This window comes from Oryctolagus cuniculus, chromosome 4 (genome assembly GCF_051225735.1).
Source record: "Oryctolagus cuniculus isolate XC-2025 breed Fujian yellow rabbit chromosome 4, ASM5122573v1, whole genome shotgun sequence".
NCBI classification, from domain to species: domain Eukaryota; kingdom Metazoa; phylum Chordata; class Mammalia; order Lagomorpha; family Leporidae; genus Oryctolagus; species Oryctolagus cuniculus.
Window position 1 is genome coordinate 146830765 of NC_142870.1, and position 62327 is coordinate 146893091.

The window sequence follows — 62327 nt, forward strand, 5'->3', positions numbered from 1 at the left end:
CCTTCAACTGGCCAGCTTAGAGACAACAGCAATTCCTGTCTCACAGTCTGGGGACTTAGGTCCAGGTGCACGGCCCCCGCGTATGCGACAAGGACCCACCTTCTGGTCCCCAGATGGCACCAGCTCACCAAGTCCTTCTGTGGTGCGAGGGGAGGGGAGGGTTTGGGGGCTGCCTTTGCGAGGGCTGAACTCATGACCTGATCACTCCCGCAGGCTGGCCTCTGAGTGCCATCACCATGCGAGTTGAGTATTTCAGCACACGGATTCTGGGGGAGCATTCAGGCCATAGCACTCTCCTTCCCGACTTCTTCCTCTGGCGCTCTCGCTCTCGCTCTTTCTCTTTCTCCCTCTCATTCTTCCTATTGTATCTTCCCAGAAAGGAGAGTCCCTTGCCATCCTCATCAACTCTCCTGCAGGTCCCTCTCTTTTCCTTCAGATTCTTGGCATTGTCCCTCCCCGGAACTCTCTTCGATTCTGTCACTTTCATAAATGCACTTGCCCTCTGTTTTCTCTGTCAACCCCAAGAGAGAGCCTCCCTCATCTCCATGTGCCCACTACCACAGACACAAGGCCTAGACATGCTTGTGGTTCCTGGTGGAACGCAGGCATTGTGCTTGGATGGGGAAGGCAACACATGGATGAATACTGGATGGGCGGCTGATGTGTGGGGCAGGTGAGATGCCAGGGCTGGAAGGGTGGGGTCGGCAGAGGGGTTGAGGATGAGGGGACTGGGTGTGAAGGGGTGAGGGTGTGCGTGAGTGGATGAGGAGCAGACAGATGGGGCAGGCAGGCAGAGATGGATGGGGAAGAGGGCCGGCAGACCCCACGGTGGAGGAGTAGGTGGATTAACAGAGGACCATGCCACTTGCTACAGGCTCCAAGCATCGCCGAGACAGGGCTCAGAGCACACCCGCCCCACGTCATCCTTGGAAGACCCTTACCGTCAGCTCTGCCTGTGCCAGCAGAGCTCTGACCAGTGCCGAGGGCTGGAAACCTGCCAAGCCCCTTCCCAGCCTGTCTCCCCACCCTGAGAGCCTGCACATTTGCCACACTGCCCAGCCAGTGACAGCGTTCCCCAACTGGCACAGGAAACACGTTATGTGTTAAATAAATGGACAGGCTGTCTTAGACACAAGTGACCCTGAGGGAAAATGATGACAGACCTGGCCACCCCCCAGCTGTGTGACCTGACCAAGCCCCTATGCCTCTTGGAGCCTGTGTCTTGACTTTGAGCTCAGGATCAGAGTAGATACTGCTCAGTTCTTTCTTTGCTCCTCTCTCTCTCTCTCTCTCTCTCTCTCTCTCTCTCTCTCTCGGTTGCAAGGATTACATTGGGAAGTAGATTCTAATCTGGTCCTTTTAAGGGTTCCCACCCACCCAGTCCCAAAGCTGCACACGCCTCCTGCCCCCACTCACCACCCCCCCAAGGGCAGAGCTGGCCTACAGGAAGGGGTCCGGAGACTGTGGGCCCTGAGCATGCCCACTTGCAGCCCTCGGCCCTCTGGTCGGTGCATAACCAGCCTGACCTCAATCCTTCTCTGTGAATTATGGAAAGCGAGTTCTCGGAAAACAAGGCAGGTGGAAACTCTAGCGGGCTCCCTCCTCTCATCCTCCCCAACTTAATAAGGACCAGGGCTTATTAGCTGTTCCCATCCAGCTGGCCGTGTCCTGTGCCTGCACACGTGAGACTAAAAATACCCGCGGCTCCTATTAGAAGCTCTGCCCAAGGGGCGGGCGAGGCTGCAGTCCACACAGACACCAAATCCCGGCTCCCTCGCGCCCCCTGGGACCCAGGCCACTAAGCTGGTCCTGCTGGGGGTAGACAGGCACCAACAGCCTCCCCACAGAGCCAGGTGCACTTCATATCAAAGGGCTGCCCTGAGTTAGCTCATCTGGGACTTGGGTCAGACACTCTGAAGCCCCTTTCCCTGTCCCTCCTTGGTACCTCATTAAAAAGCCACCCCAAACCCAGGAGAGGGGCAACACGTGCCTCTACAGAGAAGCAGTGCCCCAGCCCTGCACACCCCAGCCCTGCTCACCCCAGCCCAATCCTCACCCTCCTCCCAGGAAAGACATTTGTGTTCCCTATTCACACAAGCTTGCAGAATGGCAGGTGTGTTAGGCTCAGTGGGAGGCCTGGGCCCATCCACTAGGGGAACCACGTACCCTGAGGTCTTGATCCTCTGTTTCTCTGTCAATAAAATGGGTGCAAGCCCTCCACCCAGCCAGGCTATTGTGAGTCCTTGAAAGTTGGACAGAAGCAGGTGATTGAGATGCAGTGGGACCGGAAGCATGAGCCAGGTGTGGGACTCCTGGTTTATGTCTCGCGGTGAGCAGATGGGGGGCGTTTCGGTGGCTCGCGGATACATGCTTGGGAAAGGTGAAGTCATCTTGCCATGGGGCCTTCCCGTGCCACTGGATACCTCTCTTGGCATTGCCCGAGGCATTTAGGAAATGGTGATGAGAGACAAATTGATTTGCATTAAATCCATCCCCGGAAGAAGGCCAAGAGTGCCACCGGGTATAAAGACTCTGAACTTTAAGGTCCCTGTCGTTGGGAGTGGCCTGCTTCCCGCATTTGCACATGACTGCAAGTAGGGGGTGGGATTTTAATGGGCTACAGACAGAGCAATATGGAAAATCACTTAAGGCATCCTGAACAGGAATCCTGAGCCAGCCATGTAAGTGTTTGTGGCACTGCAGTAGGAAAAAGGAACTAAGTATAAGAATTTAAAAATTCTCTCTCACACACACACTTATGTAAATTTGTGTTTTAGAAAGCGTTCAATCTTGCCGGCGCCGTGGCTTAATAGGCTAATCCTCCACCTTGCGGCGCCGGCACACCGGGTTCTAGTCCCGGTTGGGGCGCCGGATTCTGTCCCGGTTGCCCCTCTTCCAGGCCAGCTCTCTGCTATGGCCAGGGAGTGCAGTGGAGGATGGCCCAGGTGCTTGGGCCCTGCACCCCATGGGAGACCAGGAAAAGCACCTGGATCCTGGCTCCTGCCATCGGATCAGCGCGGTGCGCCGGCTGCAGCGGCGGCCATTGGAGGGTGAACCAACGGCAAAGGAAGACCTTTCTCTCTGTCTCTCTCTCTCACTGTCCACTCTGCCTGTCAAAAATAAAAAAAAAAAAAAAAAAAGAAAGAAAGCGTTCAATCTCTGTGGTAGCAAAACGTGGAAACTAGAAAGTGTTTGCTCGTGTGCACAATGGCCGCGGCAGTGATGTGTGGAAGGCTGGTTGGACACCTGTGACGATGCACGAGTAGGCTGACGCACACCGCGGGTGGGACGGCAGCGGCACCGGCTCTCTGAAAGGTAAATTGACTCCACAGTATCGCAGTCTTCAAAGAGCCACAAGCTTTGACTTAGTACCTCCACTCCCAGGAATGGATTCTAAGGAAATAGCCAGATCTGTGGTCAGGGGTCGGAGCACACAGGTACTTATCATCACGTAACTTATAGAAGTGGGCCCCACAACACAACAACAGAAAAACAAATTGTGGCACGTCACTAGAAGGAGGGAGTAAGCCGCACGGGACACTCTGGGGTAGTGTACTATCGTCCACTTGACAACGCATCGCCACCAATGAGCATTTTGCTGGTGGGTGTGTACCATACCCGTGGTCCTTACAGCTGTCAATCTTTTGGTTATTCATAAGTTGAGTGCCTCTTTACCAGTTCAAATAAATGAGATGTTGAGGAGTTTTCAGTGAATTGTTCATTACACGTTCTGAGTGGAAAAAAAAAAAAACATGAACCAAACTGTATATGGTACAATTTCAATTTTGATATATATATATATGTTAATCTACTATATACGTGTGTGTGTGTGTGTGTGTGTGTGCTCACCGTACATGCTGCAGTAACGTAGTCAGGAATGACTAAGCAGAACGTCTAAAAGCGACCACTTCTGGATGACAGGGTGGTGGGGTCTAGGTGGCTCTGTGTTCTCCTTTATATGCTCTTTGCACCGCATCTGAATTCTCAACAATGAGCAGGAAGTCAGCAAAGCAGCTTCCCTCACTGAGACCCCCGTGGGACTGCGAGGCCCAGGATCCCTGAGCTGAGGCTGGAGCCGGAGCGAGGCTCTGTCTCACCTGCCTGCTCCGGCCAGCACCTGAGGCAGCACCTCAGCACCTCAGCACCTGAGGCCTCTGCCCCAGAGCCTGGCTCCCCAGCCTCCCCCGGCAGCCCGCGCTCTCAGATTCCCCATTTCTTACATGCGATGCTTGGCTGTCTTCTCCTCCTGCGCTGTCTGGGGACAGTGGCATGGATCGTACCCACCAGAACCGCCACACCCATGCCCTCACCCTGCTGCCCGCCACCTGCTGGCCAGCAGAAGCCGCGCCCACAGCAGACGGGTCCTGGCTGCTCCGCAGCTCCCCCCGGCCCCTTCTCCCTGCTTTTCCCTCCTGCATCACTTTCCCACCTCCACCTCTGCCTGGAAAACCCTTGTCTTCCTCTTCCTCGGTGCCTCCTCTACCACCTCCACCTAGCAGCCCCCCGGGTCCTCCCCGCTTTCACTTCACCCCATGGCGTTGCACATATGGAATCTCAAGAACCAGCCTCCGCCTGGGAAGCTCGCTCATGGCAGACCAAAGAGAAGCAGAAAGCCCTCTTCACAGCTTGCTGCCCTCCTCTCAGAACAGGGTGGAGCTGTTGCTATACAACACCTGCCAAAGTGACAGGCCCCTCCCTTTCACTCCCTCCCCTGCAGGGCCACCTCACTGCTCCCGAAAACTCCTGAATGCTCGCAACTACCAACATGAGACTGTTGCAACTGCCCCAGTCCCCCCAACAGAGGCCACAGAGGCTGGGAAATCCAGCCCCCAAGGCCCAAGTCAGGGCTTGAGTGCAAAGACTTTTTCCAAGAACCTCAGCAAAAGTCCCAGCCCCCTGGGTCAAGATGTGTCTGTCATGAGTGTGGAAAGCACCACCCTATTGGTTGACAGATGCTCTTCCCTTGGCCTGGTCACTAAGCAGTCCCTGTGGGAGCCCTACAGGGTGGGGGTGGGAATGAGGGGGGTCGATAAATACACCAGCTTTAGAGTATTCAGAGTGGGATGCGGTATCAAGGGTGGAGGTCTTACCTGGCACCTACAGGTAAGATACCTAAGTGGGGAGGACACTGGCACATCACTTAAGACTACCAGACCCATTCTCCATTAAGAAAAAAATCTGTTCCTTGTCAGTCAAAAAAAGGGCTGTTCAAGTCATTGCTTCTCAACGTGTCAATTTCACTTCTACAGGTTTCCCTTTAGGTGCTCTATTAGTTATCACAGATCAGGGGAAAACATATGGTATTTGTCTCTTTGGGATTGGCTTGTTTCATTAAGTATGATGTTTTCCAGATTCATCTACTTTGTTGCAAATGACTGGATTCCATTTTTGTACCATAGTATTCCACAGAGTACATATCCCATAATTACTTTTTCCAGTCTTCAATTGACAGGCATTTAGGTTGATTCCATATCTTAGCTATTGGGAATTGAGCTGCAATAAACACAGGTGTGCAGATAGCTCTTTTATTTGCTAATTTCAATGCCCTTGGGTAAATTCCCAGGAGTGGGATGGATGGGTTATATGGTAGGTCTGTATTCAGATTTCTGAGGTCTCTCCAAACATTTCCACAGTGTTTTTACCAGTTTACATTCCTACTAACAGTGGATTAGGGTACCTTTATCCTCACATCCTCTCCAGATTTTGTTTTCTGCTGATTTCTGTATGAAAGCCATTCTAACGGGGTGAGGTGAAACCTCATTATGGTTTTGATTTGCATTTCCCTGATGGCTAGTGATCCTGAGCATTTTTTCATATGTCTATTGACCATTTCAATTTCCTGTTTTGAAAAATGTGTGCTTAAGTCCTTGGCACTTTCTTAATTGGGTTGTTTCTTTTGTTGTTGTGGAGTTTCTTGATCTTTTTATATATTCTGGGTATTAATCCTTTATCCATTGCATGGTTTGCAAATAACTTCTCCCATTCTGTCACTTGCCTCTTCACTTTGCTGAGTGTTTCTTTTGCAGTACAGAAGCTTCTCAATTTGATGTAATCCCATTTGTCGATTTTGGCTTTGATTGCCCGTGCTGCTGGGGTCTTTTCCAAGAACTCTTTGCCTGTGCCAATGTCTTGCAGGGTTTCCCCAATGTTCTCTAGTAATTTGATGGTATCAGGTCATAGATTTAGGTCTTTAATCCATTTTGAATGGATTTTCCTGTAAGGTATAAGGTAGGGATCCTGCTTCATATTCCTGCATGTGAAAATCCAGTTTTCCCAGCACCATTTGTTGAATAGACTGTCCTTGCTGCAAGGATTGGTTTTAGTTCCTTGGTTAAATATAAGTTGGTTGTAGATGCTTGGATTGAATTCTGGCATTTCGATTCTGTTCCATTGGTCTATCCATCTGTTTGTACCAGTACCAGGCTGTTTTGATTATAACTGCCTTGTAGTATGTCTTGAAATCTGGTATTGTGATACCTCTGGCTTTGTTTTTGTTCTTTAAGACTGCTTTAGCTACTTGAGGTCTCCTGTGTTTCCATACGAATTTCAGCATCATTTTTTCTAGATCTGAGAAGAATGGATTTGGTATTTTGATTGGTATTGCACTGAATCTGTAGATTGCTTTAAGAACAATGGGCATTTTGATGGTACTGAATCTTCTAATCTATGAACATGGAAGACTTTTCCATATTTTTGTATCTTCTTCTATTTCTTTCTTTAATGTTTTGTAATTCTCATAGTAGATGTCTTTGATATCCTTGGTTAAATTTATTCCAAGGTATTTGATATTTTTTTGGTCCTATTGTGAATGGGATCGATCACAAAAGTTTTTTCTCAGCCATGGCAGCGTCCATGTATACAAAGGCTATTGATTTTTGTGTATTGATTTTATATCCTGCTACTTTACCAATAGTCTTGATGGAGTCTTTTGGATCCCCTATATATAGAATCATGTCATACGTGAATAGGGATTGTTTGACTTCCTCATTCCCAATTTGAATCCTTTTAATTTATTTTTCTTACCTAATGGCTCTGGCTAAAACTTCTAGGACTATATTGAATAGCAGTGGTGAGAGTGGGAATCCTTGTCTGGTTCCAGAACTCAGTGGGAATACTTCCAATTTTTCCCATTCAATAGGACACGGGCCATTTGTCATAAATTACCTTGATTGTGTTGAGGAATGTTCCTTCTATATCCAGTTTGCTTAGAGTTTTCATCATGAAAGGGTGCTGCATTTTATCAAATGCTTTCTCTGCATCTATTGAGATAATCAAATTGTTTTTGTTCTTCAGTTTGTTAATGTGATGTATCACATGGATTGACTTGCAAATGTTGAACCATGCTTGTATACCAGGAATATATCCCACTTGGTCCAGGTAAATGATCTTTCTGATGTATTGTTGGATTCAGTTGACCAGAATTTTGTTGGGGATTTTTGCATCTATGTTCATCAGGGAAATTGGTCTGTAGTTCTCTTTCTCTGTTGTATCTTTTTCAGGTTTAGGAAGTAAGGTGATGCTGGCTTTATAGAAGGAATTTGGGAGGATTCCCACCCTTTCAATTGTTTTTAATAACTTGACAAAGTGGAGTTAATGCTTCTTAAATTTCTGGTAGAATTCAGCAGTGAATCCGTCTGGTCCTGGCCTTGTCTTTGTTGGGAGGCCTTTATTACTGATTCAATTTCTGTCTTGATAATGGGTCCGTTTAGATTCTCTATGTCTTCATGGCTCAATTAAGTAGGTTGTATGTATCCAGGAATCTATGTGTTTCTTCTAAGTTTCCCAGTTTGTTAGCATACAGCTCTTTTTAGTAATTTCTGATGCTTCTTTTTATTTTCGTGGTGTTTGTTGTCACATTTCCTTTTTCATCTCTAATTTTATTTATTTGGGCCTCTCTCTCCTTTTTGTGGTTAGTTGGGCCAATGGTGTGTCAATTTTGCTTATTTTTTTAAAAAACCAGCTTCTTGTTTTCTTGATCTTTTGTATTTTTTGTTTCAATTTTGTTGATTTCTTTTCTAATTTTAATTATTTCTTTTCTCCTACTATTTTTGGTTTGGTTTGCTGCTGTTTTTCTAGATCCTTGAGTTGCATTGATAGCTCATTTATTTGGTGCCTTTCTAATTTCTTGATGTAGGCACCAATTGCTATAAACTTTCCTCTTAATACTGCTTTTGCTGTATCCCATTGATATATTGTGTTGTAATCTTCATTTGTTTACAGAAATTTTTTGATTTCTCTTTTGATATCTTCTGTGACCCACTGTTCACTCAGGAGCATGTTGTTCAGCCTTTTGGATTTGCATGTGTTCTAGAGATTCTTGAATTGCTGATTTCCAGCTTCATTGCATTGTGGTCCAAGAAGATGCATGGTAGGATTTTGATTTTTTTCAATTTTCTGAGACTTGTTTTATGGCCTAGCATGTGGTCAATCCTAGAGAAGGTTCCATTCACAGGTGAGAAGAATGTGTATTCTGCAACTATAGGGTGAAAAGTTCTTTCACTTTCAGTCTGCATGCATTTTGTTGGTGAGATGTGTTTCTTGTAGGCAGCAAATAAATGGATATTGTTTTTTAATTCATTCAGCCAGTCTGTGTCTTTTAACTGGAGAGTTAAGACCATTTACATTCAAAGTGGCTGCTGATAAGTGACAACTTTGCCCTGCCATTTTTCCATAAATATTCCTATTTTTTTTACTTTGGATTTCCTTTGTGCTTTTACTGGGAGCTTTTCTTCCTTTACCTTCCTCAGTAGAGATGATCATGTTTCTGTGTGCAGCACATCCTTAAGCATCTTCTGCAGGGCTGGACAGGTGGTAACAAATTCTTTCAGTTTCTATTTGTCATGGAAGGTCTTTATTTCACTTTTGTTCATAAATGAGAGCTTTTCAGGGTATAGTATTCTGGGTTGACAGTTTTTTTCTCTTAAGACTTGGAATATATCTCACCATCCTCTTCTAGCCTGTAGGGTTTCTGATGAGAAGTCCACTGTGAGTCTAATTGGAGATCCTCTGAAAGCAATCTGGTGTTTCTGTCGTGCACATTTTAGCATCTTTTCTTTATGTTTTACTGTGGACAGTTTGATTACAATATGTCATGGTGAAGATCTTTTCTGGTCATGTCTATTAGGAGTTCTATGTGCTTCCTATACTTGGATGTCCCTTTCTTTCTCCAAATAGGGAAAATTTTCTGTTATTATTTCACTAAAAAGGCCTTCTAATCCTTTCTCTCTTTCCATGCCTTCAGGAACTCCCAGAACCCTTATGTTGGGTCATTTGATAGTGTCCTGTAGATTCCCAACAGTACTTTTAGTTTTTTAATTTCTTCTCGTATTTGGTCTGACTATAATTTCCTGTGCTTTATCTTCTAAGTTGGGTATTCTTTCTTCTGCTTCACCAATTCTGTTGTTAAGGCTTTCCACTGCATTTTTTATTTGTTCTATTACATTCTTCATTTCCAAGATTTCATTTTTATTTCTCTTTAAGATCTGTTTTGTGGGAGAAATTTTCTTCCATGTCATGTATGGATTTCATTAGTTTGTGCAGTTGCTTCTGATTACTTCTAAGTAATCCTATGATCAATTTTTTAATTCAATTTCTGGCATTTCTTCCATCTCATCATCTTCACAATCTAGTACTGAGGTGTTGAGTTCTTTTGGAGTTCTTTCCTTGTTCTTGTTTCTTGGATTGGTATGTTTGTTAGTTGGTATTTGTAGGGATACTCATTGGTTTCTTCTTTTCTTCTTTGATTTTTTTGCTATAGTTGCTTTTGTCTTTGGACTATGTGTGGATTAGTGGAGTGTTTGCTTTCAGGGAATAACTAGAGGTATGTGGTGTCAGTAGCCAGGGAGCTCTGTTCAGTGCTCCAAGGTGAAGGGTGTGTCTGAGGTGACACACCCCAGTTTGGTGTGGTAAATCTCTCTTTTTTTTCATCAGAGGGGAGGTTTCTTCTTGTCTGTTGGCGTAGACTCAGCTGAGCTCTCCTCCTGGAAGGAGACCAGTGCCTGGGTGCTGCCCCAGTAAGTATATCATTCATCCACTCTGCCCAAGGACCACACACAGGATCTGTGCAGTCCTCAGTGGAAGCTCAGATTCCCCAGCAATGTCCCTCACCAGGGAACGAGGAAGCCCTGATCGTGTGGAGCCTCCCACAGTGACTGCACAATGTCCCAGCCACACCCTGAGTCCTCCCACGCAGCCTCAGTGTCTTCACAGTGCTGGCACACAAGCCTCCCAGTCACGAGCACCCAGTCCCCTGTCGGTTCTCCCCACCAGACTCAGGAGTCTGTGTGGGTGGTTGCCAGATGCAGACATGAGCCAGTGCAGCGATTACGTATGTCCAAAATGGCGCCTGCTCTCTGTCAGCTTGTTAAGGATGCCTTTGGAGCATGATCAGGGAGAGAGAAAATGTGCCCCCACTTGGTTCTTTTCCTCTAGTTTGTCAGGTACACCATCCCCCACAGGCTCCAAGCTGGATTCCCTCTAGGCTCTTCCTGCAGCTTTTTCACCAGTAGCTTAGGCTGCTGCAGTCTGATCTTATCTTGCTCTCCAATGCTGGTGCAGAGGCTCTCGGCTGGTGGGGTCCTAAGTTGTGCACATTTTCACCCTCCTCATAGGTCCACTGTGTTCCTCCAATTTACATAGCATTTCCTCTACTGTTTTCTCTCTGACTCTCCCCTGAGAGCACACTCTCCATTTTTTTTAACTATCTTCTCCTAGACTTCAGCAGCAAGCTCTCTCCCTACTCCACCATCTTAATCCCTGAACTTAGGCTTGCAAGCCTCAGTTTTCTCATCTGTAAAATGGAGATTATGCAAAGATACAAGCCCTGAATGTACACAGAGTGTGGTGAGCAGGGGAGACAGGCAGCACAGCTGGGCTCTGCTGGGTCAGTTCTGCAAAGAATGGATTCTGTGGGTCACTGAGTGCCTTTTTGATGGTAGAACAGTGACACAATGGCAGTGACATGGGGAGGAAGAATTCCTGCTCCACAAGGAGTCGGGATCATCTCCAGTTTATTCGGCTTCCTCCCCCAACTGTGGAACCACATTAATGAGATCCTCCCAGAGCAGGGCCCAGGAAGCCACGGGCTGTAGGAAGCCACAGCTGTGGGCTTCATCTCATTGGATCCCAGCAACACCTCCGCCCAGATGAGGAGAATTGAGACTCGATGTCACCCTGCCAGGAGGTGGTGTCTAGAAACATATATTTCCCTAGCATAACTGCTTCAGAGGGGACTGGCATGTTATCCAAATTTGGTGGCTGTGGACCATCCGGTTGGCTGAAAAGACAGGTGCCACAAAGACACAGTTTTGTCCAAGAATGCAGCTAGCCCTTGGTTTGTAAGATCCAAAGGCAAGAATGCAGGTGAATTACCCAGGTCAGACTACAGCAGCCCTTGGGTCCCATGTTTCCAAGATGGTGCAGGATGAGGGCTCGGTGTGTTGGGAAATGACAAGAAGTGTGTGTCTGGGAAGTGGGGGACGCAGCTTCAGCTGCAGCAGGTGTGGGTGTGGCAGGGCAAAGGGGAGAGCCGGTACTGTTGAAGGAAGCTGGGCCCAGGGTGTAGAACTGCAGGCTGAGGCTGTTCTTGGTCCCACTGGCTGTGGGTGCAGCTGGAAGGGGGATTCGAGCAGAAGGGATGGGGGCCTCTGGCTGAATGGCTCAGTAGCCTCTGTCTTCTCTCCTGCTCGCCATCTACTTTCCTGATACATCCAGAGGTCTTTGGCTCTATCACCTTCCCCCAGAGCCTCCTGCAGCCCAAGAACAGGTGATCAGAGAGGGGTGTGTAACAAGGTCAGCTGAGGCCAAGGGAGTAAGAAAAACATCCCACCTTTCTGCCCCTGCTCGTGGCAGGGAGCGGCTCTGCAGGCCCTGAGAAGCTGTGCTGATGCACTGATGGCCATGGGGATGCCAGTGGCATGGGGACCCTGGGTTTGCAACATCTCCCAGAGCAGTCAAGGCGATGCCTGTTTCAGAAGCTTGCAGTTTTGTCCCCCAGGAAACATCTATCTGTGTCTGGAGACACCCTAGGTTGTCACAGTTGGGAAGGAGAGCACTACTGGCATTTAAGAGGTGGATCCCAGGGGCGCTGTTAAGCATCCAACAATGCACAGGAAGAGCTATCTGGCCCAAAGTGTCTTTCAACCAAGGATGTCTGTTTCTTTTTTTTTTTAAGATTATTTATTTATTCATTTGAGAGGTATAGTTACAGACAGTGAGAGGGAGAGGCAGAGAGAAAGGTCTTCCGTCCGCTGGTTCACTCCCCAAATGGCCACAACAGCCAGAGCTATGCAGATCTGAAGACAGGAGCCAGGAGCTTCTTCTGGGTCTCCCACGCAGGGGCCCAAGGACTTGGGCCATCTTCTACTGCTTTCCCAGGCTATAGCAGAGAGCTGGATAGGAAGAAGAGTAGCAAGGACTAGAACCAGTGCCTATACTGGATGCCGGTGCCGCAGGCGGAGGATTAACCTACTGTGCCACAGCGCCAGCCCTGGATGTCTGTTTCTGACATGAAGAGATGCAGGGGCCCTCCTGGCCAGCTTCCTGGACCCCGGCTGCAAACTCCCAGGCCATCACCTCCTTCTGCAGAGGCAGCTGTGGGAGGGGACACCGGGATGAGTAAGGTTTCCTGGCAGGGAAGTAAGGGTGGGAAGATGGGAGTGCAGGTGTAAGGAAGAGGATGTCAGCCCTCCTCCCCTCCCCCACTCAGCCCCATCCAGCAATAAGTAGCGCTGTCCAGGGGCTTGTGCACCTGCGAGGAAGTGAGGCGATGCTGTCCCAGCTCAGATGCAGCAATGCTGGGACCACAGCGCTGCCATAGCAATCTCCAAGCCCTAGGCGCTTCGAGGAATCCATCCTTCTTACTTCCCTAACCACACAGAGAGCAGGCAGACTGTGGTTAGCCCCAGGCACCATGCAAACAAGGACCAGACAAGACTCTTTCCCAGGAGGAGACCTGGCTTGGGAGTCACCCACCTCTACCCATCCATCTGCTGTAGGGACTCAACATTATCAGGAGCCAGTGACAGGTGCCCAGTGGGCAAGGGGGTGGTGGAAATCTGACTAAACTGTGAGCCACAGGCATGGGGGAAGCCCTTCCGAATGTGAGGGTGTGGCTCGCCCTGCTCCACCACCAACTCCACCTGTCCCGCACCTCACCCTTAAAATGAGGTGAGAATAACAGCCGCCATTTGGAGACCACTCAGTGCATGCCAGGCACCTTACCCGCATGCCATTCCCACAACAGCCCTGCAAGAATTTTTATGACCCCAATGATACGGGTAAGGAAACGGAGGGGAAGTGGGCTGGCCCAAGGTCACATGACCAGCAAGTGGTGGAGCCGCTCCGGAATGCAGCCTGTGGTGGTGCTGGCTGCAGGGTGAGGCCAGCACGCTGCCACGGGACAAAGGCCCCAGGGGAGGCAGCACCCACTAACGGTGGAGAGGCAAACTGGGGAGCTGTCCCCGCGGGGTGGGCCCCCAGTGCCAAGGTCTACCAGGCAGATGCCCATGTAAACACTGCTGAGACTTTGAGCCAAATGCCTTGCTGCTGTTGGCCCCCGGCCCCAGGCCTGGCTAAAAATAGGCCAGGTCCTCAGGTCCAGCTCCCTGTGCCCCAGCGTCCTCCTCTCTCCCTCTCTCTCTCTCCCTCCCTCTCACTCTCTCTCTCTATGGACCCTTCCCCCAGAGCAGAAGCTAGGCTTCTAGAACAAACAAAGGTTCTTAGACTTCCATGTTAAGCCAAAGAGGATGGTTAGCTAGCTGCTCAATGGGCACGCTCCAAGTTCTGCAGGGGCGCTCCTGGCCCCAGCACCCCATGCTGCTCCCTCCCAGAGGCAGAGGCAGAGCCCAGGGAATGAATGGGGGCAAGACCAGAGCCTGGCTTGCGTCTGCACATCTTGCAATCCACCCCTGCCCCTTCGCTCTTCCTAGACCTATGGTCCCTGTCAACAGCATCGTGAATTTCTCTTTTGCCAGGGACTCGGAGGAGGAGCCCCCTGGCACCGTGGGGATGGAGCCCGGCAAGCGTCCGCCGCTGACGGCGGCCTCAGCGCAGGTCAGGGCTCAGCCCCGGGGATTTCCTTTCAAAGGTGACTTAGAGCCGCTTCCTCGGGGCAGCGCCCTCCCGGGCCGGCCCTAATGGCGTGTTTGGCAGAGTCAGCGAAACGCAACGCCCAGCGGCCCAGCGGCAAGGGAGCGCCCTCTCTCTCCCGCGCCCGCGCCCTCGCCTGTCCCGCGCCCGGCCGCGGCGCGCCCGGGGCCATTTGCAGCGCAGGCAGCGTCGTGAGAGGCCGCGGCGCGCGGGCCCGGAGGGAGGCGGCGGCATGGAGCTGAAGAAGGACGACCACGCCGTGGCCATCGACATGCTGCTCATCGTGCATTCGGAGCAGCGGCGCGCCGCGCAGGGCGCGCACTCCGAGCGCCAGGCGGACCCGGGCGCGCCGCAGCTTCAGCCGCAGCCGCAGCCGCAGCCGCAGCCGCAGCGCAGAGGAGGTAACGCACGCTAGCCCGGCTACCCCATGCCCGGGGCCCCGCGGCTCTCTCTCCCAGACCGCCTGCCTGCCGCGGGTCGCTCCCCACAGAGGTGGGCGAGCCCGCCACCCGCTCCCGTGGCTGCCGCGCCCCCAGCGCCACGGTGCCGGCGTTTCCTTGTGCCCCAAGTTGACCCCGCGCAGGCCCGTGGGGGCTGCCTTCAGCCTGGGGAGCCGAGTTTCTCCCTGAAGGGAGATGTGCTGGAGAAAGGGGGCCCGAGCCTGAGGCCGACTCCTGGGCAACTGAGGCCTGCTTCCAGCACAGGACGAGGCGGGGACCAGGACACCCGGCGGGAATCGGCGTGCTGAGTCTCTCAGATGAGCTCACTTGGTGGCCGTGCACAACTTTGGGCCTCAGCTTTCCCTTTTTTGAGCCTCCCTCCCAGTCTATCTCTGATGGGAGGTAGGACAGGTGTGGCAGAAACACAGGCTTGGGCAGGCTGAGATCTGAAATGTGCTCTTCGCACTTGAACTTCTGCAGACTTTCTGGGAAAGTGCAGAGTGGTGAAATCAAGTGAGTGTTTGCAGAGTGTGGACAGGAGAAGCCCGGGCTTCTGTCATCTCCCAAAGGGGACACACAGTGAATAAAATACCCATGGCTAAGGATGGAGCCCTCGGATCCTCAGGGTCCAGGAAGCCCTCCAGAGCCCTCCCCAAGGCTGGCACTGGGGTGCAAGAGGCCAGCTGTGCGCTGCCTGTCTCCAAGAGATGCTTGACGGGGTGGAGCTCCATGTTTGCCAATGGCTTTGTAGTCAGCGGTCAGGGAAGCACCCCAGGCCTGCATGGGGGTCCACCTGGGGCACGGGGAAGACATATCTGCCTCCCACCTACCCTCCATCTCTGGAGCCCCTGGCTCTTCTGTCCACAGAGCCCTTATGCGCACCGACTCCACCACTAAAGCAAGGGAGCCAGGCATGGCCTTGCCTGCACCAGCCACACAGGCTGGGGCTGCCCCAGTGCTCCAAGGACCTCCTCTGGAAGCCATTAGGGAAAAGAAATTGATTCTGGAGGGCTGAGAATGCTGGCAGCTGCTGAAGTTTTCTTGACTGGTTGGTTCTTTTGTCATCTGCACCTGCTTCCAGGAGATGGGGGCATGGCTAAGGGGGCCGAAGAGCACCAGGAAGCCCAGGACATGGTGACCATCAGGGCTGCCCCCTGACAGCTGTCTAGCACTAACACAGACCCCCCATGACTCCAGACCAACCCTCAGGACCATGACTTGGAAAAAACGACCCTGTTTGCTGGGCATGTTTCTGCTGAGTTTTCCCTAAATGTCTTCCCATGGAGATTTCTTCTGTGTGCTACAACCCTGGAGAGGCCTGTGCCCTTTACACAGTCACCAGAGCGGAGGGAAAGTGCACAGCTTGCAGAGCCCGCTGGGCAATGCTGACGTCCAGCAGAGCCCACACTAGGCCAGCTTGCAGGCCCACTCCTTGAGACCCAGGGAGAATCCATCTGAGACTAGCTCGTCCCCACGCCTCCCTCCTCTTGGTGCATGAGCTGCAAAACAAACCCAGACCCCTCCCAGCATCTCCCCCTGGCTCCTCCACACTCCAGGGCCCCCACCAGGGAGTGCAGCTTCCTTGATCCTGCAGAGGAGGGCCTGAGCACCAGTCAGGAAAGAGCAAAGCTCAGCCAGGAACACAGTGCTGAGGACAGGAAAGCTGTCGTCGGGCGGCCCTCCTGCAGTGGCCTTGTGACAGGAGGAACGTGGCCAGACTGGGTCAGCAGGGATTTGGGCTGCAAGGCCAGAAAGGGTTCTGTGTCCTCCTTTATAGCCTTTCCCTGGCCATTTCCTTAGAACCCTCCTTCTCACAACTGTGCGTGGACACCCTCAAGTATTGGAGAGGCCTGTCCACATATCCCCGTGGCTGTGGAGAAGCTGGACACGTGGCCTGAGGTGATCTGCACCAGCTCTGAAAGAGCTTCGCTGTCTTGGATTTTGTCCCAGCCATCCATGGGTCTTGTGTGCTCCCCTCCACGAGCGTGTCAGTGAGGGTAAACCCCAAGTGCTGGCTTCAGAGGGCCCTGCAGAGAAGGGGGCCAAGGAGGGAGTGGGGCAAAGGGACCAGACTGCACGCGGAGCTCCCAGGAGCAGTGCCACAAACTGCGCTGTGGCACTGGTCTGGTGAGGAAACCTCCACAACCACCAGAAGTGCAATGCACTCCTGCCATGCCAGGAACCTGACTTCCTTGTAGCGGCTCTCCTGCCAGAACATATGCCAGATCTCTGCCGGGAGCTCGACCTTGCGCTAGCACTTGCAGCTGCTGCCAGGGATGGAGGGAGGGAGAGAGAGAGATTCCTGATTGCATCACAGGTCCCAGGACGGGGTCAGGCACAGGTGCATCTGATTGGCCGTGGCCAGACCACACATGCCTGTGCTAGCTGCAAGGGAGGCTGGGAGAGCCAGCAGCTATCATTTCCGTTACCATAGGGATAAGCCCATCCCCTCACCAGCACTACCCAGCAAGACTATAGAAACGGGAGATTCACCACCTATAGAAATAGGCAGGCAAAATGGATAGCAAATGTCCTCTAAAATAATGCTTTATACAATAGAGCTATGGGGAATAGAAAATGGGCCTCTGCATTGAAGAAATTCTTCCTGGATGATCCTGACAAGCAACCCCACCACCTTTGAAAACTACTTTTAACTTCTAAAAAATTACTTATAAAAACGTTTTGAAGTGTAAGGGCTGCGTCCATTCCTCCAAGTGCATCCCATCTAGTCCTCACTTGAGTCCGGGAGTGCAGGCTCCAGCAGCCCACAGCTTGGTCCCAGATACGGCTGGAACTGGTGCACTGCTCGCTCGCCCTGAGTCTCACGCTGTGGAGAACCTCATACCAGTACTTGTGTTTTCACAGGACTCCAAGGCGTGGGAAACGGAATCCGGAAATGGCAGAAATGCGAAGGAAAGGAGCTGTATGGTAAAGTCTCTTTTTCTTTCTCCCTTCAATCCCTGGAATTCAGTACACTGGATAGTAACAAGAAGGATTGGGTCTCGCATGTGTGAAGACAGGCCCTAGACATGTAGTAAAGGAACAGAAGGGGTCTCCCTGTGTCTCTGCAGCAGGTCCCCTGCTGTACTGGGGATGGTAGCTGAGCAGCAATGCCCTGTCTCAAGTATCCTCTTGTTTGCTGGCTGCGCTGTAGACAGGCCCTGGGCTGTAAGGGTGCAGTGTGTTCCCGTGGGAGGCAGGGGTGCTCGTGTCATACTGAGGATCCATCTCGAATGTTTCCCAGAGGGCACGGAAGCCTTTCTTAGGACAGTTTTACTTGAGGCCCAGGGAGAGGCCACCCAAGGGTTCTAGCCTGGGATCCAGAATATAATCAGAAGTCAACTTCCAAAGCCTCTTCTCCCTGGTCCCAGCCATCTGTGGGCCCTGCAGGCCCAGGCTCTGTCTACAAATGCTCTGGATGGGCCAACTGTCATGAACCCTGGTCTGTGCTCTTCAAAATTCATGGGCACAGACAGTGCATGTAATAGGCATTGTTGTCGGCCTCAGACCTCAGCTCCCAGAGCCCCAGGCTGGGGCGTCAGGCCCTGGCCCCGGGAGCCCCGGGAGCCCCGGGATCAGACACCTGGCTCCTGTGATGCCAACCTGAATGCACTGCCCTCCGTGACCTTCCGCACATAGGAAACAGGACTGCTGTTGAAGAAGCCCAACACCTATTCTGGGCCAGCGTCCTGACCGTCACGGAAGGGAAGGGTGAGGCTCTGTCAGTGCACTCATCTGGTCCTCAGCACGTGTCTGGAGCATACCCTGTGGACCAGGCACGGGTCGGTCTGCGTGTCGGGGATGAGGCAGTAAGGAAGGTGCTGGAGAATCCGCACTCTCACGGGGCCACGTTCAGTCGCAGCTGTAACAGCGTTCTCTGCAGTGGAGTCTCCACAGCCTGGAGGGCAGCCGCGCTCTGTGTCCCTGCCCTGCTCCTGAGCAGGCAAAGGCCTCGAGGCACCCCTCACCGCTCGGGGACACATGTGGGTGCACTGGCGTCCTTAATCTGATGTCAGGGCCATCAGATGGCAGACCTGTGAGCTGTAACTCCAATGAAGCAGCCACCAAAGCTGGCAAAACTGGGGGTTGGGGCCGGTGCTTTGGCATAGCAAGGAAAGCCACTGCCTGCATTGCTGGCATCTCATATGGGCGCCAGTTCGAGACCCGGCTGCTCCACTTCTGATCCAGCTCTCTGCTATGGCCTGAGAAAGCAGTAGAAGATGGCTCAAGTCATTGGGCCCCTGTACCCACCTGGGAGACCTGGAAGAAGCTCCTGGCTCCTGGCTTGAGATCGACTCAGCTCTGGCCATTGCGATCATTTAGGGAGTGAATCAGCAGATGGAAGACCTCTCTCTGCCTCTTTGTATCCGTAACTCTGCCTTCCAAATAAATAAATCCTTTAAAAATGGGGGCTGGTAGGACGCAGAATAAGGATCAGACCTCCAGAGACCTGTCAGCCGCAGAAGCGGCCGTGCAGGGCACACCTGTGAGTGGGTGAGTGGGCGAGCACTTGTTTGTTGCAGGAACCAAGAGACAGCGCATCCTTGTCTATTGCAGCCCTCTTGCCTGGCCCCAGCTATCTGACTGTCATCTCCGGGTGTCTCAGGCCTGTCAGCACAGCGGGAGAAGGCGGAGACTCACAGGATTCATCCTGTGCTTCCCAACTTCCCCCGGTTTATGGGGAAGGCTGGGGGGAAAACACAACAAAGCATAAAGCAATACAGAAGCTCTAAGCCGCGAGGTGTCGGCTGTTCTAGAGTATGACTCCAACAGGTCTTGCCAAACCCTTAGAATGGAGAACTTCAGTGAAGTGCTGGGCTGCAGAGAGTCGCTGAACTCAGAAACAAAAGCGATGCCCCCAACCCACCAGTTTAGGGAGTAACATTCCATGAGTTTTCGGGTTGAGGGTTTGTCCCACATGTGTGGTATTCAGAAATGAACATGATCGCTTCTCGCTGTGTTTCCTGATGTCAGCGTTCTGGGCCCAGGGACTGAAGCTGATCTTTTCTCGCACTGCCTTGTTGGGTGTCCAAGGCAGCCAGCCCCAGCGGCCCACAGGCTGCCCGGCCCTCGTGACTGGATGGCTTTCCCTGGAGAAGGGAGAGCTGACAGCGTGTGCACAGACAGGGTGCAGCACATTTCCCCCTCTGCTTGCCCTGTGCACTGCCGGGGCTGGGGTGCTGGCAGGGTGGGGCGGGGAGCCCGGTGCTCCAAGCTTTGTGAAGCAGCAGGTGTTTGGGCCCAGCCCCCAGCCCTCCCCCCGTCATAAAGATTGCCCAGCAACGGGCTTCCCCGACTGTGATTGGCTGCTTTCCTTGGTCCTGGCCAAAGTCTGCCTAGCAGCACAGGGACTGACACCCCATAGCTACAGGGAAACCAATTGTGCAGCCTTGACTATAAATACCCCCGCAGTATCCATGCCAGCCAATCACCCTCCTTGAGGATTCCCCTCCCAGATCCTGTTTCCTCCCAGAGATGCAGCCAGCTGTGCCCGCAGGAGGTGGCCTCCCTGTCCTTGGCGGAGTCTGGCCTGGGGCTCCGGCTCAGCATGCCGCACTCACACTGGACCTGGGCCTTGGCCAACTAATGGCAGCCCGGGGGGTTCAGGGGCCAGGCTGGGCCTGTTCGCAGGAGAAGGCTGGAGCAGGCAGGGCTCTTGCCATGCAAGACCTGACAGGCAGAGCGTAGATAGAGCGCCACTCAGCACTCCACCTGCTTACCTTCACTGGCTCTGCTTGGGGCCCGGCATGGCATGCAGTGAGTGGCTGACCCGATTGGCTGCACGAGGGGTGTCACTTGAGTCACCTGCATGGAATCTGTTCGGGCCAGCAGCCCATGCCGAGGCACACTAGTCCATAGACTGAAGCCCTGGTCACTGGACACTTTCAGAGAGGGACAGTAGCGGGCCAGGGTGGTGGGGGTGGGGAGAAGCCCCTACGGCTGCAAGCGGGGCCCTTCCCCAGCCCCTCCTGCCACCTCTCTGAAGTAGAGGCGTAAGGGTGGCCGCAGTAAGACCAGGCCACAGCAGCAGCTCAAAGCGGGGGTCGAGGAAAGGCACTGCTCGCCGTGGAAGGTGGCCTGAGGCAGGAATCAGCATCTGTCTGCAGCCCCACCGGCTTCTGAGGACAACTCTTGAGTCCTGGGAGCAGAGATGTCCCGAGCATGCAGACAGCTTGCACATCGCGGGTGCTCTGAAAGTGCACGTGAATCCAACCCAGATTACTCTCGTCTCAACTCCAGAGCTGGAGGGGGAGGCCGGCTGCTCCTCTTCTCACATGGAAGCAGGAGGCTGGGATGTGAGTCAGGAGATGTGGGGTTCAAGTCCAGGGCAGACCTCCCGGCCTGCTCCACACAAAGGTGTGAAGGTCAGTGCGGCGTCCACCCGTACGTGAGAAAGCGCTCCGGACACTGCACCTGCTGACACCGAATCAGGAGTCAGGGCTGTGGGTCCCATGGGGCGCGTCCCCAGCCGACTGGAGGGAAACTGCTGGGGGCGGGGGGAGGCTTGAGGGAGGAGGGAGGGAGGGGTGACCGAGGGCTCTGGGTGTTTGCCTCCAGGTCCAGATGTGCAAGCATGCTTTCTCACGAGTGTGCACGCCGTGGGGGGTTGCATGTGTTTAGGTTGAGCCTGTAGGTGTTCTTGGCCCTGCCAGACACACACACACACACACACACACACACACGGCTCCCTGCTGTGCCTGGGGAAGATTCCACCTTGGTCCCAAGTGGTCATGACAGGCCTCTCTGTCTTCCTTAAATAGGCAGCCTGGCAGGGAAGCAGCACCCTCAGCAGCCCCAGGTCATCACTTCCTATGACAACCAAGGTAAGAGATTCAATGCTCGCCATGACCTCCCCTGTGGCCACATGCCCAGACTGTGATAGGCAGGGCCCTCCCCACCGCATGCCTGCAGCCCAGGGGAGCAAAGAGAGGCTGCACAGTCCGAGTCCACCCCTCATGGGGCTCCGGAGAGGGAGTCTGAGCCAGGAAGCCCCTGCTGTCACCATCAGTGCTGTCACCATCATTGCCACCACTGTAGCTGACACGTGTTGAGTGCTAGCCATGTGTCTGGCACTCAGCCAAGCTGCTTCCACCTTTCTCCCGTGTGCGTTAAGCTCACACCCTCATTTTCCAAATGAATGCGGCAAGGCGCAGCCAAGACCACATGGCCAGCAGGAGTGAGAGCAGGCTGTCTGTCCGAAGCCCCCATCCCAGCCACCAGCGAGGCCGCCAGTGTCACCCTTTGCTCGGTTCTACTTTGGCAGCTCCCCTGGAAGCCAGCCTCCCCCTGCTGGTTCATGCGTCCTGTCCTGAGTCACAGCCTGCCCCAGGGCGGGAAGCCCCTTCCCTGGGGAGACTGGCCCTGGGGCTAAGGGGAGGGCTCCACCAGGCTGTCTGGGAGCCCACGACAGGGCACAGACAGGAGGGTTCCGCAGCCCTGGCTGGAGGTGGGGCCAGGTTAGACTCCCAGGCCCACCAGCCCACCACTCGTGCTTGATTCTGCACAGGCCACTCGGAGCCTGGTGTCTGAGAGCCTTTATAGGCTCAGCCCTGCGCTCACCACCAGGCTAGGGTCTGGAAGTTAGCTGCTTGTGCCCTTGGTGCACCGGAAGCCCTGCTCCCCAAAACAAGAGGCCTTTGGGGGCCCCAAGGGATTCTGAGTCTCTCCAAGCATTGCTCTCTGAGGGACAGGCTGGCCAGCATCTAGACAGAGACAGCAGCAGGGAGGAAGGGAGGGCTGGTCCACTGGGGCCACCAGCAAGGCGCCAGCTGTCTTTGCTGTCCAGGCTAGTCTCCCTGTAGGCTCAAATTCCCGAAAGTCCTGTTCTGGGGAGGGTCCTAGAGCCCACCTACCTGGTGGACCCATCAAGCCCTGCCACCTGCCCTGAGCACCTAGGCCCACTGCTTCTCTGAGATGGACTTCAGCCCACCTGGCTTGCCCCCGGGTCTCAGAGAAGCCCGACAAGCAGCTTAGCGACCACGTAGCTCTCCTAGCGACACAAGCTCCCATCCTGCCCGGATGGAGCTGCCATCATCCCAGGGATGGGAGGTGGACACTCCTGAGAAGCCCACCCTACTAGCCGGGGAAAACAGCGGAGCGGCAGAGCAGGCAGGCTGGCTGGTGCGGGCTGTGCAGGGCTGTCTACACCACCTTCCCACGGTGGCCACAGCAAATCCCTGCACCCTCTGTGGCTCAAAACAACGCAACCGTGCGCTCTCACACTCCTGGGGGCCAGAGGTTGAAGGTCAAAGTGTCAACAGGGCTGGTTCCTGTTGGAGGCTTTGGGGAGACCCCAGCCCTTGCCTCCTCTGCCACCCTGAGGCAGCCGGGGCTCCCAGGCTTGTGGCTGCAGCCCTGCAGGGCTGCGTCCATGGCCACAGGGTCGCCTCCTCTCCTTAGCCATGGTCAGGTCTCCCTCCGTCTTCCTCTTGTCAGGACCCCTGTGATTGCGTGCAGGGCCACCAGGTCACCCAGGAGGGCGTCCCCATGCCAGGATCCTTGTGGCACCATCCCTTTGCTGTGAAAAGCGACAGTCACAGGATCACATGGATGTTGTTCAAGGTCATTTTCCGGCCTCCCACAGGGGACAGTTTGAAATCGCCTAGGTGAGGATGGCCTCGCTGAGAAAGTGACATTAGAACAGGGAAGGAGGTGAGGGAGCACACCCCGGGGAGGAGACAGAGGGAGCGCCAGGCGTGACAGCCAGGCAGGAGTGTATCTGTCGTGCTCCAGGAGAAGGGAGCAGGTGACTGTGGCTGGAAGGGACCCCACTCACCACTTCTGCATCGCTTTTGCTAAAATACCTGGGAGAAGCGACTTGGGAAGGGAGAAGGTTTGCTCTGCTGGTGGATAATTTTGGAGGCTCGCAGTCCAGGAAACATGCCTGTCCCCATCAGGGTTGCGTCTGAAGAAGGTGGAATGCTGGTTAGGGGCAGTCACGTGGGGAGCAGAGACACACATGGGCGTGCTCTCTCCTCACACCTACGTGTCTCTCTTTAGGTGGCCCCAGCGCTTCAACCACGGGCCCTCCACCCTCACAGCCTGCTCTAGAGGAATTACCTCCCAAGCCACACCTTCAGACACCATAATTCAATTATGTTCCACCCTTAGTCCATGAACATATGATTGTGACTTTAACACATGGGTCTTTCGAGATTATTTTCCAAGCCATAGCGGGGAGGGGCATGGGCAAGATGAGGGTGATAGGAGCTGAATGAGAGGAATACGGGGCACCCCTTGCTATACCCAAGGCTGCCCTCAGTATGCTGACTTCTAATCTGGGTGCAACCAGACACCATCAAACGGCTTCAGATATGACAGCCTCTGATGGGTGGAAAAGAAGTGAACAGGACAGGGCTGAAAGAATGAAGACCTGTTAGGGGCATCCAGAAAATCCAGGCAAGAGAGATTTCCCCGTGGTGTGGATGTGGGTGGAACAGAAAGGCAAGGGTTCAGCACAGGGACGTGGCAATGGGGAGGGTGGAGGTCAGGGAGACACAGGAGGAGCAGGCTGGGGAAAGGACACAGAGAATTCAGATTTGGCTTACGGAGGTTGGTGCTGGCACCTGCCAATTTGAAAAGGTATGAGCACAGAATCGAGGGTGCATGGGCCACTTTCCTAATTGCCCGGAATCCTTGGCTTTGTTCGGTGGGCCAGCCTGGCCCCCCGAGAAGCTTCCTCAGCAGTAGCAGTGAGCCAAGGGGGAGCTCTCGACATGGGCCGGCTGTGCAGCCTTCATTGCACATCCTTTATCCCACAGCCACCTTCTGCGGGAGATGATCACCCCCACTTTAAAGATGGGGGTGCTGAGACTCTGGAGAGGTTCAGATAGTTTGCTTCAGCTTACCCAGTTGGTGCAGGAGTTGAACCTATTTCTGAGTGTGACCACAGCCAATGTGCTTAGCTGTTCTACCACATCTCCTCCTCCATACAGGCAGGATTGGGCAGGGTCCAATCTGGTGGGGCCAGTTTGGGTGCAGCACCCCCACCCCAAATAAAAGTCCAATTTCAGTCTGCACTTGTTGCTAGGAGTGCTTTGCCTGCTTCCCCTCTGCCTAGCAGTGCTAGGTTTCACGCACCAGGTTCCGAGAAGGCACTGGCACCCTGGGTCTTCATGCCACTGGGCATCAGAAGGTCACTGTGCAATGGCAGTATGGGCTGCTGAGTTGCCACCAGGAGCCTCTGTGACTCTGGGCCCTGGGGCGTATCCTCGAGGAGTCCAGTTCCCTGGTGGAGCTTCCCGTCCAGGTCTTCAGCCATTATCCCCAGGCTCTGGCCATGTATGCACCAGGGTCACGCTGCCACGTGTCCAACCTGGGACTTCCCTGGGGAGCCCCACCCGAAGAAGAAATCATGAATGGCTGCTGTGTGTTATTCCAGGGGCCCAGGAGAAGCCAGGAGTAGTCAGGGCTGAGAGAGACAACCTTCATCACACACACACACACACACACACACACACACAAGGGTGTCCCCAGGGATTCACCCCCAAGCTCTGGAGCACCGGGCTGTCTTCTTGGCACTGGAGCTTCTGAGTGGGGCTCTTGGGCCACATCTGGCAGTGGCAGCCAAGGGTGCTGCCCCGTCAGTGGTCAGCAGAACTGGCCGTCCTCTCTCACCATCAGGAGTGTTTGTTCCTAGGGGACAGAGTTCACCACCTCCTGACTACAGCCAGAGCCGCAGGAACCCTGTGCACCTCGCCAGGGTTTAAGTTTAAGTTTAAGTGTTTGCACATTACTTTTTTTTTTTTGACAGGCAGAGTGGACAGTGAGAGAGAGAGACAGAGAGAAAGGTCTTCCTTTTGCCGTTGGTTCACCCTCCAATGGCCGCCGCGGCTGGCGTGCTGCGGCCGGCGCACCGCGCTGATCCGATGGCAGGAGCCAGGAGCCAGGTGCTTCTCCTGGTCTCCCATGGGGTGCAGGGCCCAAGCACATTACTAACGCTTTCTCTGAGCTTTTCCTGACTCTCAGCTCTGCCGTAAAAAAATTCCGAGGCAAAGAATCCAGGTTGTCAACGTGTCCACCTGTTATAGGAAAAGCTAGTGAGCACCATACGTCCATGTTGTCAAACACCTCACATGAATCCCACGGCCCCCACACACACGCACACACATGCACACACACAGGTACATACACACACAGCCACATGCACACTCACACTCACAGGTACATACACACACACCACATGCACACACATGCACATACACAGGTACATACACACACAGCCACATGCACACTCACACTCACAGGTACATACACTCACACTCACAGGTACATACACACACACCACATGCACACTCACACTCACAGGTACATACACACACACCACATGCACACTCACACAGGTACATACACACACCATATGCACACTCACACTCACAGGTACATACACACACACCACATGCACACTCACACTCACAGGTACATACACACACACCACATGCACACTCACACTCACAGGTACATACACTCACACTCACAGGTACATACACACACAGCCACATGCACACTCACACTCACAGGTACATACACACACAGTCACATGCACACACATGCACACACACAGGTACATACACACACAGCCACATGCACACACATGCACACACACAGGTACATACACACACACCACATGCACACTCACACTCACAGGTACATACACACACACCACATGCACACTCACACAGGTACATACACACACCATATGCACACTCACACTCACAGGTACATACACACACACCACATGCACACTCACACTCACAGGTACATACACACACACCACATGCACACTCACACTCACAGGTACATACACACACCATATGCACACTCACACTCACAGGTACATACACACACACCACATGCATACTCACACTCACAGGTACATACACACACCACATGCACACTCACACTCACAGGTACATACACACACACCACATGCACACTCACACTCACAGGTACATACACACACAGCCACATGCATACTCACACTCACAGGTACATACACACACACCACATGCATACTCACACTCACAGGTACATACACACACCACATGCACACTCACACTCACAGGTACATACACACACACCACATGCACACTCACACTCACAGGTACATACACACACCACATGCACACTCACACTCACAGGTACATACACACACACCACATGCACACTCACACTCACAGGTACATACACACACCACATGCACACTCACACTCACAGGTACATACACACACACCACAAGCACACTCACTCTCACAGGTACATGCACACTCACACACACAGGTACATACACACCACATGCACACTCACAGGTACATACACACACACCACAAGCACACTCACTCTCACAGGTACATGCACACTCACACTCACAGGTACATACACACCACATGCACACTCACAGGTACATACACACACACCACATGCACACTCACACTCACAGGTACATACACACACAGCCACATGCATACTCACACTCACAGGTACATACACACACAGCCACATGCACACTCACACTCACAGGTACATACACACACAGCCACATGCACACACAGGCACATGCACACTCACACACACTCACAGGCACACACACACAGGCCTGACTTAATTGATCAAAGCTCCAGGCAGCCACTTCCAATCAGTCAGAGTTAATGAACCTCATGAAACCTGTTTGCCATCCCTGCATTAGGTATTCCGAGAAAATTAGGCTTTTAGACAAATCCTGATTGGAACCTGAAGCGATCTGGAGAGAAGATGTCAGACAGGAGACATCTCCTGACTGGAGAAAAGGCAGGCCCACAGCAGTCTACGCACGCGCACTGGTGCTTCCCAGGCACATCCCCACTTGTGAGGGGCCAGGCAGGGAGTGCTGGTGAGATCCCGGAGGGCTGCCTGGGAGCCAGTTCTTAGGGTCCTTAGAAAACAATCGCTAACATGATCTTATGGAGACGGCCAAAGCTGTAGCTTTTCCTTGAGTGACAACTGGTAGCGCTGGAGAGAGGCAAGCTGAGGTTCCAGCCAGAGCCTCCTTTTTTTTTTTTTTTTTTTTTTTTTTTTTTTTTTTTTTTTTTTTTTTTTTTGACAGGCAGAGTGGACAGTGAGAGAGAGAGACAGAGAAAAAGGTCATCCTTTTCCGTTGGTTCACCCCCCCCAGTGGCTGCTACGGCTGGCGCACCGTGCTGATCCGAAGCCAGGAGCCAGGTGCTTCTCCTGCTCTCCCATGGGGTGCAGGGCCCAAGAACTTGGGCCATCCTCCACTGCACTCCCAGGCCACAGCAGAGAGCTGGCCTGGAAGAGAAGCAACCGGGACAGAATCCAGCACCCCTACCAGGACTAGAACCCGGGGTGCCAGTGCTGCAGGCGGAAGATTAGCCTATTGAGCTGCGGCGCCAGCCTAGGACCTCCTTTATGTTTGGTAATGACTGGCAATGATACGGAGTAGTGTAGCGACATCTGCTTGTGCTTAGGGTTTGCATCAGACGGTGAGTTTTGCTCCAGATGATGTTCCACCCTTTTCAATTAGAGATTAGACAGGCCGGCTCCGCGGCTCACTAGGCTAATCCTCCACCTGCAGCGCTGGCACACCGGGTTCTAGTCCCGGTCAGGGCGCCGGATTCTGTCCCGGTTGCCCCTCTTCCAGGCCAGCTCTCTGCAGTGGCCAGGGAGTGCAGTGGAGGATGGCCCAAGTGCTTGGGCCCTGCACGCCATGGGAGACCAGGATAAGAACCTGGCTCCTGCCTTCGGATCAGCACTGTGCGCTGGCCGCAGCGTGCCGGCCGCAGTGGCCGTTGGAGGGTGAACCAACAGCAAAGGAAGACCTTTCTCTCTGTCTCTCTCTCTCACTGTCCACTCTGCCTGTCAAAAAAAAAAAAAGGCCGGCGCCGCAGCTCACTAGGCTAATCCTCCGCCTAGCGGCGCCGGCACACCGGGTTCTAGTCCCGGTCAGGGCGCCGGATTCTGTCCCGGTTGCCCCTCTTCCAGGCCAGCCCTCTGCTGTGGCCAGGGAGTGCAGTGGAGGATGGCCCAGGTGCTTGGGCCCTGCACCCCATGGGAGACCAGGAAAAGCACCTGGCTCCTGGCTCCTGCCATCGGATCAGCGCGGTGCGCTGGCCGCGGCGGCCATTGGAGGGTGAACCAACGGCAAAAGGAAGACCTTTCTCTCTGTCTCTCTCTCTCTCTCTCTCTCACTATCCACTCTGCCTGTCAAAAAAAAAAAAAAAGAAAGAAAAAAAAGAGATTGGACAAATGATTTTTCTTCAATCAAGAATTTAATTTGCTACAGGAGGGGTCTTAGTGGACTCTACGCCACGCCTTAGGAAGCATGAAGCTATAGTGTGAATACTACACACAGCATGTCTGGTGCAGGCCAGACACGTGCCCTGGGAGTGTCTTATGCACCTGTAACCAGGAGCAGGACTCAGACCACATGCAGATCAGGGAAGCTGAGAGCATTGCTGTTCTCCTGGAGGAAGTGCTAAGCAGTAGCACAGCTTCGAGGGGCCATCCCAGCAGGGGGGTTCAGCCTGCCGCAGGCCAAGAGGGACGAGGGACTGCAGGAAGGAGAAAAGTGCCAGCAATGGTGGCAGGTGGAGCTTCTGGGCCAGAGCTGGGCTCCAGCCTGAGACCACATCCACACCCAGAGTGGCGGGGCTTCTACAGCATCTTGTCGTCGGATTTTGTCTTCGTTGACAAAGAGCTGTGGCTGAATCAAAAGTGGTTGGAAGTACCCAGACGTTCTGAGAAGTTCGGGGACAGGGTTTGTGGCTGAGCCCTAGACCACAAGTTGTTCATTTCCGCAGCTTCTCCAAGCTCGTGGAGAGTGTTCCAGTCCAGTGATTTCCAACTAGTGTTAGACAAAATGGTACTGGGTCACACAGACTTCTAGGCTGCAGGTCTCAGAGCATCATGGAGTGTGACCTACAAGAGGAGGGAGGGGAGTGGGTGTGTCTCTCAGTCTGTCTTTCACTAAGCGTCTGTAGCCAAGAGTCACCTGGCACCCACTTTGAAAAACACATCAGGTGTATGACATGGGGAAAGTGAGAGGGCAGAGGGGAACAGGCCCCGGCCCCTTGCACCAGGGGGACACACACGGAAGCGTTGCTGCTGATGGCAGTAGCTCCTGAGCCTGGGACCAAAGCTAATTATACCTTGAGCTCCAAGAGGCCTGATGTCTTCATTATGAAATCACAAGGTCGATTTTCTTTGACAGTGGAAATGCAAGAAGCTAAACTTTAAAACAAACGTTAACCCCCTCCGAGTAATGAGTGGGCATCTATCCCTTTGCCAAGGTCACACTGTTGCAGCTTTATTAATAAATCTGAAAATCAGATCATGGAGCTTCCTCCCAACTTTTTTCTCCATTGGTTTGGTTGGTCCTGTGCTTTCCCACCTAAATTTTAGATTCACTCTGTATCTACAAAACACCTTTAAATGGAGGAGTTTGGTTGAAAGTATATCAACTCTGCAGACCATCTGAGGGAATTGCCAACTTGACAACGTTGGGTTTTCCAATTCATAAACATGCGTGTTATTGAAGCCCACTATAATTTTGATCATATTTTATAGTTCCCAGTGTACAATTCCTGTACTCTTTGTGTGAGTTAGATTTACACTTAAGTAATTTGTTTTTGGAGATATAGAAAGTAGTGATTTTTTTAAGTTCAACTTCCAATTGTTTATTGCCAGTATAGAGAAACAGAATTGATTTTTATGTGTTAGCATTCTATCCTGTGACCGTGTGACAATCACTTACAAGTTTAGGAATTTTTTCATGCAGATACTGCGGGGTTTTCTACGTAGGTGGGTATGTCATCTGTGAATAAGGGCACTGTTACTCCTTACTCTCCAATCTGTGTGGCTTCTCTTTTTCTTGTCTTCTTGCACTGGGTAGGCTTGCAGTACAATGCACTTAGGAGCAGTGGGAGTGGACTTCCAAAACTTGTTCTCAATCTTAGAACCTCTGCCATTTCCACAGTTAAATATGCTATAGGCTGTACCTTTTGGAAGATGCTGTTTTTTAGATCGAGAAAATCCCCTTGTATTCCTAACCTGTTGAGAGACTTCATCAACAATGGTATGGTAAATTTTGTCAACTGTGTTTTCTGAGTCCATTGATACTATCCTATGGTTTTTCTTGTTTAGCTTTTTAATATGGTAGTTACCAATTTTAAATGTCAAAGCTAATTAATTAAGTTTTAAACATTTAACCAGTTTTCTATCCTCAAATTAACATTTAACCAGTTTTCTATCCTCAAATTAAACCACACATGGTTGTAGTATTTTATTCTTTATTGCTGGATTTAATTTTTTTTTTTGACAGGCAGAGTTAGACAGTGAGAGAGAGAGAGACAGGGAGAAAGGTCTTCCATTGGTTCACCCTCCAAATGGCCGCTATGGCCAGTGCGCTGTGCCGATCCGAAACCAGGAGTCAGGTGCTTCCTCCTGGTCTCCCATGTGGGTGCAGGGCCCAAGGACCTGGGCCATCCTCCACTGCCTTGCCGGCTACAGCAGAGAGCTGGACTGGAAGAGGAGCAACCAGGACAGAATCCAGCGCCCCAACAGGGACTAGAACCCAGTGTGCGACACCATAGGCGGAGGATTAGCCTAGTGAGCTGTGGTGCTGACCTGAACTTAATTTTATATACCAATGAGGTTGCTTGTGTTTATGTTTGCAAGGGATATTATAGTGTTCTTTTCTTATGCTGTCTTTATTTGATTTTGTTATCAAGTTCATGTTACTCCCATAAAATGAGTTGTGAAGTTATTCATTCTTCTATTTTCTGAAAGATCATGTTAGAATCTACAAACAAATCCATCTAGGCCTTGCTTTTTTATTTGTTTTTTATTTAATTTTTGGAAGGTATTAAGCTGCAAGTCTAATTATAAATATATATATTTATGAATATTCAGATTATCTACTTCTTGGATGAGTTTTTATGAAATATTGTGACTGTAAAGGAATTGGTCTGTTTCATCTAAGTTGTGAAATTAGTGTGTATCAAGAATTTTGCAGTATTATCTTACCATTATTTTAACATATTTGAAGGTATGTAATGACACCCCCCATTTCAATTCTGATGTCATTGTCTTGACTTCTGATCTGTGAATTATCTCTTTTATTGTTGTCCACGGTAACTGGGGCATCATAGGTTTTATTAATCTCTTCAAAGAGCCTGTTTTCTGTTTCACTGATTTTTTTCTGTATTATTATCATTTTTAACTTCACTAACTTATTCTCTTTCTCATTTCCTACCTTCTGTTTGCCTTGCATTTAATTTTCTATTATTTCTCAGCCTTCTAAGGTGGAAGCTTAGGTTACTGATTTTCGACCTTTCTTCTTTCTAAAACATTCATGAATGGATTTTCCTGAAGCACTGCTTTGGCTTCTTGGCAAACACGCTGATGCTGAGTTTCCTTTTCACTGAGTGTATTTTCTGATTCCCTTCAGACTTCCTTGACCCATGGATTATTTGGAAATATGTCACTTAATTTTCATGTGTTTGGAGATTTTCCTAGTTTAATTTCTCATTTTTCACTTCAAGTTTAATCAAATTGGGGCCAGAGAACAACTTGGCATGGTTTCATATCTTATAAGCTTTTTATGATCCAGTATACAATCCATCTTGATAAATATTCCATGGATGCTTGAACGGAATGCATGGTCTGCGGTGACTTCTTGCAGCATTGCATAAACAGCACAGAAAGTCTGTTAGTTGTTGATGTTGCTTGGTTCCTCTAAGCTTGATGATTTTCTTCCCATTGGTTCTCGCAATCACTGAGAGAACAGTGTGGACGTCTCCCTGTGTAATTGTAGATCTGGCCATTCCTCCTTTCAGTTCTGTGGTTTTGTTTTATGTGTTTCCAAATTTTGTTGTTATGTGCAAAGATTTAAAGTTTTTCTGACTTCTTGGCAAACTGACTCTCACCAAACTGACTCTCTCACCATTTTTTAAAGACCCTCTATCCCTGGTATTTCCTTACTCTGAAGTCTGCTCTGTCTAGCTTTCTTATCTTTTTTTTTTTTTTTTACTTTTAGCCAATTGATTTCACAATGATGAAGTCATATACTCGGAAACAGAATATAATTCCATCTAATTTATCACTTCTGGTGATCTCTGTTTTTTAACTAGCGAGTTTAGACCGTTTACATTTAATGATACATTTGAATTTAAGCCTTCTGCTTTAGTGTTTTCTGTTTGTTCCCATGTCTCCTCTTTCCTGCTTTCTTTATTATTTTTGTATCTTTCAGAATTACATTTATTATTTTGTTTTTAATATATCTATTTGAATGGATCTTTTTATATGTATTAAAATGTATGTACTCAGCTTTTCACAAATTAATTGTAATTAATGTTAACTTTTCAAGTAAAATGAGAAAACTTACCTCCATATGGGAACACTTACTGTCCCGTTTTATGTGCAGTGTCATGTGTCTTACATCTACCTAGGATTAAATCTTTTCGGACAATGTTACAGCTTTTTATCCTCATTCTTTTTTGAAGAACTTAAGAGAAGCCTAGACTAACATATTTACCTAGATGTTTACTATTTCTGTTTGTCCTTGGAGTTTCCCTCTTGTACCATTTCCTTTCTGTCTGATGAGCTTCCATTCTTGTCTCCTTTGGACCAAGTTTGTTGATAACAAATTTTCTCATTTTTACTTTAGCTAAGAATGCCTTCATTTTGCCCTCATTTGAATGACATTTTACTGGATTTGGAATTCTGTTTTGACAGTCCACTTCTTTCAGCACTCTGAAAATGTTGTTCTACTTCCTTCTGACCTGATTTCTGATGAGAAATCTGTAGCAATTCTATACAGAATGTGACACTTTTCACTGGCTACTTTCAGGATTTTTTTTTCTTCGTCTTCAAATAGTTCAGCTATAACGTGTCTGGTCTTGGAATTTCTTGTGTTTGTCCTGTTTGGGATTCACTGAGCATCTTAAATCTGTAAGTTTGCCTTTGCACCACATTATTTCTCACCTCCTTCTGAGATAGTGGCATGAGTGATTGGCTTCAGGATCGTCCTACAGATCCCTGAGGCTCTGTTCAAACTGACTGTTGACCTAGTCAAGTTCCCCGCCCTTTCCTGTCATGTCATTCTGCTCCTAAGCCTCTTCAGAGGATTTATTAAGCTGTTACATTTTTCAGTTCTTAAATCACCTTTGGGTTCTTCTCTATATTCTCTGTTTCTTTGCTGGTGCCTTCTATCTTCCCATTTATTTTAAATCTGTTTGCCTGCACCTTTTGAAGCATGGTTATCATTGTTATTTTAAACTGTTTCCCTGATAATTCCAATTTCTGTGTCTGCATGGGGTTGCTGCCTGTTGGTCGTCTTCTTTTTTCAAATTCGTTAATGTTCCCAGGTCTTCTTGCCTAAGTTGGGATTGTAGCCTCTGCAGAGCTATGCAGATTTGCCCTGCCCATGCACCATCCAGGTCTGGGACCTGGGCATTGGTCTGCCCCGTAGTTTAGTTCTTCAGGACTGTGCTGTGCTGCTCGGGGTGTGCATGCATGGCTCAGAGGTCACCAAGGAGTTCATCAACTCCGTGGAACTGCTCTTTTGAGCTCCCTCCTGTCTGTGACCCATTTCTTGTTCTTCCAGCAAAAAAGGTAGTCTTCAGTTCCCTACCCCTGCCATGTGGGCTCCCACTACTATTTCTGCCAATCAGCTGAAAAGAGGGAGGGAGAGAGAGAGAGAGAGAGACAGGGACAGAGACAGAGAGAGAGACAGAGAGAATATGAGTATTTGCTGCTTCTCTTTTCAGATCATAGATTTTTGCGGTAGGAGGAAGCCTCAGATGCCTTCCTAACTGACACTACTACTGCTACTGCTGCCGACAGAGTTTTCCAGAGATTGAGTCAGGAAATAACAGGGAAAATACAACAGGGGCTTTGCCTGTCTCACTCTGACACTTAGGATTCCTGCTTCTCACTCTTCAAGCAAGAAGACAGGGTTTTCCTTGAGTGCTGTTTCTCTGCACCAGGGAATGCCTGTGGGTTCGATCTAGGGGGTTCCCAGGGGCGGGGGGGGGGGAGTGAACTCCCTGCCCCTTGGACAGTGCTTTAAATCCTAGCTTCCATCCCCAGTCTGCAGGGTCCGCAGATGCGGGCTGCACGCATTCTGCCCAGTGTTTGAGTTGCGACGGGGTGGAGGGTGCCTACTCCATCCTGCCTGCGCGTGGAAACCACCATCTTGCTGTGCTGTTTGGGGTCTTCTTAAACAAGAATTGCTTGCACATTGAAAAGGAAGCTCAAAACCAAACTGTGTCCTGTTGCTCAAGCCTCAGTCCCGGGGCAGCGCCCCCTCGCCCGGCAGCATCCCGCTGAGACTCTCGCCTCTTCTTCCTCTGCAGGGACACAGCTAACCGTGGAGGTCCACCCTCGAGACGCCATGCCCCAGCTGCTCAAGAAGTTCTCCTTGGCTAAACTACGTACGTACAGGGCTGCTCAGGCCAGAGGGTGGGCAGGGAGGACTGAGGGCAGCTGGTAGCCCACATCCCAGCCCGGGCATCCTCAGAGGGCAGGGGGAAGGTGATGTGGGCTTGCACACCAGGGAAAGGCAGGTGCCTGGAGCTCCCACCTGGGAGACTCTCTCCTCCACACACAGCTACGCCCTGGAAGCTGGTGTGGGAAACACAGCAAAAGGCACGGTTCACCACACAAGTGTTGCTGCTGTTGGTTTCCGATACTGTTTGTTGACTGCTTAAAAAGTGGTGGGCATGGCGCTAAGGACTTGATGCTCATTAACTTTTTAACGCTTTGGTATATATGAAAATCATCCCCACTTGGAGGTGAGCAAGATGAGGCCAGGAGCAACCCTGGTCACCCATGCAGGAAGTGGGAACGCATGGAGCTTGACTCTGAAGCCTGGGCCCAGGACCACAGGTCCCCTGTGCCCCCTTCTCGGGCCTCTCTCTGCAGCTGTCCATCTCACAGCCACGCAGGGCCTCACAAGCAGTGCAGGCCCCAGACCAGCAGAGGTGCCAGTCCTGCACACACCCACTCGGTGGGCCAGAGGCTCCTAAGGCTGCCTGGGTCCAGGGTTCTCAGCAGTCGGAATCTCAGCAGGGCATGGAGAGAGCAGGCTCTGGCCGCATGAGATGAGGTCACGCTTCAGCCATGTGACCTTGGGCGAGTGGCTCAGCCTCCCTGTCTGGGACTCGATCTCTGTAGACGGCGGAAAGTTAGCAAGCCTCCCTGCTCAGATGATCGAGGGGTTAAATGGGACGGGAAATAGAAACACGGACCAGGCATGGTAAGCACCCAATCAATGCCACTGCTTTGTCAGAGAATGTAGGTGATAGCAGAACGTAGGTTCAAAATGCAAGAGGGCCTCTGGCTCTCAGGATGGCCTGGGTGCAGCTGCACCCTTCACAGCTCTAAGTGGCCTCCAGGGCCAGAAGGCCACCTGCCTGGCACCCCCCACTCCCAGCCTGACCTCCACCTGGTTCCAGTGGGGACGCACACCTTCCTGACCTGGTTTCAAATCCCTTCCTTTTGCCCCTGGAGCCTAATACCTGTTGGTTACTGGTCTGCCTGAATGGTTCTGGACTCACACAGTTCAGGTGCCCTTCAGCCATCCTGAAGAATAACTTGATGGTCACTTGATCTTTCTGGGGTTTGAACTCTGTGCAAACAGCCTTCCCTTCCCCTGTTTCCCTTTGCACCTGGGATCAGTTCTGACCTTGAGTGAGTGCACCTTTGGTTGTGCTCGGGCAGCAGGTGGACGCAGAGGAGGGCAGGAGCGCCAGCATCCAGGCAGGGCCACGGGTTAATCCAAAGCGCCAGAGCCGGGGCACATTCTGACTCTGCATCCTCTCCCTGTCCCCAGGCTCCTCGTGCCCCATCAGGAAGTTCGTGGCCATTGCAGCGGGGATTCAGCGGTGGGTGGGGTTGGGAGTGGGGAGGCTGTGAAAAGGAGAGTGAAGAGGAGGGGCTAGAAGTGCCATCGGAAGCGAGGGGAAGTGCTTGCATTTACGATGCTTCTGGAGTGTCTCTGCTTCTGACCTTTGGGGTGTTGCAGGTCTACAAGGCGATAAAAATGGAAACACCAGAGCCCGGCAGCCTGGAGGGAAAGATGCACACGGTAAGTTCCAGGGCTTTCTCCTGAACCATTTCTGGGACAGTGTATTGGTTGATTCTTCTGGGCCAATCTCTATAGTCAATTGGCAGTGGCTTCCTAAGATACTGAACTAGAAGTCTGGGCCTACCTCTTGGTCAGAGGTGAAGAATGTTGTGATTGATTAGCAATGTCTGCCATGGACACAGGTTGAGAGGGAGAAAGCTCATATACCTGATGTCATCACTAAGCTACCACATAAATCCCACCAACAACAAGACAGCCCATTATGGGAAACAGAATTCAGAATTATATTAACTCTAAATGGAATTCCAGATGTCTGTAAGGTAGGAGGCAAGTGAAAAAAAGCAGAGAGGGGAAGAAGAAGAAACACTGAGTTGGGCAACAGCATAGGTTCAAATCCCATTTCTGCTCTCATTCACCCCCACCCCGGGTCTCAGTTTCCCTTCTGTAGCCCAGATCTCATCTAAGGCTTCATGCAGCTCAGAGCCCCCTATTGTTTTGTTGCAAAATTAGAATAACTTAGTGCTGCTGTATGTTTTAAATATACAAAATCATGGATCTTATGTAATCTGCTTGGGAGTAGAGTTAATGAGGCATAATTCATTGTGGGTGTTTGTAACATCCAGATTTTGTAAAATGGAACCAAGAAAGGGGAAAACCAGAAGCAGAGTTTCCAATCCCATTTTAGAAATACCATTATTCCTCTCAATGGGGGCAAAGGAGGCTTCGTACGCAAATCTGTGCAAAGCAGAAACCACTCCTGTGTGTGAATCCAGTTCACACCCACGCAGCTCACCCTTGCTGCAGAGGGGCCGGAGCCACGTTGTGAGGAGAGAAGGGCTTTGAGTGTGTGGAGCGCAGCGGGGCCCACCAGCATTCCTCTGCCACCTCTAAAGGGCATGCTGGACTGCACTTGGATGACAGAGGACAGGGTCTGCCGGGGCCGAGCCACGGTGCCCACCAGTGTGGGCAGCAAGGGCTGAGTGGGAGCCGGCATGACCCTGGGTGCCAGCAGTAGCTCAGAGGGAGTTCCTGTGCCCCAGAGGGAAGCCTGGGCAGCTACTAGCCTGGGCCAGCATCAACGTCAGTGTCAGCCTGGAATCTCCCTCTCTCCCCTTGTCTATGTCCAGTGAGTGGACTTCAGCAAGGCCCAGTCTCTGGGCAGGAGGCCCCTTCTGAGATCCCGAGGCACAGCCTTCCCCAGGGGCTCCCAACTGAACCCCAGGCCCTGCTCACCAGGACACTACCACCTCCTGCTGCCTTCCTTGGAAGCCCCAGTCTCCAGTTGGACATGGAGTCTGCTAACTCCCAGGGCAAAAGCGGAAGGCAGGCTGGGTCCAGCACAGCTCATGCCCCGGGACCCAGACACCCAGCCCTGCCACACCCTCCTATGCCCAGAATGCTCTGTGGCACATCCACCCCAGCACCTGGCCATGGCACTGCCCTTCTTGGGCTTGTCAGGGGCCAACAGCCTGGTCTGGACATGTCCCACAGGAATCTGCAGGAAGTTAAAGGAAGAGATTCTGTCTCGAGAATGCTGGGAACCATGGCTTGACGGAGGCTAAGCCAGGGTCTTCAGAGCTGGCTCCACAGGGGCTGCTCACGTTCCCTTTGGCGCTCCAAGGGGGACCCATCCAGGGAGGGGTGGCCCTCAGGAAATGGTGAGGCCAGGCAAGTAAGGTCCCCACTGCTGACCCAGCCTCCCTGTGTTTCCAGCCTACCCCTGGGATCGGTCCAGCCTGAAATCCATGACTCTGGACCTGCGGCAGTTTGAGAAACTGGACGCCTATGCCTCACAGGTAGGACAGCCAGCGCCTCCAATCAGGAGCCCCCACATGCACCCCAAGGTGTCTTGGAGGTCCCCAAAACAGGGCAGCAAAACCCCTCCCCAGGCCTCTTCAAGGAATCCTGAGTCACACGGATGGATGCCCAGGAAGGCCTTTATCCAGCACGTGCTTGGGGGACAGAAGACTCCAGGCAGCAGGCCCCGACCAGGACCAAAGGCCCTTCCATCCCCCAGGCCACCCAGCATCCCAATACCCCCCAGACTACACAGCCCTGTGGCCAGTCCAGCGTTGACCTCCCGTGTCCCATTTGGGCATTGTTGCTACTGAACCAGGCCAGAGCCAGCTCGTGGAGAAAAGGAGGAAGAGCATGGGGAGGGCCCTGGCAAATGGCCAGAGCCACCATGACAATGGCCATGCTCAACCCTGGAGCTCATGAGCTGCCCACCAGGCACTCTGCCTCCAGCCCTTGGCACGTCAGGGCAGAGTGGGGGGAGTCACAGCTGGAGCAGTGCAGCTACAGAGCTGAAATGCCGGGGACACAAGAGGCATGGGGCCAGGCAGGAGCCTCAGCACAGAGAGGACCACATCGGAGCGCCAGGATGCTAAGCCCTTTTGTGAAGGCAGAGTGAGCCACTGGGGGCCCTAAGCAGTCTCAGCAGGATGCCCTGAGGCAGCCACAGAGTGGGTACTTGTTTGTTAAGTAGATGAACAGGTGCACAGGTGCACAGGTGCTCAGGTTACAGCTGAGACATCGGCTGAGTCTTCATCTGAGGATTTCCAGCTGTCCCAGCAGGAGGAGGCAGGACCTGGATTAGGTGGGGATGCTGAAGACAGAGAGGACCAGAAAGAGCAATCCTGGGTGAAGGCGCTGGGCACAGACACAGCGGCCAGTGGGTGGGAGGTGCAGGACGGGGGCTCCGGGCGGCTGGAGTCAGTGGTATAGGAGGGCACAGCAGTGCCCCAGCCTAAGGACCAAGTCTGGGCTTGGTGAGTGTCTGTGGAGTGTGATGGGCTCCAGGGTCCTGGCACACCTGTTAGGAATGCCCGCTGGGAACACTGACCTGGGGTCATCAGATTTAGTTATGAGTGGGAGCCCTAAAATGAGTGCTGTTGGGGAGGGCAGGGTGAGTCCAGAAGGCGTGGAGCCATCCCAGGGGCTGGGCAAGGCCAGCACGACTGGACTCCAGAGAGGGGCCAGTGGCCTCCTGGAGGTCAGGGCACAAGTGTGGCTGGTAGTGGTCACAAGGTAGGGTCCTGGAGCTCCACTATGGGTGGAGGAACAGTGCCAGGTGGACAGCAAGGCCGGGGTGCCCTCGAGATGGAGGGGGAGGGAGGTGTAGGCACCTGTTGCAGGAGTGAATGTGCAGTGCCCTTGCTTCTCTAGAATGGCTGCAGGTGGACAGGGCTGCCTTGTCAGCACCTGCAGCCCTGCTTCCTCCTCCTCAAGGTCCCTGCAAGAAGTGTGAATGTGTGGTTCTTGTGGTTGTTGTTACAATGTACTCTTAGGAGCCTGTTTTGTTACTATAGTGAAATAGCTGAGGCTGGGCACTTAGAAAAGAGGCTCACTTAGCTCACACTTTTGGAAGCTGAAAATCCAAAACCAAGCAGCCCCAATTGTTTGGTCTCCGGTGAGGGCTCAGTGGCAGGTGGCATTATGGCGGGAGTGCATGTTAGAGGGAGAGAGCCCATGGTGAGAGAGATCCAGGGGTCAGGCTGGAGCTTTGATAACACCTTGCTCTCGAAGGAGAGAACCCAGTCCCAGAGACCAGCATTTCCTGCTGAGGGCCGGCCATCCAATGATCTAAGCACCTCCCACCAGACCCACCTCTTCAGGGGTCCATCACCTCCCACATCACCACACCAGGCACCAAGCTTCCAACACCCCTGGGCACAGACCACCTGCAAACCCTAGCATGTAGTAAAATATGTGTAACATGAAATGTGCCATTGTTGTTTTCAAGTGCAAGCTCACTGATACTGATTACCGTCCCGATGCTGCACAAACATCACCACTGTTCCAAAGCCACTTGCTCACCGAGAAACTCTACGCCCATGAAGCAACCCCTGGTAACCTCTACTTGCCTCTATGGACTTGCCTATCCTAGGCATTTCATTTCAGTAAAATCAGACAGTCCTTTTTAAAAAAGATTTATTTGAAAGAGTTATATATAGACAGAAGGAGAGGCAGAGAGAGAGAGGTCTTCCATCCACTGGTTCACTCCCCAATTAGCCACAACTGTCGGAGCTGCGCCGATCCGAAGCCAGGAACCTCTTCCGGGTCTCCCACATGGGTGCAGGGGCCTAAGGACTTGGGCCATCTTCTACTGCAGTCCCAGGCTATAGCAGAGATCCATATCGGAAGTGGAGCATCTGGAACTTGAACCGCTGCCCATATGGGATGCCGGCACTGCGGGCCGCGGCTTTACCCATTACACCACAGCACCAGCTCAGACAATGTCCTTTCATGTCTGGGTCATTTCACTCAGCATGTTTTCAAGGTTCATCTGTGCTATGGCATGTACAGAATGAAGTTCTTTCTTTTTTCTCACTGAATAGCATCCCACTGTATGTATATAACACATTTGCCTTGTTCACCCCTATGTGGATGGACTGTCAGCTTATTTCCTTCTCTAGATGTGGCCAGTACTGCTGCAGCGAACACTGGCAGGAAGGGTCTGCTTGGGTCTCTGTTTCCAGTTACTGGAGGTCTATACCTTGGAGTGGACTCACTGGGTCATGTGGCAATTCCACATTTAACTTTTGAGGAGCCATCCAAGTATTGTCCATAGCACCTGCACCATTTTATATTCTCACCGTCAGTGTGCAAAGGTTCCAGTTTCTCTACATTCATGCTGACAATTCATGCTGACACCTGTTACTTTCTTATTTTATTTTTGAATGTCCATCGTAGTGCACATGAAGTGGTGTCTCATTTTGGTTTTGATTTGTATTTCCCTCATGACTAATGAAGTTGAGCATTTTTCATGGCTTGTTAGCTATTTGTGTATCTTCTCGCTGGAGAAATGACTATACATGTCATTTGCCCATTTTTAATTGATTGTCTTAAGTTGTAGAAGTTATTTGTATATTCTGAATATGAAACCCTTATCAGTTATAAGATTTGCAGTGTTTTCTCTCATTCTATAAGTTGTCTTTTTTCCTTCTTATCCTTAATATTCTTTCATGCACAGGGATTTTTTATTTTAGTGAACACCACTCTATTTTTTTCTTTTGTTTTCATGCCGTTGGCATCACATCTAAGAATCCATTACCAAAGACAAGGTCGTGAAGATTTTCTCCTGTCTCTCTCTCTCTCTCTCTCTCTCTCTCTCAGAGGCAGACACACAGAGAGAGTGAGCTTGCAGACACAGAGTGAGCTTCCATCCACTGGTTCACTCCCCAGTGGCCTGTGTGAGGCTAAGCATTGCTGGATCCAGGAGCTAGGAACTCAGTCTAGGTCTCCCATGTAAGTGGCAATAACTCAACTACTGGAGTCATCACCTGCTGCTCCCAGGGTCTGCATTGGCAGGAAGCTGGAACAGGGAGCCAGAGCTAGGACTTGAACCTAGTTACTCAGAATCTGGGACCCAGACATCTTAAATCTGGTGTCTTAATTGCTCAGCTAAACACATGACCCCTGTCCAGGAGTTTCAGCTCCTGTTTGAGTCATTGATCCATTTTGAGTTGATTTTTGTATATAGTATAAGAACAAGGCCCAACTTCCTTCTGCGTGTGGAAATCCAGTTGTTCCAGCATCATTTGTTAGGAAGATCATCCTTTCTCAACGAAGGGACCTGGCACCCTGTCAAACCTCAGTTGGCCACAGTTGTATGGGTTTATTTATGGGCTCCCAGTTCTGTCCCACTGCTCTAGATGATCCTTCTGCAAGTCCTAGACTCTTTTGAAGTGTGAGCCTCTCGCCTTTACTCTCCTTTTCTCAGAATCACTGTGGCAATTCTCAGCCCCTTGCAATTCCATGTGAATTGGAAGTTTGGCTTTTCCAAGCCAACAACAACAAAAGGCTATTGGAGTTTTGAGACAGTCTGAGTTAAATCTGTAAACTGTTTGAGCTAGGACTGGTCATGACTAAGGGCTGCCACAGCCACCCACATGCCCACCCGGCTGGCCCCAGGATGTGCACAGAAAAGTTGTGGGAGCTGTCAGCCCAGGATTCAGAGCGTCAGCACCACCCTCCCTGTCCATCTCCATGGCTTTGCCCTTGGAGCCTCTGTTCCCTGTATCTCTGCTCCAGCTCCTCTGCCTGGAGAAAGAACGGGACTGGCCACCAATGCCTGGTGTGAAGCACCCCCAGTCCTCCCTGGTCCTGATGCCAGTACACCCTTCCTGCTCCCCAGGTGACGGTCAAGAGCGGGCTGGACGAGCTGGTGTGTGACCTGCTGCAGGAGGCCCCCAGCGACCTGGAAAGGGTCCGTGCCATCTGGATCTGGATCTGCCACCACATAGGTAGGCCCTAGCACCCCTCAAACCCACCCCCACAGGCCCTGCTCCCATCTCATCAGCAGGGTGTACCCAGGGAGTCAGAAGGTGGGAGGGACGGGGCTCCCATGTGGCTGAGTGAAGAAAGACTGATGAAAGCAGGGTGACCCTTACTGTGTGCTAACAGTCTCCAGGAAGATCAGCTGGGGGAAGGGGAGGCCTGTGTGGCCCTCTGCTCACGGCCAAGTCCAGGGCTTAGACCTCCTGCCAGGAGCAGTCCTAGCATCCAGGAAGGCCGCTGCATGAAGCCCAGGACCCAGGACCCAGGCCGGAACCCAGGACAGAGAGTCAGTCATCCCCACCCAGGAACCCGTCTCCAGGGTTCTCAGAGCAGCGCAGGGGACCTGCGTCTGTGCAGGTGCCCGTGGCTCCACACAGGACAGCTGGGACCTTCCTGGGTCAAACCGACTGCAGTACAGGCTGCTAAGCAGCTGCTGCCCCTTGCCGAGTCTTGCAAACACAATGAGCGCTGGAGGGGCCAGGTCGTGGGGCGCCCTTCCCGTCCTCTGACCTGAAGCCTTCCCAGCCCGCTCCACCAGGGACACAGTCTACAGCATGTGCTCCTCTGGCACTGGCAGATCAAAAACAGGGGCTCAGGGCTCATCCCTCCAACACTGGCTGGGCCAGAATGCTGCCAGCCCCATGTCGACAGGCACACCCGTGTGCGTGCACACACACACACACGCACATGCACACACACACGGCTCCTTTGGGCCCATAGTGGCCATGCTGACTCAGCCCTGTTCCCCTCACTTACATGCCCTGGTCAGGGGCTTCTCTACCTGGGGTCAAGCCTCACCTGCAGCTCCAGGCACCCCATGGGGCCACGCAAGGCCTCAGATGAGGGGTGTCCCCGATACCCTGCAGGCTATGTGGTGGAGCAAGTGGGCAGTGGCCCCACCCGTGGCGCTGTGTCCTTCCCCTCCCAGCCCCTCCTCACGGGCGTGGGGAACCAAGTGCCCTCCCTTTCGTCACCTCAGAGAAGGTGACAGCTCCCAGATCTGCCTCGGGCTGGGGTTCTGCTTCCATTCCGCCCACCCTGGTCCCAGGTGCCCAGGGTGCAGAGGCAGCGCCCCGGGGAGCCGAGCCTCCTCTGGCCTCCGTGCCAGTCTCAGGCCCTGGGTCCTCATGGCCCCAAATCCCCCTGCAGAGTACGACATGGAGGCCGCCCAGGAGAAGGACCGCCAAGCCTTCAAGCCCACCGACATCCTGCGGACCCAGAAGACCAACTGCGACGGCTACGCCGGTCTCTTCGAGAGAATGTGCAGGTAGGCGAGGCGCAGGGAGAGCGGGAGCCACCCTGCCGTTCCGGCACCCCCTTCCAAAGCAGCAAGTGTCCTGGCCGCACTCCGGCCTCGCTCGGCCTGTACAGACCTTGCCCTGGAATCCGGTGAATCCGGGAAAGGTCAATTTCCCCCTTCTGGCCGCCAGCACCACTACCATCTGTCGGCTTCGCCGTGCATTAGCATAATGGCAGATGAATGCAGAGATAATTTGGTTATAAAAGGCCCTGTCTCTGTCTTCTCTGTCTCTGTGCAGCTGAAGGTTAAGAGAATGGCAGGCCCAGGAGCAGGACAGTGGCTGCCGGTGCCCAGGGACCGGGAAAGGCCATCCTGGGGCTGGCACCGGGCCTCTCCCTGGGGGAGCGGAAGCCCCACCTGCAAGGCCATGCACAGGCTCAGGCTCTGCTTCCAGTGCTCTGGGAGTGAGCACGCAGCCAGGTGGCTGCACTGGGCGACAGCTCTGGCCTGGGTGGGTGAAGCGGCCGTGGCTGATTGCCAGTGTTCCCAAGACAGCCACAAGGGCAAGGGGAGCCCTGTGGACCCCCGCAGTTTCTGGTGCCCCCTCTCTGAAGTCTGCTGAGGTCTCCTGGTGGCCACAGAGAGCCCCCTTCGCAGGGCGGCCAACAGCTGCTGTGCACCTGCAGGCCTCCACCTGGCGCTCTTCTCCGGCCACCAGGGCTGCAGGTGGGAACCCATCACAGCATGCACCACCGACATCCACCTGCAGCCCACAGGCGGGAGCTGTGATGCCTCAGCATTGTGCAGGCGGCCGCAGGCAGCCCTGTTCCTGGCCCGGACGGCATCCCGGCCACCACCATCCACTCCTCCACAGCAGGCCTCTCCGCCCCGCACATTCCCACTCTGCCTCCACACCACACCTGGTATCCCGCCTGCCTTCAGGTCTCGCCAGAGCCTGCATCCTCACCAGCCCCTGGCTCCCCTGGCCCTGGGTTCCCGAACCCCACTAAGGGCTCATCCTGTCCTGAGAAGTCCTCCCACAATGTGACCTCGGCCGAGTGCCCTGCATCCCGGGGCCCCGCCCATCTCCCTGCTCCTGCCAGGCCCCGCCCCCAGCCCTGCCACCTTCTCCTCTCCTGCTGTCCTCAGCTCACCTTGCCTACCAGCTCAGGCGCTGCCTGCTTTCATTTCATAACTGTTTTAAATTTTAAAATACTTGTACGTTGTACATGAGTCATAACAATATTCAAAAGCAAAGACGAGAGAATTGGGTGACTGGGAATCCCAGCGCTGAGCGAATGCTGCTAATACGGTGTCACGTCCTCTCCAGACTTGGCTCTGTGCTTGCAGGCCAGGCACCCTGCTCAGTTCTTCGTGGACGTCTCAACGTCCGCCCATGTCTTTATGTCGTTAGCAGCCCCTCTGCCCGGCTTCTCTACAAGTGCCCATCTCAGCGCCCTCACACCGTAGGCCTGGAATAGCTGTTCCCAGAAAGACTGGCAATGGCAGGGTAGTCCTGGAAGACTTGTATGAAGTGGGCCTTATTCTCTTTGTTATTTATTTAAGAACAGATAGGGAAGGAGAACTCCTATCTGCTGCTTCCCCAAATGCCCCAGGCAGCCAGGCTGGGTCAGACCAATTCCAGGAGCTGGGATCCCAATTCAGGTCCCTCGTGGAGGTGGCAGGAACCCAGTTACCTGAGCCAAAAGCCAGAGCTGGAGACTGAACCCAAGGTACTCCCATGTAAGCTACGCGTGTCTCAACTGTGAGGCCCAAAGCCCGCCCCTTATTGTCGCTTAAATCATGCACGACTCTCAGTCTGTTTTGGGCTCCATTTATGCCTGGGACCTTTCAAACATAATGACTTCCGTGTGAATTTACAAATTTGGAAACACTTTGTTTTTTTTTTTTTTTTTTCTTAAGTAGTAAGATATATTCTGCATGCAGTATGTGCTTTCTAGTATGCTGTAGAAGGAGTGTCAAATTTTTTTAAAGATTTATTTTATTTACTTGAAAGTCAGAGTTACACAGAGAGAGAACAGAGACAGAGAGAGAACGGGGGTGGGGGAGAGGTCTTCCATCTGCTGGTTCACTCCCCAGATGGCCAAAAATGGCAGAAGCTGGGCTAATCGGAAGCCAGGAACCAGGAGCCTCTTCCGTGTCTCCCACACGGGTGCAGGGGCCCAAGCACTTGGGCCATCCTCCACTGCTTTCCCAGGCCATAGCAGAGAGCTGGGTCAGAAGCAGAGCAGCCGGGTCTCGAACCGGCGTCCATATAGGATGCCGGCACTGCAGACGGTGGCTTTACCCGCTATGCCACAGCGCTGGCCCCTTGAAGGAGTGTCAGATTTAAAACCAGGAAGACTTGGGTTCCAGGCTTCACTTCACCACACAATAGTTTTGTTTGTTCTTTGTGGAAAGGCGTTTGACTTCTCAGAGCCTGGATTTTCTCAGCTGCACGTTCGGTACTGAATTGCCTGCTTAGCAAGACTGTGCAGGGCCGGCACTGTGGCTCAATAGGCTAATCCTCCGCCTAGCGGCGCCAGCGCACACCGGGTTCTAGTCCCGGTCGGGGTGCCGGATTCTGTCCCGGTTGCCCCTCTTCCAGGCCAGCTCTCTGCTGTGGCCAGGGAGTGCAGTGGAGGATGGCCCAAGTGCTTGGGCCCTGCAGGAGACCAGGTGAAGCACCTGGCTCCTGCCATTGGATCAGCGCGGTGCGCCGGCCGCGGCAGCCATTGGAGGGTGAACCAACAGCAAAGGAAGACCTTTCTTCTCTGTCTCTCTCTCTCTCTCACTGTCCACTCTGCCTGTAAAAAAAAAAAAAAAAAAGACTGTGCAATGAATGAGAACATGCAGTTCGGGGTTGCACACCGGACCCTGGAGTTGCTGTTGTTAACTTTTCCTGTCTTTTTGAGCATTGGGGATTTTTTTTTTATTCTTTTGCTCTGTGGAGCCTCCCTTCAGACTGCGCCGACCCACACAGACTGAGAAAATTGACACTTGCCTTTAGTGTAGCTGTCAGCTTCCCCGCCTGGTGCAGGTGCCTCACGGTGGCACCGTATTCTGGCCTGCAGCTGATCATTAAAAACCATCCCAGCATTTTGCATCATGTAAGGTTCGTTGCAGCCTGCACAATTCCTCACGCCACCCGGGGTGTGCAGCAACAGCTCACAGTTCCCTGTACCACTTCATCTCATTTAATTTTGCTTTAGAGATCAGTAACCTCCCCTCACCTTAAAATAACTGCCAGAGGTTTAGCAAATTCATTAGCTACTTCCTTAACAATCGAAGACGTGCAATCTGCACTCGCTGATTTATGCCTGCTTCGTTGTCAGGGTGGCCTCTCAGCAAGAGTTGTGCCCACACGGCCATCACTACTTCCTGCCGGCCGGCTCCGCCTCCTCGCTGCAGACTGATTTAATCGAGTCGTTTGGTGGGGAATTCAGGGGTGTTCACGGCATCGCTCGTTCCCTCACTGTCTTCCCCATGTTGCCGATGTGGGGTTTCTGGGAGTGCTGTCGCTCGTAATTGCTGTCCCGCATCTCTGTGATATTCCATCACCAGGTGTTAATGTCCCTCTGCTTGCCTGGGCTGCCCAGAGCCGTCATTCTTTCTGCCCAATTTCCTGGCAGGGGCCAAGCTTTAAATCCCCGCCCCGACTCGGCCTCCAGTCGCTCCCCTCCCCCTGTTCTCATGATGGCGCCACACTGCCAGCCAGCACACTGCTCAGAGACTGTAGACCAAGCCAGGAGCCTCGTCCCGGCCGGGGCTCTGATGCAGAGGGAGCTGGTTGGCCTCAGCTGGTTGTCAGTCGGTTTTCCATGAATGCTGTGCTGTCACAGAGCACGGGCAGGCACCTGCCAGTCAGACGGCCGCTCCCGGTCAGCACGATGTCCCCAGCAGTCCTGAAGCATCGCTTGGTTCCAAGTGCCCCAAAAGGGTAGGGGTGACCAACGAGCCTCCTGGGAGGCACAGATTCTTTGGATGACCTTACATTGTCACCTAATCTGACTTCATCACATGGGCCCCTGAAACCGACATCTGAATGTCCCATCCTCGTTAATAGGAAAGCACTTCAAAAAAGTTGTGGGAAAATGAAATGTAAAGATCAATGTAGGCGTGGGCATTGGTGTAGCGGTTAAGACATTGCTTGGGACACCTGCATTCCACATCAGTGCCCAGATTTGAGACTTAGTCCTGCTCCCGTGTCCAGCTTCCTGCTAATGCACACCCTGGGAGGCAGCTGGTGGATGACTCAAGTGCTTGGGTTCCTGCCACCCGTGTGAGAGACTCAGATTGAGTCCCTGGGCCCCTGGCCCAGTCCAGGCTGTGTACTGGCTTTTGGGGAGTGAACCAACAGATGGGAGTGCTCTCTCTCTCTCTCTCTGCCTCTCAAATGCATTAAAAAAATATCAGTTTCAGTACAAAAACATTTTTGAAACCCATGCATAGTTTTTACATGGCATGGATTTCCACAAACCTAGAAAGCCCTGTCATTTGCCAAAGTGTGGTCTTAGCAACAATGGCTTACTTGGATTTCAATCTGTGTGCCGCCCATATGTTTATACATTGAAACACAAGTCTGGTTCACACAGGGTGCAGCACAGAGACTCCCAGACTGTGCCTGGGCACAATGACATCCTGCTGCTGCCCTGGCCGTGGCTAGCTGTGGGTTCCAGGGCAGAGCAGCCTCTCTCGCCCAACCTCTGACTCCCCACCTGCTGGTGAGGCTGTGTGTGGGGCTTTGGAGTGAGAACAGGTTACTGTTACAAGTTACTGCTTTGTCGGCCGGCACCGCGGCTCACTAGGCTAATCCTCTGCCTAGCGGCGCCGGCACACCAAGTTCTAGTCCCGGTTGGGGCGCCGGATTCTGTCCCGGTTGCCCCTCTTCCAGGCCAGCTCTCTGCTGTGGCCAGGGAGTGCAGTGGAGGATGGCCCAGGTGCTTGGGCCCTGCACCCCATGGGAGACCAGGAAAAGCACCTGGCTCCTGGCTCCTGCCATCGGATCAGCGCGGTGCGCCGGCCGCAGCACGTCAACCGCGGCGGCCATTGGAGGGTGAACCAACGGCAAAGGAAGACCTTTCTCTCTGTCTCTCTCTCTGACTGTCCACTCTGCCTGTCAAAAAAAAAAAAAAGTTACTGCCTTATAATAAAGCTGCTGTGAGAGAAGGGGAAAGGGAGCACCCCACTCTGCAGCAATGTGAAGAGGTCGTGAAATTTACAAGAAGTCAAGCACACGCATTGTGGAAATTGCATCACAGTTTGTCCTGGTGCGCTCTAGAGACCACAAATTTTCAACAATACATACTTCAGTGTCCCTCCTGCAGCTCTGGCTCCCCCTTCTTGCCTCCCCTCACTTGGCTCAGACCCCCAGGGAATGGTGATCTGAGTTGAGAGAACACACTCTGTAATCAGAGCCTGTTGCAAGGTGCACCTGCCTGTGCAGTGGTTCAGCCGCTCACCGGCTGGGTCTTGGCCTGCGCCACGTGCAGGCTCTAGAAGCTCCACACGGCTCCTGTGATGGGGCCTGAACTATCTCAGCTGAAGTCCTGACCTGCTACCTACTTGATGCATAATACTAAGGACGCACCACACCAGCCAGGAACACAGAGATCTTTTTTAGACAATACAGACAATGCGTTTCTGGAAGCACAGCCATTTCAGGGACCCCCAGGGATACCAGGAAATGGAACTGCCTTTACTTGGCTACTAGCCTGTTGGATCCCTCTCCATGTGGCCACGCTGGGTGGCCATGTGGTCCTTTGCAGCCCACAGAGCTTCCCTGGGCCCAGACACCTGCTGGAAGGGGGCTGCAGCTTTCTCCATCCTCTAGGGTGCTCCAGGGAAGCCTGCTCAGGGTGCTCGCATCCATGCTCTCCTTCGTGCCTCGGGATGCAGACAGGCCAGGAGCTGGGTTGGTGGCATTGAGCTGTCAAGACTGTCAGAACTGAAAGTCAAGACTGCAGCCTGCGGCCATCTGGTGGATCTCCAAGGCTGCTATTTGGGGCTCTCAGACAGCTGGTCAGGGTCTTCGGGAGACCTGGGAGATGGCTCTGGCCTCAGCCTCTGCAGTGCTCCTGCCAGCAAAGCCCATTCTTCCTCCTATGGCTTCCCGGGGCTTTGCATGTCCACTGGCATTTTAGTGATGGCTCACGTGTCCAGTCCCCTTCCTAGCAGGAGCACACCTGCAGTGGCCACTGCGCCCTGCTTCCGGAAGAGGAGGCTGTATTTCGGCGTTGTCCTGGTCCACAGGGCATACAATCAGTGATCTGTTGATGACATGCAACAGCCGTGGGTCATCCTGCCCAGGAACCAGTGGCTGGACACGAAACTCCTACTCCTGCAGCCATTGTTGACACGTGCGCCTCTCTTCCTCTTGCCCGGGCATCGTGCATTATTAACACCTAACTCTTGGCATTCTGACTTCCTTTGTCTCAGTCATCTTGCACATGGCTGCCTGGTAACGAAAGATGCTTGGTCCCAGGTCAAGCAGGACGTCAGCTTCATCCTCTGTGGGTCCAGAGCATTCCCATGGCTCTCACAGCTTCTCCTCTACCTGACACAGGTGAAACAGCGCCCAGACAGCATTCAACACCACGCGTCCTCTGCTCCCATGAGCCCGGCTAAGTCGCTCTGCAGGCGACAGTCAGAGCTGAGGGCTGAGCGCTAGTGTTCTGGCTCAGCCCAGGGCCTGCCCGCTGCAGCTCAGAGCAGGCCAAGGGCACACGCCTGCCACTCACTCCTTCCTCCTCCAGCCCTATCCAGGGTTGGGAGGATGCTCTCCTAGCTGCTCCCAACTTGGTTCTTCAGATCTTACCTCCGCTTCACTCCTCAGTGGGAAGGCGCCACCCTGGCTGGGACATGGCTTCTCCCAGAAGGGCGCTGAGACCGAGCTTGTGTGGGCACCACTGCCCGATCCAGTGCCCGCTCCAGTTCACCGTCACACCTGGAGGCCCGGCGAATGCTCAGTGCTTCCTTCCCTTGCTTGATCCAGAGCAGAGAACCAGTGGCAGGGGCCGTGTGCCCAGACACCCTCGGCTATGCTGGGTCGGTCCGCCTCAGTGCAGAACGAGGCGTTCTCCAAATACTGAGATTCCCCGGGCTCCCGTCACCCCTCAGACTGGAAATTCATATGCATGATATTCTGGGCAGAAATGGAAAAGAATTCACTGAAGAATATAATGTTAAGTAGTAGTTATGGATTTTTCCAATCCTAAAACTCATAACCTTTATGAAAAATTATGAAAATAGAGGGTTTAAAGAAGAAACTTTAAGTCACCCAAATCCCATTCCCAGTGGGTGGCCTTTGTGCTGTGTCCCTCCCCCAACCCTGGATGCAAAAAAAATTGAAAATCATGCATAAAAGTGATTTTCAAAAGTTCGCAGAGGGGCGGGGTGTCTAGCCTTGTAGCTAGGATACCAGTTAAGATTCCCACACACCACAGGGGAGAGCTTGGGTTTGAATGTTGGCTCTGCTCCTGGTCCAGCTTCCTGCTGATGCTCACCCCGGGAGGCAGCAGTGACGGCTCAAAGTCCTTGGATTCCTGCCAGCCCTGTGGAGACCTGTACAGAGATGGCGCTTCACGGTGGCCAAAGGATGAGGTTGCGCTGGGGGTGTGGTGGGGAGTCCCAGCCTGGCTGCTCTTGGTTTCCAAAAGATGGGGTGACTTCAGCCCCACTCCCCCCAGCCTGCAACAGGAGCCCCAGCCCCTGCTGCTGTCCTGGCCGTGATGCAGCTCCTGATGGTGCCTTGGTTCCCGGTCAGAGATAGCTTTATTGTTTCACTCATTGTCAAAGGAATCTGCATTCAGTGTAGAAAGAAAGCAAAAAGAAAAAGAAAAAGGAAGAAGTCAGCCTTAGCTTACAACTAGATACAAATGCTGTTAATGTTCGGGTGTGTGCTGTTCTGAGCTAGTACTTCAGCGCGTCTGTGTGCATATGCGTGCACAGGTGGAGTTTTTATTATAATGACTAATAAACCTTCTCCATCCTCAAAAAAAAAGTTCCCAGCTCCTGGCTTTGACCTTGGTCCAGCCTCAGCTATTTCAGGCATTTGGGGAGTGGAGCAATGAATGGGAGCTCTCTGTGTGTGTGTGTCTGTTGTGTGTCTGTCTGTCTGTCTCTCCCTGCCTCTCAAATAAATGATAGATTCTTTTCTTTTAGGTTCATGCAAGTATGTACTATGAAAATGATGTGCATGGAATTCAAAATTTTTTGCACCAAAATAAACTTACCTTTTAGTTCTGTTTTCCTATGAGCTTTGGGAATGCCCTCATGTATATGTGAGGATATGAGAGGCAGCAGGAAGGAGAGCCAGGAAGAACTAACAGATGGCAGCATGCCAGGGCCTGGGGCTGCGGGAGACTCAGGGGTGGGGGCAGCTCCTTCTCAGCCCCCTGTCCCACCCCCAGGATCGCTGGCGTGCAGTGCATGACCGTGCCCGGCTACTCCAAGGGCTTCGGCTACCAGACCGGGCAGAGCTTCTCCGGGGAGTTTGATCACGCCTGGAATGCTGTGTACCTGGAAGGGAGGTGGCACCTGCTGGACAGCACCTGGGGCAGCGGCCTGGTGGACACCACCACCTCCAAGTTTACCTTCCTGTAAGTATGAGTCTCCGTGCTGCTGAGTGGTCTGGTTGGAGGGCCTGCGGAGGGCTGAGGCTGAAGGAGGCAGCAGGTGGAGAGGCCCAGGTGAGTGGCCTGGATGCGCTGCGGGCTGTGCGCGCCCTGCCCCAGGCTCTGCCATGAGCCAGCTTCAGGCCAGCTGCAGAGCCCGGGCCTCTCGGTCACCTTCCCTTCCACTGATTGACTCTTCCTCCAACTCCCCGCCCCTCCCTCCACCAAAGCACCAAGTATCCCCAGCTCTGCCCACAGGCCACACATGAGGGAAGGCAGGAGGTGGCAGGAGCCTGAGCCGCAGACAGACATGGGAAAGGGGGGCGGGGAGGGGTGGTGCAGCCCCCAGCAAGTCGCTTTAGATGTCATGCGCTCCCTTCGGGCTGCAGCCCGTTCACTGTCTCCCTAGGCAAGGACTCTAGAATTTTCTCCTACTACTTCCTTCCCTGTGGTCTGAGCGGGAGCCCATGCGACTCTGAGGAAGGGGCTGGTTTGTGGGCAGTGTGTTGCTGGTGGTGCAGAGTCCCTGGGAGCCACAAGCCCCAGTCAGGCAGGCTGGCAGAGCCACAGGCCACCAAGGCATCTCTGTCCCCTGGGCTCCGCCAGCCCTGCTCTGCCTAGCGCCACGCATAACGCTCTGGGTGGATCGGGATGTCTACCAGCTGCTCAGATTCCTTTTTATCCAGAGAACCGGGTTCCTTCTCTGGAAATTTTGCAGGTAGCAAAATTGTGCAAGTACAAGCCTCACATGCACACACCCTACTCTCGGCTGGGTGTGTGTGTGTGTGTATGTGTGCTCACACACACCTGATTCTCTGAAGTCGGCTCCCCACGGGCCGAGCCAAGTCCCCTCTGCCTCAGGACCTCAGTCTTCTCTGAACCCCATCACTCACCTCCAGAGATCCAGCTCTGGGCTGGACCCCAGGGAGCAGGCCCACCCCGCAGAGCTGCCCAGGCACAGAGGGATGGGGGTGGGTGGAGGTGGCGAATTCTGATACTCTGCCTCCCTGCCGGTCCACAATTCCACTGCCGGGCCCCTGGCCTGCAGGTGACACTGCTGCTCCCTGCAGAGCTCTGCCTCTTCTCTTGGGGACACCCAAGGCTGCTCAGAGCAGGCCACAGTCTTGAGCCAGGAGCCTCTCAGGAAGAGCCCTGAGACGTGCTGCAGCTCCCGTATCTGGAAGCAACCGCTGAGAACCCAGCACTAGAGACAGCACCTGCTCATATGCGGGTATCAGCAGGAACCCTCAGCCAGAGCGAGCCCCAAGGATGCCCCTATGAGCCCTGCCCACCCCACCCCCACCCCCGCACACCTGCCGCAGAGCTGGGTCACGGCCGCTGACCGCCTTGTCCTCCGCTCAGCTACAACGAGTTCTACTTCCTCACCCATCCCGCACTGTTCATTGAGGACCACTTCCCAGACAACAAGAACTGGCAGCTGCTGAAGCCCCCCCAGTCCCTGCGGCAGTTCGAGAACAACATGTACCACAAGAGCGAGTTCTACAACAAGGGCATGCTCAGCGCCCACCCGGACACCGCCGTCATCAGAACAGGTAACCGCGGGGCGGGCGGCCCCCCGAAAGCCCAGGGAACCCTGGCAGGACAAGCCCGTCATGCCTGCATCAGCCATGCAGGGGGTGTGTCAGGAGGGGCAGGTGCTGCCTGGGGGCCTGCAGCCCGGCCTCTTACTGGAGCCCCGCAGGTGGGTCACTCTCACACCGCACAGGCAGTGCCGGCCCCGCCCACACACAGCCTCCAGGCTCGGGGACCCACCGGAAGTTGTGGCCTGCTGTGGTCTCCCACATTCATGGTGAGGACAGTGTGGGCCCTGCAGACCCAGGGTCTCACCAGCAAGGGGTCTTTTAGGTAGGGGCTGCCAGGATCGAGTCGAGGAGTGAGTAGCCAGTCCAGCATGTTCTAAGTAGCAGGAGGACAGGGGAGTTGAGGACACAGGCAGCCTAGATGGGGGCTCCAGCAGCCTCGGGAGGGCAGGAGGCAGTCTGTTCCAGCCACATCCATGGAGCTGAGCCTAGCTATCTCTGACTGGCCCGGGCTGGTGTTTGCTGCCACTCCCGCCCGTGCTGCGTGGCTCCAGGGTCCCAGGTCCGACACTGTGGCCAGAGGTCTCACAGAGGAGCTTTCTCCAGCAGATCCTCTGTGAGTGCCAGCACCCGTCCCAAGGCTGGGCCGGCAGCCTGGGCACACTGCAGGGCTCAGAGAGGCGGGCGGGAGCTTCGCACCTGCCCCAGGGAGCCCCGTGTGAACAGGCAGCCTGAGCTCGAATTGGCAATAAGCACTGGGTGGCCTGGGAGTGGCCCATATTCGTACTTGTGTGGTCCCTGCCACCCCACAGCATTTCCCTACTCACTTGCTGAGCTCTTTCCTGTGATGGCAGAACAAGAGGGGGGAGAGGGAGGTGGGAAGGAATGGGGGAGAGAGAGTGAGAGAATCTCCCATCTGCTGGTTCAAGCCCCTAAATGGCTGCAGCAGCCAGGGCTAGGCCAGGATGAAGCCAGGAGCCAGGAGTTTCTTCCGGGTCTCCCACGTGGGTGCAGGGGTCCAAGGACTTGGGCCATCCTCTGCTGCTTTCTCAGGTACATTAGCAGGGAGCTGGATCAGAAGTGGAGCAGCTGGGACTCAAACCAGTGCATTGTATTAGATGTGTGCATTCCAGGCAGCGGCTTAACCTGCTGCACAACACCACTGCCCCCCACGTACACACACTCTAAAGCTACCAAAGCCCGGCAGTCGCTGCTGTGAGCTGACTTGGTGTGAATCCCTCACTTTGAGAACCACATCTCAGAGCCCGTCACGTCCGTCGTGGCCCGTCGGCCCGTGGGGAAGGAACAACCGGGCCTGCGGCATCTAACTGAAGCTGCTGAGTTGAGTTTGCCTTTTCAAGAGGCCTGAAAATGTAAACACCAGATTTCTTAATTTACAGTAATCTAAAACTTTATCCATATGCATGGTACACACTCGTATTGCGAGAATCTGTCTGGGTAGCAAGGGACGTTAAGAGTGGGGATGGGGGAGAAGGAAGGGAAAGAGGAAAACCACTGGGGGTGGAAAAGGACCTGGGGAGGGGGCGATGGAGCCCCTGAGTGCAGGGACAGTGAGCAAAGGTGGGAGGCAGCGAGGGTGGAGGAGGTCGTGGCCCCTGCAAAGGGATGGGCCGGGGGAGGGGCCGCGAGCCTTGCTATCAAGTCTTCCAGTCATCCTCTCACCTCTGTGCCCGGCACCACGGGCAGGCCCTGGGGTGTGGCAGGGCTGAGGGGGCAGGCCTCTCCCTGCTATGAGCCCACAGCCCAGCAGTGCTCAGAAATGCTCACTTGATCAATTACAGCCAGGACAGGAGAGAGCCTCCAGGGCTCAGCCTCACCTGAGGGTTGGCACATTGGGGTGAGGACTCTCCCAGGTTGCCAGGGAGCAGCGGGTTGGAGGAGCCTTGGGCGTGAAAGTGTGGCCTTGGAGGAGCTGAAAGACCCCCCCAGAAGGAGGTCCCTGATGCTGGCGGGCGGGAGGGGCCAGCCAACCTCCGCGTACCCCCACGGGCAGAGGTGAGCGTTGTGGGAGGACGCAAGGTGGAGCAGGGCAGGGGCCAGGGCCAGTGGCGTAGCAGAGGACGGGAGGTGAGAGCCGACTTTCAGCCAGGAGGGGATATGCAGTCTGCTGGTGCCAGCCACACCCCGTGGGGCTGCCCCATGGAGTGGCGCAGACAGTGGAGAAAGCATAGACAAAGGAGACAGCACTAAGTGTTAAAGGGAAGGGAAGGTCAGCCGGGGGTCGGCGGGGTGGGAGGAGCGGGCTTGCAGGAGGCGCAGCCAGCATCCGGGTCCTCCGAGGCCCGAGAGCGTGTTTCTAGGAAGTCACGACGATTTGGGGGTGGGCAGAGGCCAGGTCCAGCTAGCACATGGGGAGAGGGGCAGGGGGGCAGCGGGGAGGCGTTGGCGGTGTCTGCACGGGCAGGCAGGGAAAGCTGCCAGGAGGGAGGAGCCTGCGGACGAGGCCCGGGGGTGGGAGCCGGCGGCAAGGCTGTTCCTCCTGGGAGCCAGCTGTCCGTCACACCCTGACTGGCCTGTGGGCCAGAGCTGGACCCTTCTCATCACCCCACCCCTCCCCCACTTCCTGTCCACAGTGAACGGGAAGGCCACGATCACCATCGAGAGCTGCGCCCCGAAGCTGTTCATGTTCATGCTCAACGGCAAGCAGGAGCACGGGCTGCTGAGCCTCAGGCAGAGCGGGATGAAGCTCGAGGTGTTCCCCCCCACCACGGGCTCCCACAAGCTGCAAATCTTCGCCAAAGGCGACTCGGACATCTACAGCTCGGTGCTGGAGTACACGCTCCAGTGCAGCCACGTGGACCTGGGCGTCCGGCTGCCGGCCGAGCTGCACCAGCCCGTGGGCCCCAGCTGGTTCTCGGAGCAGATGGGCATCGTGAAGCCATCCCACCCCGACCCCATCATCCACACCCGCGACGGGCGCTGCTCCGTCAGCTTCGGCGTGGACGAGGGCATCAGCGTCCTGGCCTCGCTGCACGGCGACGACGGCCCCATCACCGAGGAGATGCAGCGACGCTACATCTTCCAGCTGCACCGGGAGAAGCGGACGGAGCTGAAGGTCCAGCTACCCCACGCCGGCAAGTTCGCCCTCAAGATCTTCGTCAAGAAGAGGCAGGAGACGGGCAACTACGTCTTTGTCTTCAATTACCTCCTGTGCTGCACCAACACCAAGGTGAACTGGCCCGTGTTCCCCGAGAGCTTCGGCAACTGGGGGCAGGACAATGAGCTGCTGGAGCCCCTGTCGGGCGTGCTGCCTGCCAACCGCAACGTCCCCTTCAAACTGAAGCTGCACGGCGTCGCCAAAGCGCTGGTAAAGGGGCAGGACACGTGGCCGCTGACCCTGAGCCACGAGGGCTACTGGGAGGGCAGCTGCAACACGGCCGGCTGCCAGGAAGTGTACGTCATGGTGCTGGAGAACGCCAACCACAACTTCTACTCCTACATCCTCAAGTACCGAGTGAACGCCCAGTGAGGGCCAGGGCTGCACCCCCACCCCACCTCGCCCGCCCTGGGGGCCAAGGCCAGTGCGGGCTGGGGGGAGGCCCCCAGGGACGTGCACAGAGCCCTGGACGCCACCGAGTCTGCATGAAATCACTTCCAGGCCTCTGCCTCGGTCTCCCTGCTCCGCCGCGGGCGCTGAGGTGTTTGCCGTGGCTGTGATGGGACAGAGGCAAAGGCCCTTTAGAGAAAAAGGTGCTATGTAAATCCAAGGTGTCGTAAACTGTACCCCAGCGCCAGCTGCGCGCCTTCTCCCAGCCCTTCCTGCTGCCGCTGCCCCAGGGCGGACACGGGAAAGCAGGGGCCAGCTGAACACTGCCCACGGAGGAGGGTGTTCAAGGGCTCCCGGCCAGCCCGCAGAAGGATGTGTTGGCTGGGCCGCGCCGTCCTTGAATTGCAGCGCCCCCTTCAGGTAGCCCCGCTGCATTGCTAGTCCACTGCTCTGCTCTGGGCCAGTGCAGAATTAGGCGAGTCTCCCAGCCCTGACCGCTGCTTCCGTAGCCGCCTCCTGCTTTCCAAGGGCCCTGGAGGGAAGAAGGCATGGTTGGGGAGGAAGCCGGCCCGCCCACCGCTGGCTGGAGGCCGAGCTCCTCTGCCGTCGCTAAGCGGAGCCGCAAATGTGGCAAGCCGAACTTTGCCAAAAGCGCCCGTGCCCGCTCCCGGGTGTAGAGGACGACCTCAGAGTCGGAGACCTTCGCAGGCCGCGGGTTGGTGTTCACCCCAGGCTCTCGGGGCATCAGAGGCCCTGCCAGGCCTGCCTGCAGGGAGCCTGGCTGCTACCCCTGATAGAGACCCAGGTGGGGAGCCTATATGAGGCGGGGCCACAGCCACACAGGGCCCCCTCGCGTCTGACGGGCTCTGATGCTCCCTGGAAGCCGGCCGGCAAAGCCAGTCTGGGCCCCACCATATGCCCGGTGCCTGAGGAAACGCCTTTCCCCTTCCTCTCCTCTAAGGAGGGAGCCATCCCTCAGGGACAGCTCAGGGCCCCCTGGCTTGCCTGGCCCTTCGATGCACTTTACACTGGTGTTGCCATGGCAACAGTGGCCAGGCTCAGACGGGACAAGGAGGGGAGTGGGCTGGGAGGCTCACCCTGCACACAGAGCTGTCCCCAGTGGCCCCTGCCTGTCCCTGGGAACCAGTACTGCCTCTTGGGCCACCGTGCCTCCTGCCCAAGCCTCAGATATAGCCTATCCACCTCTGGGTCAGAAGCTGCCCTGACCTCTGCCTGGCGCCCTCTGTCCAGCTCGGCCACCCAGTACCGTGGCACTTCACACCTGCAGGCGTGACCACCTCAGGGAAACGAGCAGCTGGGTCTCATCACACTAGTAAGTGCCTTCCGTGACTCCTGTGCTCCTGGGCCCGGCACTGGCTGCCATGGCCAGGCCCACCAAAGACAACGTACATCTTTTAAAGGACAGTCTAATTCAACAGAATGTGACAGCGTGCAGAGGATGCCACCAGGCAAAACAGGAGCTGTGGCCAGCACCAGAGAGGGAGACTCAATCTCAAAACACCCTCAGGGTGTCCACAGCCCCTCCCACCCCCTTGAACCAGGCACCCCCTTTGTAGGCGAGGTCGGAAAACCACCGGCCTTTCTTCCCACTGGCGCAGAAATACATGAAATGAAGTCCGGTCTTCATGCATTTCTTCACGCAGGCTGCTCTGGGTGGAAATTCGGGATTGCATCCTCCAGGTTTGCACGCAAAGCCGCCTCTTTGTTTCCTGGGCCACCGCGTCCCAGGAGCAGGTGGAATGGCATGGGCGACCCCTGGTGGCCAATGTGAGGAGCTGCCGGCGCTGCAAATCTGAAGGCTGGCGCTTGTCACCCCCGGTGCTTTTTCATGCAAAACTTGAGATGTTTATGTTAAAAATCACTGGGTGCTTTCTCGTGGCTTTCCAGCACTTCCTCATGTGTACCCAGAGCACATCTTCATCACACACAAGCTGCGAGGAGGCCCTGGGAGCTGCCTGGCGCTTAAGGAGATGTGAAATGAGGTGGGGGAGTAGAAGTGTTTTGCCCAGAAATCCCTTGTTGCAATGGAACCACCAGACACAGGGCTGCACGGGGCAGCTTTGACCACACTCATCACCGTGCCAGTGAAGGATTGGAACCTTGAGCTCAGGGAGCTTGTGCCAATAGGCCGCAGGATGGCAGCCCCCGGGGCTGGAGGTAGGGGGTGCCCAGCACAGGGCAGGGGGCTAGGGAGGGAGGCGGCAGAGAGCAACCACAAGTGCAGCACACTCGTTCCCAGCTTGCTGCAGAAGTGCCGCCAGCACCGCTGGACTCTGCTTTCAGCCCGATTGCCATCTTCGTGCATCCCCATAGGACAAGCTCCGCCCTGCCTACCAAGAGGAAAGAGCAAGTTCAGGTTCACTGAAGCTTGCAGGCTTGAGCAGAGAACTAGTTCCTGTGGTTAAGCAAGAGAGGGACGCATGGCCAAGAAAGTTTGTGAAATCCTTGAAGGACTTGAGCAGTGGAAAGGTTTTCCCAGTGGTCTGGCGACTCCAGCACCTCGCTCTGAGGTTGTCTCCCAGTCCGTCCGTTCCTGAGGTGCCAGGTTAGCCCACAGCACACACAGGGCTAGCAGCATTGCCATCGGCAAGGTTTTCAAAGGTGGTGTGCGGTGGCCGATGCTCGCATTTCCTTTGGAACAAGTAGCTGGGACTGCTGGAGAGCGATCCCTTCTCGTCGCATTTGCCTTGAGTCGTGTGCACTGGTGGCTGCGCAGGGTGCCTTCGCCACATTGTTGCTTGTGTTGCTTCTCAATAAAATTTATATTCATTTTTATCCAACAATGTAATTATCGATCCGTTCTTATCGCTGCTCTCACAGGGTGAAAAACACACACACACACACACTTTCATGTTCAAAGGGAGCCCTGGAAACAAAAATCGATGTCCCAGGCATCTGCACGTGATGGTGAGATGCAAATGTACTGTCAAGCAAAGAGCTATTTCACATTAAAGCGAACATAATTAGGTTAGCGCCAGCCCCTCGACGGCTCACAAGCCTTTGAAGAACATGAAGGCAGCGAGTTGTTTTTTTTTTTTTTCCCCATTGAATCTTGTTTAACTTGAATTTTTTTAAGTCCATCTAAATGTCTTTCTAGTGGTGGGAAAACGCTGCCCACCAGCCTACTTTGTGCAGTGTGACTGTGTGTAGATCGGTGTAGTTGCACGCAGAGACTTCCCCACCGGGGACCTAAACAGGTGATGGGTGAATTGGACAGTTAGGGGGATGTAGAGAATGAAAAGCGAGACGCCGCGGAGAAGCGGCCGTCACCATGGCGACCATTCGCTTAGCCCTACGACGAAGCACGAAAAGAACAGGGGTTCCCAGGTCTGACCCGCGGCGAGCAGGCGCCAGGCGTGCTGCCCCTAGGAAGGGGTCTTTCACTACTTAGGAAGCGGAAGTGGGAGGAAGCAGGCTCCCCCACCGTGAGCAGGGCAAGGCTGGAGTGGTCAGAGCGCTGCTCGCCTGCCAAGCCCCCAGCGTCCCTTCCAGTCGGGGAAGCTGCGTGTCTGCACTGAGGCTGGCAGTGGGTGGGCCCGGGAAAGGGCCCCCGCTGTGTTAAGAGCCTGCCCCCCGCCGGGTCCCCTGCAGACTGCGCTGGCCCGGTCCTGCCTGAGGCCACGGGGCGAGGGGGCCTGAGGGGAGCAGGGGCTGGAGTCAGGGAGGGAGCAGAGGGGATGCCACAGCCCCCTGCGGGTCTCCCCCCCCCCCCTCCCCGGGCTCTGCCAGCAGGACTGAAGGCACCAAAGGCCCCCAGGCATCTCCGAGTGGAAAGTTGATGAGCTGAAGTCACTCTCCTCCCAGATTCCCTGGGGCTCCTCCAAGCCCCGGACTGGGTAAACACCTGCCTACCCACCCAGACAGCCACGGCAAACCCACGGTGGTCCCCAGCGACTCCTTCATCCCCCTCACTGGTAAAATCTGGCCCATTCTGAGCATGTCTCAGCTCCCCCCCCCCCCACCCTGATCCAGGCCCTTCTCCTTGCCCAGCTACTCCCATGAGAGACCAGCACTCGCCTGTCCCAGTACCATCCACTGCGCCTCCTACCTGCACGCCAGGACCCCTGGGCTGTGTTAGGACAGGCGTCTGTGAAAGCAAGGGGCCCACTCTCCCCAGAAAAGGTGTGGTTTGTATTGGGCACTGCCGGGAAACATAGTGTCTGAACAAAGCTGCTTTAAATAGGGAACGGGGAAAGCGCTGGTCTCCTCCTTCCGCCCTCTCTAAAGCAGGGGCAAGGAGCCTTTTTCTCTGCCAAGGGCCCTGTGAACTTTTGTAACATCATTTGTGAGCCATACAAAATTACCAACCAAAAAATTCCCCTGCTTGGGGCTGGCATTGTGGCCCAACGGGTTAAGCCGCCGGTTGCAATGAAAACATCCCCTGTTGGATGCGGCTGCTCCACTTCCAATCCAGCTCCCTGTTAATGCGCCTGGTAAAGCAGCAGAGGATGGCCCAAGTACTGGGCCCCTGCCGCCCATAGGGGAGACCCAGATGGAGTTCCAGGCTC

The 62327-nt window shown here is 53.9% G+C and overlaps 1 protein-coding gene and 1 long non-coding RNA gene across 3 annotated transcripts; one reads left to right on the forward strand and one right to left on the reverse strand.

Moving 5' to 3' along the window:
• Positions 1-12154: 12154 nt before the first annotated feature.
• Positions 12155-13682, reverse strand: LOC149127162 (uncharacterized). Its single transcript, XR_016232793.1, has 2 exons — positions 12470-13682; positions 12155-12389 (listed from the first exon to the last, which is right to left on the reverse strand). It is a non-coding gene; the product is annotated as an uncharacterized LOC149127162 (long non-coding RNA).
• Positions 13683-14179: 497 nt separating this feature from the next.
• On the forward strand, positions 14180-60599 carry KY (kyphoscoliosis peptidase). 2 transcript variants are annotated; one of them, XM_002716316.6, is made up of 11 exons: positions 14180-14489; positions 17394-17456; positions 21290-21352; positions 34880-34957; positions 36550-36612; positions 38326-38408; positions 42752-42860; positions 44044-44161; positions 52546-52734; positions 54112-54302; positions 56885-60599. In XM_002716316.6, exons 1-11 carry the CDS (start codon positions 14321-14323, stop codon positions 57778-57780), a joined length of 2022 nt encoding a protein of 673 aa, XP_002716362.2. In that variant the 5' UTR covers positions 14180-14320; the 3' UTR covers positions 57781-60599. The 2 variants fall into 2 exon arrangements, with proteins under 2 accessions (XP_002716362.2, XP_008264433.2); XM_008266211.5 differs by lacking the exon at positions 21290-21352 and having other exon boundaries at positions 14197-14489.
• Positions 60600-62327: the final 1728 nt, after the last annotated feature.

Excerpts from the sequence above, each read along its gene's own strand:
- KY (XM_002716316.6), top strand. The coding sequence starts at position 14,321 with ATGGAGCTGAAGAAGGACGACCACGCCGTGGCCATCGACATGCTGCTC. Across the intron at positions 17,457-21,289 it reads CGAAGGAAAGGAGCTGTATG|GCAGCCTGGCAGGGAAGCAG; the intron begins GTAAAGTCTCTT and ends TTCCTTAAATAG. Across the intron at positions 34,958-36,549 it reads GTTCTCCTTGGCTAAACTAC|GTCTACAAGGCGATAAAAAT; the intron begins GTACGTACAGGG and ends GGGGTGTTGCAG.